Source organism: Aquarana catesbeiana, linkage group LG05, assembly GCF_042186555.1.
Source record: "Aquarana catesbeiana isolate 2022-GZ linkage group LG05, ASM4218655v1, whole genome shotgun sequence".
NCBI lineage: Eukaryota > Metazoa > Chordata > Amphibia > Anura > Ranidae > Aquarana > Aquarana catesbeiana.
Window position 1 is genome coordinate 431,579,187 of NC_133328.1, and position 72,089 is coordinate 431,651,275.

The following is a 72,089-nucleotide window of genomic DNA, read 5'->3' on the forward strand; positions in this document are numbered from 1 at the left end:
GACAGCGCTGAAAGCTGAAAATTGTCCTGGGCAGGAATGGCCGAAAGTGTCTGGTATTGAAGTGGTTAAATTACATTTTTTTCCTTTAGAAACGTCATTTTGCTGCGGCAATGTTATACACATTGGCCAGATGCACCACTTTACAGGCAGACTAAGGGGACCCCCCCCCCCCAGGCATTATATTTAAAGGAATTTTTAATTTTTATTGTTTCACTTTAAGCATTATTAAAATCACTGCTCCTGAAAAAACGGTTGTTTTAAAAAAAAAAAATTCAATTGATACATGTCCCCTGGGGCAGTACCCGGATCCCCATACACTTTTTATGGAAAATAACTTGCCTATAAGCCTTCAGTGAGGACTTTGGATTTTGCAGGTTCAAGCCCCATTGACTTCAATCATATGCGATCGGACAGGCATGTTCACCAGCAATAGCACAATTTCCATTTGCATGTTCGTCCAGTTTCTGAAAGTTGAAGTCCTAATTGGCTTTAAGTTTGGGTGTTATTTTCATGGACTGCAGGATCACATATTGGCGCTATAGTAAATGACCCCTTTATGTTACTTTATTTTATTTATTAGGAGGTTTTATGCTGTATGAGCTAAGACTCAGCTGATGGAATATGTACCTCTAGTTCAGACAGACACATATAGTACTTCTGCCTTTTACATTTTGTAGGTAATAAATAGTCTATGAGGCATAATCAATGGATACATTTTTATCATTGATATAGCTACTGTATATTTTCTTTAAAATATTTAAAATTATTTAGAGGTTACTATCAAAAAAAATTGCAGGTTATTTGTGGTACTATGGATAACACAGCATACAGCATAGACCAAGTAATCTGATGGTATAAAAAGATACACAATATCATAAAGTTGAGAAACCCTGAGCTAAGAAACATCCTATGACATCTCCATGCAGAAGGTCAATTGTGAAGTATAAATCAATTCCCTTTGGATTACTTAATTCATAGTCTACTTATATTGTGACTTGTCACCTTTAGAAAATCACTATTTCTTTTCCTACCTTTCAAACCTAGTAGATGCCATGATCAGATTTATCTCAAGAATGCAATACACCAAGCAATCTGTCATTAGCCCTTAGGCAATAAAGTATCTAAGGGGACAGTTTTTCAGACAGGATAAAGAGATTATACTAAACATGTTCATGCTGGTAAGAGGCAGGTCACTTTTCATCAAAGGTTAACTAATATTTAATGTACTGCCAAGCTGCGGGAAAGCCTTCTAAATCCTATGAATGAATATAGTATATAACAGAGGCATCAACTATCCCATAAAATTAAACCTATAACCAAATTGCCTGCACAGCCTGTGTCCTTTAGTTTTATGCAACCTGTTCAAATAGAAAAATATCTTATTTAATTTAACTCAGTAATTAATGCCTTGTATAATTATATCTTAAAAAAAGTATGCATAATCCGAGATAATATTAGCAATGAGATACAGAAACATGCATAAAATTAAAGTACTCTCAGGTCTTGCCTGGTAATAGTGGTGAATAGAGTATATTACTCGTACAAACCCACAGTTCTCACTTTTTTTATAAACATAAATGAACAATGCCTAAATTGCAGAGTATCAGTCAACAAGCTACTATTAGATGCTATCATTATTTACTGTTCCAACACCAAAAATTAAGGATCAGGTTTGTATTCCCTACCACCATGCGTTCGAGCTAAATCCTGGGTTTCAAGATTTTCAGTCCTTGTGAATGTATGTGCCAATTCATCAAGGAAATGTTTTTAAACCACATTTCACTTCCTAGCCTTTAAACTATGACTAGCAGACTTATGCCCCATACACACGATCGGAAATGCCGCCAGCAAAACTCCGATCAGAGGTTTTGGTCGGAAAATGCGACCGTGTATATGCTCCATCGGACTTTTGCTGGTGGAATTCCAGCCAGCAAAAGATTGAGAACAGGTTCTCTATTTATCTGTCGGAAAAAGTTCCTATACGAAAATGCATTTGTCTGTATGCAATTTGGACGTGCGAAAAATCACGCATGCTCAGAAACAATTTGACGCATGCTCAGAAGCATTGAACTTAATTTTCTCGGCTTGTCGTAGTGTTGTATGTCACCGCGTTCTTGACGGTCAGAAAGTTCAGAGAACTTTTGTGTAACCGTGTGTATGCAAGGCAAGCTTGAGCGGAATCCCATCGGGAAAGCCATCTTACCTTTTTCCGACAAAAATTCAGATCGTGTGTACGCGGCATTAGAGGGGTCAATATGGAGGCTTATGGTTAAGCCAGCCCCCTCACTAAAAGCAGGGGAATTTTTCCCAAAGCTTAGTGAATAAGGTGAAGCTCTGCTGGCTGCAATCATATGCAAGCAGACATTCTGTTATTTTTATTTGGTATATTCCTGATTGGATATTTTTTACAAAATGAAATTCCACCAATTTCCATAAGCTCTTTTTCCTTGCAAACCGGTGCACCGGTGGTCAATTGACCATCTGGGAAATTCTGTATGGCAAAAATCTATACCCTGTAATATAATTGAATATAATACATAAACACAAAATACTACATATTATATTTGCCTTACAGAATTTCCCGGATGGTCAATTGACCATCGGTGAACTCTTCATGGATACTTTGTTTCCCCCTTCTGGTCCACACCCTGCAACCCGGTGTGCATCGGTATGGCCCCCTCAGCTCCCATGGTGGACACTTTTGGGATGGCCTGCTGGCTGTCGGCACCTAGTGTTCACGGTGGCAGCTGGTTTTGTGAGTAACTCTAACCAATTTTTGATTTTCCCTCACTTGGGCCAAATTCTCTACTTCATGACTATATTGAATACAATGGTACTTATGCATACTTATATGTACTTATAGATGGATGGTTGGCGCTTGCCCCTGATGAGTGATGGTTCACGAAACGCATCGAGCATGCTGTGCGGCAACCCTATTGATTGACTTACAATATTCAATACCATGTACTCTACCAATTCTGTTTTGATTGCTGTATGCTTTATTGCTGTAATTGTGCTGAAGTAACTGTTTTACAGTTTTTCTCCATTGTTTTGGCTCATTTCTTGAAACAGAAATGACATTCTCAAAACAACATGGACAAATCTCCAAACCACTTGGCAATTGTTCACAACTGAATTGAATTTCTCATTCATTTCATCAAAATTGCAAATGTCTCAGTACATGTCTCAATGTCTCAGTACATCTTTCAAATGATTAAGTACAAATAGCCTACATTTAGCACAATTTCCAAGTGAATAGATCTTGTTGATCTAAACTGATTGTCAATTCTCAGTCTAATGGTTGTTCTCTCCAAAACATGTCAGCATCATTTCATTGTTTAAGTCATCACATGCACAATAGTCTGTTCAATTGTCAAAATTATTCAGGAACATAATACCATGAATACCATATATGAATCTCTTGGAACATTTGATAAAATGATTACAGCAATTGACAGTCAGGTGCAACTAGAACTCGACTAACAAAGGAGGAGTCGGAGTTGGTCTCAGATGACCAATCAAACAGTATGTTTAGTTACCTGACAGGTGCTGTCCTTGATTGTAAATGCTGCCAAACATGTATATATAGAGCTTGACCATGCAGGACCAGTACAATTTCTGAACATGGAGGCACCTGGCCAAGTAAATGAACAAGGGAAACTGCCTGCTCGAGGAAGAGGAAGAAGAAGAGGAAGAGGAGTAAGGGTGCGTGGTGGTGGAATAGGGGGAAGAGGCCGAGGATCACGAAGACACTATGCTGTCCCTGATGAAATTCGGGCCACAATTATAGATTATGTCATCAACCATGGCCTCACAATGGCGGAGGCAGGTCGCCGAGTGCAGCCTAATGTGCCTCGCTCTACAGTCTCCTCTATCATCCAAACCTTTCGCAGGGAAAACAGGTATGTAGTCAGTCAATGATGGAATTATATAATGTATAGGACAGGACACTGTGCATAGAGCAAAAAATATGTGTATTTACTCATTTACGTATTCGTTTAGTGTGTGTGTGTGTGTGTGTGTGATAGGCCTACAGTATTACAGTATCTTACCTCAGTGGGATGTTACGTATGATACTAACAATGACAAGAAAAATATTGTAGAAAATAAACTATGGAATAGTATGGAATAGTTTATTTTCTACAATATTGATGATACAGTTTACAGTAGTATTCCAGTCACTGTGCAGTGATGCATTGGAATTGTGGTAGTTACTGTAAGTAAAACAACAATACGATTACATTGGTAACTCATTCTGTACGGAATACATAAGGTATAAATTATGAATGGAGTGTTGTCCTTTGAATTCTATGTCTAGGATTGGACGACAACCTGGCAAGGGTGGCCGAGGAAAACTTCTCAATGAACAACAAGAACAAGAGATCTGTAACATGTTGTTTGCAAATAATGCCATCACATTACAGTTTTTCTCCATTGTTTTGGCTCATTTCTTGAAACAGAAATGACATTCTCAAAACAACATGGACAAATCTCCAAACCACTTGGCAATTGTTCACAACTGAATTGAATTTCTCATTCATTCCATCAAAATTGCAAATGTCTCAGTACATGTCTCAATGTCTCAGTACATTTTTCAAATGATTAAGTACAAGCAGCCTACATTTAGCACAATTTCCAAGTGAATAGATCTTGTTGATCTAAACTGATTGTCAATTCTCAGTCTAATGGTTATTCTCTCCAAAACGTGTCAGCGTCATTTCATTGTTTAAGTCATCACATGAACAATAGTCTGTTCAATTGTCAAAATTATTCAGGAACATAATACCATGAATACCATATATGAATCTCTTGGAACATTTGATAAAATGATTACAGCAATTGACAGTCAGGTGCAACTAGAACTTGACTAACAAAGGCGGAGTCGGAGTTGGTCTCAGATGACCAATCAAACAGTATGTTTAGTTACCGTACAGGTGCTGTCCATGATTGTAAATGCTGCCAAACATGTATATATAGAGCTTGACCATGCAGGACCAGTACAATTTCTGAACATGGAGGCACCTGGCCAAGTAAATGAACAAGGGCAACTGCCTGCTCGAGGAAGAGGAAGAAGAAGAGGAAGAGGAGTAAGGGTGAGTGGTGGTGGAATAGGGGGAAGAGGCCGAAGAGCACGAAGACACTATGCTGTCCCTGATGAAGTTCGGGCCACAATTATAGATCACATCATCAACCATGGCCTCACAACAATGGCGGAGGCAGGTCGCCAAGTGCAACCTAATGTGCCTCGCTCTACAGTCTTCTCTATCATCCAAACCTTTCGCAGGGAAAACAGGTATGTAGTCAGTCAATGATGGAATTATATAATGTATAGGACAGGACACTGTGCATAGAGCAACAAATATGTTTATTTACTCATTTATGTATTCATTTAGTGTGTGTGTGTGATAGGCCTACAGTATTACAGTATCTTACCTCAGTGGGATGTTACGTATGATGCTAACAATGACAAGAAAAATATTGTAGAAAATAAACTATGGAATAGTATGGAATAGTTTATTTTCTACAATATTGATGATACAGTTTACAGTAGTATTCCAGTCACTGTGCAGTGATGCATTGGAATTGTGGTAAAGTTACTGTAGGTAAAACAACAATACGATTACATTGGTAACTCATTCTGTATGGAATACATAAGGTATAAATTGCAAATGGAGTGTTGTCCTTTGAATTCTATGTCTAGGATTGGACGACAACCTGGCACGGGTGGCCGAGGAAAACATGGTGTAACATGGTGTTTGCAAATAATGCCATCACATAGATCCGCACTGCAATCCTACAAGACAAAGCCATATTCCAAAATGTCACTCTATAAGCATCTCCACAATAGCCCGCATATTGAAGAAGCATCAGATGACAATGAAGCAAATTTACAGGGTACCATTTGAGAGGAAATCTGACAGAGTGAAAGAGCTGTGGTACCAGTATGTACATGTAAGTTAGTCACTGATTGTCCATCAAGATAACCTTTTTACAATTACCATAAGCAGTGGTTCCCGAAATGTATTGGTTTCAGTACCCACTTTACCTGATTTCTGAATCTAGGTAATCCAGGTATGAAAGTATTTGATTTACGTATCTGATTTATAGACATTTTGTCTAAAAACTGCAGCTTACTGTATGATGCAATTATCATTATATATCATTATAATCCTTATTTTCTTATTTTGAAGAATATAACATACAATACAGTAAGGAAAAGGGTCAAAGAGCTGCAATTACAGTAGTGCCTCCCATGTAAATCTATCTAATACTGTGGGTTTTACTGTAACATTTCAGTAAGTCTACTCATTGATAATTTTTCCCCTCCCCTTTCTGTCAAATACCCCCTGTAGTACCTCTGCATGGGGTACATGTACCCCAGGTTTGGAACCACTGGAATACTGGCCAGTAATATATTGAACTTGTGTAGAACATTCCTATGTGACTGTCTGTAACTGTTGTGTATGACTCTTCTGTATGACTGATTTGATATTTTCTTTTTTTACTCTATTGTAGAGAATAATGGCATTGCAAGGAAACGAGACCTCTCACATACTCGTGTATGTGGATGAGGCTGGCTTCAACCTGGCCAAGGGCCGAAGACGTGGCCGTAATTTTATTGGCCACCGGGCCACGGTGGATGTCCCAGGCCAGCGAGGGGGCAATATAACTATGTGTGCTGCCATTTCTGAGAATGGTGTGGCCACTCACATCCCCAGTCTTGGCCCATACAATACACAGAAGCTCCTCATCTTATTGGACCACCTTCATTTGTATTTGATCCCTGAAAATAAGAGAGGTCTCATACTGCCTCACCTACCACAATATATAATTGTATGTGACAATGTGAATTTCCACCGTGGCCTGCTTATCAGGGCCTGGTTCACTGCTCATCCAAGGATGGATATGGTGTTCCTACCACCTTACTCTCCTTTCCTCAACCCTATTGAGGAGTTTTTCTCCGCTTGGAGGTGGAGAGTGTATGAGCATCGGGCTCAAGATCAGAGGTCCCTGCTCCATGCAATGGACGCTGCCTGTGAGGATATTACAGGAGATCAGTGTAGGGGATGGTTGCGACATGCACACCGTTTCTTCCCTCGTTGCATCGCAAGGGAGGATATACGTTGCGATATTGATGAGAATCTGTGGCCAGACAGACAGCAGCGTGTGGATGGGCAGGAGGGTGAGGACGGTGGCCAGTGAAGAGATGTTACAGTAGTTGTGAAACTCCAGCTTTATTTACAGCATTGTAGGCTAAATGTAATTTTCCTTGTTTTTTGTTTGTGTGTTTATATTTCCGTATATTATGCTGTATACATTTTCTTTTTACTCTGATGTTTGGAAGTTACTTTGTGTGTGAATGATAATTGTTACAATACTGTAAAGTAATTTTTTCTTGACAGTATGAGTGCAATGTGTGATGTCAATCAAACCTTGGAGGCTACTCTTACCCTAAAATCTTTTCTTTTTTTTCAGTTTTATACACAATTGTATTAAGTTAGCTAGATAAAAACTGTACAGTAACCATTGTCAATGAAGGACTGGGCTAAGACTGAAAGGTGGACATGAGGGATATTTCAATGGTCCTCTGCCTTAGAGACAAAACATCTAAACATTTTGACTTGCAGTGCTTACACAATGCCAAAGGGACAAAGCATTTTGGGGGCACTGACTATTTGAATGAGAAAGAAATTTATTTTTGACACATGAGTGAACTGTTTTGGGAAAGATATGAGCTTTTGAAGGTGAACCATGGTGTTGTGCTGAACCATCCAGGTTATTTTGGCAAAAGCACCAAGAGAGTTGAGAACGTCTGGTCTGTTTCAAGAAATGAGCCAAAGCAATTGAGAAGAATCTTTGCCATTTTGGTAGCACTGACTCTTTATATGGGAAAGGAATATGGTTTTGAAGCATGAGTGAACAGTTTTGGGAGAGATGTGAGCTTTTGCACGTGAGTTATAGTGTTGTGCTGAACTGTAAGACTGTTTTGCCAAATGAACTTAGAGTTTTGAGAATGTCATTTCTGTTTCAAGAAATGAGCCAAAACAATGGAGAAAAACTGTAAGACAGATCCGCACTGCAATCCTACAAGACAAAGCCATATTCCAAAATGTCACTCTATAAGCATCTCCACAATAGTCCGCATATTGAAGAAGCATCAGATGACAATGAAGCAAATTTACAGGGTACCATTTGAGAGGAACTCTGACAGAGTAAAAGAGCTGCGGTACCAGTATGTACATGTAAGTCAGTCACTGGTTGTCCATCAAGATAACCTTTTTACAATTACCGTAAGCAGTGGTTCCCAAAATGTATTGGTTTCAGTACCCACTTTACCTGATTTCTGATTCTAGGTAATCCAGGTATGAAAGTATTTGATTTACGTATCTGATTTATAAACATTTTGTCTAAAAACTGCAGCTTACTGTATGATGCAATTATCATTATAATCCTTATTTTGAAGAATATAACATACAATACAGTAAGAAAAAGGGTCAAAGAGCTGCAATTACAGTAGTGCCTCCCACGTAAATCTGTCTAATACTGTGGGTTTTACTGTAACATTTCAGTAAGTCTACTCATTGATAATTTTTCTCCTCCCCTTTCTGTCAAATACCCCCTGTAGTACCTCTGCATAGGGTACATGTACCCCAGGTTTGGAACCACTGGAATACTGGCCAGTAATATATTGAACCTGTGTAGAACATTCCTATGTAACTGTCTGTAACTGTAGTGTATGACTGTTCTGTATGACCGATTTGATATTTTCTTTTTTTACTCTATTGTAGAGAATAATGGCATTGGAAGGAAACGAGACCTCTCACATACTCGTGTATGTGGATGAGGCTGGCTTCAACCTGGCCAGGGGCCGAAGACGTAGCCGAAATTTTATTGGCCACCGGGCCACGGTGGATGTCCCAGGCCAGCGAGGGGGCAATATAACTATGTGTGCTGCCATTTCTGAGAACGGTGTGGCCACTCACATCCCCAGTCTTGGCCCATACAATACACAGAAGCTCTTCATCTTCTTGGACCGCCTTCATTTGGATTTGAGCCCTGAAAATAAGAGAGGTCTCATAGGGCCTCACCTACCACAATATATAATTGTATGGGGCAATGTGAATTTCCACCGTGGCCTGCTTATCAGGGCCTGGTTCACTGCTCATCCAAGGATGGATATGGTGTTCCTACCACCTTACTCTCCTTTCCTCAACCCTATTGAGGAGTTTTTCTCTGCTTGGAGGTGGATAGTGTATGAGCAGCGGGCTCAAGATCAGAGGTCCCTGCTCCATGCAATGGATGCTGCCTGTGAGGATATTACAGGAGATCAGTGTAGGGGATGGTTGCGACATGCACACCATTTCTTCCCTCGTTGCATCACAAGGGAGGATATACGCTGCAATGTTGATGAGAATCTGTGGCCAGACAGACAGCAGCGTGTGGATGGGCAGGAGGGTGAGGACAGTGGTCAGTGAAGAGATGTTACAGTAGTTGTGAAACTCCAGCTTTATTTACAGCATTGTAGGCTAAATGTAATTTTCCTTGTTTTTTGTTTGTGTGTTTATATTTCTGTATATTATGCTGTATACATTTTCTTTTTACTCTGATGTATGGAAGTTACTTTGTGTGTGAATGATAATGGTTACAATACTGTAAAGTAATTTTTCCTTGGCAGTATGAGTGCAATGTGTGATGTCAAACCTTGGAGGCTACTCTTACCCTAAAATCTTTTCTTTTTTTTCAGTTTTATACACAATTGTATTCAGTTAGCTAGACAAAAACTGTACAGTAACCATTGTCAATGAAGGATTGGGCTAAGACTGAAAGGTGGACATGAGGGATATTTCAATGGTCCTCTGCCTTAGAGACAAAACATCTAAACATTTTGACTTGCAGTGCTTACACAATGCCAAAGGGACGAAGCATTTTGGGGGCACTGACTATTTGAATGAGAAAGAAATTTATTTTTGACACATGAGTGAACTGTTTTGGGAAAGATATGAGCTTTTGAAGGTGAACCATGGTGTTGTGCTGAACCATCCAGGTTATTTTGGCAAAAGCACCAAGAGAGTTGAGAACGTCTGGTCTGTTTCAAGAAATGAGCCAAAGCAATTGAGAAGAATCTTTGCCATTTTGGGGGCAGTGACTCTTTATATGGGAAAGGAATATGGTTTTGAAGCATGAGTGAACAGTTTTTGGAGAGATATGAGCTTTTGCACGTGAGTTATAGATTTGTGCTGAACTGTAAGACTGCTTTGCCAAATGAACTTAGAATGGAGAAAAACTGTAATGCAGCGATTTGACCCTTTTGCAACATGGTTACAACTGTGATTAAATGCTTTAATAAAGTGCTCTTCATTATGTGCTTTTTCCTTACAATCATTTGGTGTTTTTTTTTTTTTTTTTCTCATGGTTGAGGTCTTTATTTGTCTTTCATTTTTATTTTGTGGTTGAGCTGAGGGCAGCAGTCACTTTTAGTTGCTGTCCTGTCCATAGCAGCATTTGTTTGCTTTTGCTGCAAGGCTTTTCTTTAAAGGGGATGGTATCTTGGTGTTTTCTTTTGTTGTTGGGGTATATTGTTTTATATTTTATGTTGGGTGTTTAGGGACTTTATTTTAGGTTAAACTGTTTTTTTTCAAGGCTTCCCTTAAAAATTTCGTTTTAGTGATGGTATCTTGTGATTTTCATTTCTTTTGTGGGTGGAGAAGTGGAGAATTCACTGACCATCTATTCTTCCAAATGATTTTTGCTTGCAACAGGCCACTGGAATGAATCTAATTAGGTTGCGGCTTTATTTAAATCAAGCTAATTGTAAGATAAAAAAATCTGTTCCATTATCAAATATGTGCTGCCAGTGTACGCTGTTCTGAGACTGTCTACCTAAAGTGTACTGTTCTGTAACATCTCATACAGCCTTAGAGCATCCCACAAGCATGTTATTTTGGGAAATTGTGTTCTTTTAATAATGCCCTCAACGCCACATGAAAATACATTAAAATTACATTTTAAAATATTGTACAGCAGGGAAAATGTAATAGATTCTCCATTGCAGTTCTCAGCTCCCAGTGTAGTTTCTGACAGTAGTTTGCCTATTTGTTCTAAAAAAATTGGAAACATTTGGCAAACAATGTAACTCCTAAAGACCATATAATAGGATTCGCCACTGAGTTCAGGATTATTGAGTCCCATAAAATGAAATTTGTCTTTAAGATCGGGTTTACCAAATATTGAACAATATTTTCCAAACTCTCAGTAAAGAAAACCCAGGCAAATTGTAAACCCAATGAATCTGCTTACACTGCTAATATTTTTTTGAAAATCAAATCAAGCTAACTGCAAGGCAGGTGTCAAGTCACAAGCAGGAGCCGGAAAAAAGCAAATGCCATCACAACTACACAAAACACTTTAACCTAAGGATTATGGATGAGTTAAAGTTACAGTTTAAACACAAGTTAAGAGTAAACTTGAGCTGTTTGGGCTTTCATCACAGGATTTTTAGACCATTCAGCAGGAGCCATACATCATATATAGTACTGGTATTTTTACCACTACTATATCAGTCCACTTCCTATATGTCAATGGTTACTAAGAAAGTCCGACGGATGTGTCTGTCAGTCAGTGGGATGTTTTCTTTTGGCAGGCGTCAGGTGTGGTTCATTATGATTGATTTGGATCTTAACCTGAATGACTTGATTGATGATGGATGTACATTGTGGGACATGTTTTTTTTTTAAATAAAGGACTTGTTTGACAATGTAAGTGCCTTTTTTTACTGTTTACTTTTTTTTGTGGAATAAGTAGGGCTACTATGTAACCGTTATTCATTCACATGGGGGGGGTTGATATCTGGGCAGCTTCTTCTTCTCATTGGGGGCTTCAAGGTTCTGATAAGCCCCCTGCCCACAAGCCTCCACACTGGGCCAGGGTTGTGTAGAAGAAGCCTTTGTCCTCACCCAGCCTGGCAAGGTACCCCCCCCCCATCATATTCTACGCCTCTATGCTTGGATATTTTTGCATAGTTTTCCTATTAAAATTCACACCAGACCCAAGGGATCTTTAGGCATGCTATATTTTTATCAGACCTCATCAAAAATAAGTGTTTGGTAATTGTTTTTTGGTTCAACTTTGCTGATTTTTTTTTTTTTTTGGGGGGGGGCACCAAATAACATCTATATCAGACTTTAATCTAGGATAGGGGTCTGGTATAGATTAAATTAATCAATGGACATTTGTTTACAAACAAAAATAATGTGGCTAAAACCACTGCTACAGTGGGAGCAACTGTAAAGCCAGCATTTTGGCAAGCTGGCATTGAGATGCTGGACATGGTGGGTGGCAGGATGCATTTTTTTATACATTTTATTTGCTGGAGAAGTCACCTGTTTGCTCAGGAATAGAGATGGAGGTGGTAAAGTGGAAAAGGCAGAATCAGATGGAGGTGGCAAGTTGGAAAAGGTAGAATCAGATCGAGGAAGTAATCTATGATTGTGCCTATCCTGCATGGCCCAATGCTTACCCTCTTTCCCCTTAAAGTGCTCTAAGGTTAACCTCTCACACCCCTTGACAGACTTTCATACATTTTGCTTGAGGCTGCAGATAAGGAATCTTGTGTAGTGGGGGTGGAGGTACGATAGGAGGAGCAGGAAGGAGGAGGAATGTGGCTCTTTTGCTTGCAACCAATAGCATTCATGTGCTGCTTCCACTGAGCTCTGCAGTGAGTAGTCAAGTGTCTCTTCATGTGGTGCCAAATGGCTCATGGATTTCCTATGCTTGATACACTGGTGGCAGAGACTGCAAATGAGTACTGTGCTGCCTGCAGCATATGTGTAGAAAAAGGCCCACACCACACAGCTGAACTATGGGGAGTGGATCAGGGAATAACAGTGGCCTCATGGAGCAGTGCCATCCAGTGGAATATGGTGGCTGTTCCCTCCACTCTTCTGCAAGCTGTCCCTGGATGACATCCTGGCTTGCTGATGTTCTGTCTGTTCTTCACTTCCTCCTCTATTATTTCTGCCACCCAGGTATGTCAAAGATTTCTTGAAAAACCCCACCATCTTCTTCTCTGAAGCCAGCTTAGCAGTAACATGCAGCTGAAGGAACATCATTGCCAACTGATTCTCTATGCTTTTCGTGCATTGATTCTATACTCCAGTTGTTCTCCTCAACCCCAGATGCATTTAATTGCTGTGAAACCTCCTGCAGAAACTGGCTCAAATAATTCAGCCCACTCTCTCATGCCAGTTTACAGGGTAATGGCAGGTTTATCATTGGATAAGAATAAGGAACAGGATGGTTTTGCAGCTAAAGAAGACATTACTCTACTCTGCACCTAGCAAAAAGAGGTGGAGGATGAAGAGGGCTTGGTTAGCCACCCCACTGCCTCCTCCATGTGATCTGACTGTATAGCGCACACTCTACCAGAAAAGAAAATAAGATCTGCTGACCCCATAATAGCTGCATGGGAACATCCCAGACATAAAGATAATAGTTTTATTTATATAAAGTCCATGTGATTATGTGAGGAATTAGTGAAGTAATCTTCTTTAAAAACTAATTGAAAGAAATCCAACACCAGCAATGATATAAACTCCTCCCGTGAAACCTCCACCTCCAATAATAGGGATGCTTACCAGATCCCATTGATCTTCGATCTCTAGAAAGGTCAATTGAGCAATCTTAACCATCTATAAGCTATTTGCAGGTAGAGATGCACTCCTGTGGGAACTGACCACCACTGCTTATCTCCAGACCGCCCAGTTCCAGCAGCCCCACATTCCCCTGTTATGTACTACCTTCCTAAAATTCATAAAAATCCTATTGGTTCCATGGGATGTTCCATCATTAGTGGGATTGACTTAGTTACGTCTCAGGTGGGAAAATACATATAGATCATTACCTTCAACCACTACTTAAGGACACACCTTCTTACATCAATGATACAAGGCATACCATTAATCTGTTAAACAGTTCTTCATACAGGGAAGAAGTGCTGGGACAAGATAATTTAGCGCCCAGGGTGAAGACACCAAACTGCGCTCCCCCCCACACACACACACAAGATGTATGAGCATCATGTGTTAGCAAATCCCCCCCTCCAAAAAAAATAAAAAATTGAGCACTAATCGCCCCCCCCATCCCCATTTCTAACAGCCCCAATATTTCCTATCCTAGCACAAATCCCACCCCCCCATCACCTCTTCTAGCACAACCCCCCCAAATCCCCCTCTTAGCACAAATCCCCCCCATCTCCATGGCACAAATCCCCCCATCTCCATGGCACAAATCCTCTTTCCTGGCACAAATTCTCTCCCCCCCAACAGAAAAAATCCCCCCACCTAGCACAAATCCTCATCCTCCCAGCACATATCCCCCCACCTAGCACAAATCCTCATCCTCCCAGCACATATCTTACCCCTGTCTCCCCCCAAAATCCCCCCACCTAGCACAAATCCTCATCCTCCCAGCACATATCTTACCCCTGTCACCCCCCAAAATCCCCCTCCTAGCACAAATCCTCCCCCCAAATTTCCCTTCTAGAACAAATACCCCCAATCATCCCTACTAGCATAAATCCCCCCCCCATCCCCATTTCTAACAGCGCCAATATTTCCAATCCTAGCACAAATACCCCCCCCCCCCAAATACCCCTACTAGAAAAAAAAATCTTATCCTGGCACCCCTCAAATTCCTCATCCCAGGAGAACCCCCCCCAGAATTCCCTTCCTAACACAACAGCACAAATACACCCCCCCATATCATTCCCACCTGAGAAGTAATCATTTTCTCCCTACACTTGTGTCCTCAGTGCAGCTCTCCCTTCCCTCAGCTTGGCAGCAGCTTTCCTCACACACAGACCTCGGATACAGTGCAGCACAGCGCTCTGTGATGCCCATCTTCTGACGTTCTGAGATCCCGCTGCTGAAGGAGACCGGGATCACGGCGATCCTCTGAGTCCTCCCACCCTGCCTCTGGCCGTGAGTGAGCTCACGCCGCCGGCCAGGACTTCGAGGCTCCTCCATAGGGGGAGTAAAAAGTGAAGCTGACAGGGAAGGGAGGTGAAGCCAGTGCTTGTTGTGCCAGATGCAGGAGCGCACTCGGCACACTTACAGGCAATGTCCCAGGTACAGCGGCACTGGCTAGTGTGTATAATGACAGGCGTTAAGCACATTGCCAGCACTTCACCTGCGCCCCCCTCCTATAGAAAATCGTACCGCCCAGGGCATCCGCCCCTTCCGCCCCTGCCTTGTACCGGCCCTGCAGGAAAGGTTATTGGTTAGTCACCGCTGATGTGACTTCCCTATATACAATAATACCACATCAAGGGGGTCTGTCATCTGTGGAATCTTATCTTAACCAAGGGTCTGCTATACCCACCAAACAAATAGAGTTCGTCATGGAGCTCCTAAAGTTTGCTACCACACATAACTATTTTTGGTTTAGCTACAAGTACCATCTTCAAACTTGGGGAGTTGTTATGAGGGCAACCAATACTACTCTATTAAAAAGATTGTCTACAAACATTGGCATATTTTACGGAGTGACAGGATATTGTATCCAACCTTTCCTGATAAATCCCAAGTGGTGTATAGGGGTGTCTCTTCCCTAAGGAATAGGATGGCTCCTAACGTGTGTGATCCCCCTTGTAATAAACCCATGTTTTTTCAAAAGCTAACAGTTTTTTTTAAATGTAAAAAAAATGTTCCGTGTGTGCCATTAATGCAATTATGAACAAGAGAACAGATTAGTTTATAGCTAATAGTACGTCATATAATTTCCCTATTAAATCATTCATTACATGTTCTCCAAACGTGGTTTACATACCAACTTGCCCATGTAGTCTCCAATACATTGGGTGAACCACACGTGCCTTACAAGTTCATTTAGGTGAACACATAGGTAATATTAAGAGGGGTTTCAAAGGCCACTCAGTTTTGAGACACTACACAGAAACACATAATAGTGACCCTTCAGGTACAACTTTTCTGCGTATGGACAAATTGAAATTACATTGGAGAGGAGGCTCTGGATGACAAGAAATATGCAAATTAGAGATGAAGTGGATATATAATGTCAAAACATTCATTCCCTTTGGGCTTAATGTAGACATAGAAGTAAACACTTTTATTGATAATGCTTAGTGAGATCATACATTTTTTTCCCCTTTTTTTCCACTCCCTCTCCCCTCTTGAATTGCCACTTTTTGAAGCGAAAAAAAACATTTATAGATGATGTTGATATTTGTACATGCCATAGAGGATTGTTCTTTTATATAATTGCTCTTTTATATAAATTTATGAAATATTGTAAAATAGGCTTGAAATGCCCTAAGCCACGTTTATATCCCTTTTGAATGCAATACCATTTTTTAGCCACAAGATGGCCTGAATCGGGACAGAGAATTTTAATAATGTAAATTTCAAACATAATAAAATTTTCTGCTGGGAAGAATTCAATGTTTTTTCCCGGCCGTTATTGCTGCTGATCTCATGTATCATTATACACAGTTTCTACCTAATTTGGTCTGTTTTGGAGCCTGGATAATATATGTAGGGAACTGATACTCACTTGGATATTGCATCAATGGGCTATATATCATTCCCAGGGTTGATTTTTACAGCATAGCGCCCATGCCCCGGAAGCAGTCATTTATGACTAAACATGTAGGGCAGTGCTGCGTGCTGATGTAAATGCGGGTCGAATTGTTTGTCAGCAAAAGAGTGTTCAGGTTGGTGTTTTAAACATTTACTTCTGTAAGTGCAATTTTAATTATTTTAACCAATTAAGGACTGGAAGGATTTGCCCCCTTAATTCCCAGGCCATTTTTTGGGTCACTTTAACTGACATTTGCGCGGTTCTGCAACGTTGTACCAGAACAAAATTTATGTCCTTTTTTCCCACAAATAGAGCTTTCTTTTGGTGGTATTAGATCACCTCTGCAGTTTTTTTTGCGCTATAAACAAAAAAAAGAGCGACAATTTTGAAAAAAAAAAACAATATTTTTTACTTTTTGCTATAATAAATATCCAAAAAAAAAAAAAAGTCTTCATCAGCTTAGGCCAATATGTATTCTTCTACATATGTTTGGTAAAAAAAATCGCAATAAGCATATATTGATTGATTTGCACAAAAGTTATAGCGTCTACAAAATAGGGGATAGATTTATGGCATTTTTATAAATTATTTAATTTTTACTAGTAATGGTGGCGATCAGGACTGCGACATTGCGGCAAACAGATCGGACACTTTTGACACTTTTTTGGAACAGAGCTAGAAATAGCCACTGATTACTGTATAAATGTCACTGGCAGGGAAGGGGTTAACACTAGGGGGCGATCAAGGGGTTAAGAGCTCCCTAGGGAGGTGTTTCTAACTATGAGGGCGGTGTACTGACTGGAGGAGGAGAGAGATCACTGTTCCTGATCACTAGGAACAGCAGATCTCTCTCTCCTCCCCTGTCAAAACGGGGATCTGTTTTTTCCCTCTATACCTTGGTCCATGGTATCTGGCATGGCCGGTCTGGAGATAAGCTGTGGGGGGCAGTTCCCACAGGAGTGCATCTCTACCTGCAATACCTTATAGATGGTTACGATCATTGCTCAATTGACCTTTCTAGAGAGTGAAGGTCATTAGGATCTGATAAGCGCCCCTATTATTGAAGGTGGAGGTTTCACAGAAGGAGTTTATATCACTGCTGGTGTTGGATTTCTTTCAATTCGTTTTTAAAGAAAATTTCTTCACTAATTCTCACATACTCACGTGAAATGAAAAAGTATTTGCCCCGTTTCTGATTTTTATTTTTTTTGCATATTTTTCACACTTAAATGACTCAGATCACCAAACTAATTTCATTATGTTTGAGTAAATACAAAATTCAGTTTTTAAATTATGGTTTCATTTATTAAGGCAAAAAAGCTGTTCAAATCTGCCTGGCTTTATGGGAAAAAGTAATTGCCCCTAAACCTAATAACTGGTTGTGCCACCCTCGGTGGCAACAACTGCTATCAAGCGTTTGCAATAACTGGCAATGTGTCTTTCACATTGCTGTGGAGCAATTTTGGTCCACTCTTCTTTGCAGAATTGTTTTAATTCGGTCACACTGGAGGGTTTTCCAGCATGAACGGCCTATGTAAGGTCATGATACAGCAGCTCAATTGGATTTAAGTCCGGGCTTTGACTAGGCCACTCCAAAACCTAAATTATGCTTTGTTTGAATCATTTGGAGGTGGACTTGCTGTTGTGCTTCGGATCATTGTCCTGCTGCAGAACCCAAGTGCACTTGAGCTTGAGGTCACAAACTGATGGCCGGACATTCTGCCTTAGTATTTTCTGGTAGAGCTCAGAATTCATGGTTTCATCAATTATGGTAAGTCGTCCAGGTCCTGAAGCTGCAAAGCAGCCCCAGACCATCACACTACCACCACCATGTCTGACTGTTGGTATGATGTTCTTGTTATGAAATGTTGTATTCGTTTTATGCCAGATGTAATGGGACCCACACCTTCCAAAAAGTAGAATTTTTGTCTCACCAGTCAACAGAATATTTGCCTAAAAGTCTTGGGGATAATATAGATGTTTTTTGGTAAATGTGAGATAAGCCTTTGTGGTTTTTTTTGGTCAGCAGTGGCTTTGGCCTTGGAGCTCTCCCATGGATGCCATTTTGGCCCAGTCTCTTTCTTATTGTTGAATCATGAACACTGATCTTACCTGAGGCAAGTGAGGCCTGCAGTTCTTTAGATGTTGTTCTGGGTTCTTTTATGACCTCCTGGATGAGTTGTCGTCATGTTCTTGGAGTAATTTTTGTATGCCAGCCACTTCTGGGAAAGTTTACCACTGTTCCAAGTTATCTTCATTTGTGGATAATGGCTCTCCCTGTGGTTCACTGGAATTCCAAAGCCTTAGAAATGGCTTTGAAACTCTTCCTAAACCGATACATGTACTTTTTTTGTTTCTAATGCCGCATACACACGAGCAGACTTTGGTCCGATGATCTTTCCAACGGACTTTGTAGCGTAGGTGCGCCGGACTTACAAACGGACGGACTTGGACACACACGATCACTCCAAAAGTCCGATGGTTTTGAACGCGGTGATGTACAGCACGTACGACGGGACTAGAAAAAGGAAGTTCAAGCCCATTACGCCACCCTTTGGGCTCCTTCTGCTAATCTCGTGTAGAAGTTTGGTTAGAGACGATTCGCGCTTTTCACACTTATTTCGATCATTTTCTGTGGTTCAGTTTGTGCTTGTGAGGTTTGTATCTGGTTTTCAGTGTATGTTGGTCAGTTCGTAACCTGCCTAGGAGGCCGTTCCTGATCTTCAGGTCGCTCTTCATAGGCCTTGCTGTTTTTCAGTGCGTTTGTTCTAAGTTTGTTTGTTTGACCAGCCGACCGTTTTGAAGCCATGGTGCGTGGATGTACTCGTTCTCGAGTTCGTGCTGCATGAGGACTTGGTGTTGGGGTTAATACTTTGACTCGAGTCCAGTCCATGAACAGGGTGAGGAGGAGTTCATGGACGAAGAATTGGTTGCACCAGCGTGACCAATTCTCGCACATGCCTTTGCTCCATGAGATCCGTGAGAATAATCCTCAGGATTTCAGGAATTATCTCAGGATGACGGACCCTGTTTTTCAATGTCTGCTGGCTATGCTGACCCCTTATATCTGCAGGCAGGATACCTGCATGAGGCAAGCCATTACTGCGGAGCAGAGGCTAGTTGCCACGTTACGTTATTTGGCGACTGGGAGAAGTCTTCAGGACTTGAAGTTCTCGACAGGCACCTCCCCCCAGGCTCTGGGGATCATGATCCCAGAGACTTGTTCTGCCATAATTCAGGTCCTGCAGAAGGACTTTATGAAGGTAAGTTTTTTATCCTTTAACATTACATGATATGTATTGAATGTTTGCTAATGTATTGTCTACATTTCTTCGTTACCTAATTACCATGCTTGGAATATGCTGTGAATGTCCCCTTTATCTTCATGCATGCATGTTTTTTTTTCCTAATTAATTTTTTGCCCTACATGCATATGTACCTTCACTAACCTCCCCACCATGCAATCCTGGGTCCATTTATACCTATAGCCTATAGTCCCTTTAACAATGTATATTGTCAGCTCCATTGTACTGCTTTACCCTCCCCCACCCCCTCAAATGTCTCCAAATGTCATGTGTGTTCTTCTACTAAATTAGAACCCTCCCCCCACCCCCTCAAATGTCTCCAAATGTCATGAGTGGTCTTCTACTAAATAAGACTCCCTCCTCCACCACCTCAAATGTCTCCAAATGTCATGTGTGGTCTTCTACTAAATTAGAACCCCCCCCACATACAAATTGATCAATGGTCCATCAGAGGGGGTGAGTAATCTTATAAGCGGGCCTTATGTTTTAGATTTTTAGAAATAATACATTAAAAAAAGTTAGGCTGCTGTTGTTCAAGAATGTTTTTGTGTAATCTGCTAGCAAAGTTATGTTTCAAAGTACTTATATTTTTTTTTTCTTGTTTGACTCCACAGTTTCCTTCCAACCCACAGGAATGGTAGACTGTGGCCTCCCACTTCGCTGACCGTTTGGACTTTCCCAACTGTGTCTGGGCGATTGATGGGAAGCATGTCCGCATTGTGCCACCACCCCATTCGGGGTCTTACTACTTTAACTATAAGGGGTTTAATAGTGTAGTATTGATGGCGGTGGTCTCGGCACAATTGGATTTTATGTTCGTGGATGTGGGGACGAACAGCTGGATATCGGACGGAGGAGTCTTTGCACAGACCGAGTTGTGCCAGCGTCTCCAGACTGGTGGCCTGGGATTGCCACCTGATGACCAGAACGTTGATGGACTCCCCTCAGTTTTCATCGCAGATGAAGCGTTTGCTCTTGGTGAGCACTTGATGAGGCCGTCCCCCCAAAGGTTCCTCACCCCTGAGAGGAGGGTATTTAATTACCGGATGGCCAGAGCAAGAAGAGTTGTGGAGAATTCCTTCGGAATTCTGGCCAGCTGGTTCCGTTTGTTCCTCTCGGCCATAAATCTGGCGGAATATAAAATCAATCATGTCATAATGGCTTGCTGCATTCTCCATAATTTTTTGAGAAGACATTCTTCAACATATATAACCTCTGTTGGGCCCGAGGCCAGACTTAGTGGAGAATCTCCACTCACAGGCCTGGATACTGGCCGTACTGGCTTGGCCCCCCAAACCGCCCATCATGAGCGGGACAGATATGTCAATTATTTTAATGGTCGGGGGGCCATTGCAATGCCAGAACATCTTTAAACTTTTACAAAATAAAAAGAAATTATTTTGGATCAAATCTCTTGTTTTTATTCTTGTTTGCATGTTTTTTTTGGCTGTCTCCTAGTGCACTTGTAGTGGAAAGTGCATTTCCCTTTAGTCAATAAGGCCCTTTGTCACTGTAAACACCCAAAAAATTAAGAAACTGGTATTGATAAATAATAAGCCACACACATTGTAGTATTAAAAACATTTTACTGTGTGCACATTGAAAGGTGCATTTTTTTTAAACTTGTTTCTTTATTTTTTTTTAATTTTTGTTTAATTTTTTGGGGTTTTAAAAAAAAAAAAAAAATATATATATATATATATATATATATATATATATATATATATATATATATATGTGTGTGTATATATATATATATATATTGGTTATTTTAGGCATATTTATCCAAAAATATTTTTTTGACAAATTTTTGATTGACAACAGGGTTTTTTCACACATAATAAAAAAACAAAACAGGAACTTACAAAGTTCAACATGTCAAAAACTGTGCTGGTGATGTCACCCATGTATAAGCAAAATTTAGCAGATGCACACAAATTGTGAGTCCAAATGGTTAAAGTCAACATGTGCTATCTCCCATCATGGGGGAGCAATGGACGTGTTTTGTGTGTGCAATCCCTTTTTTCCTCTCACAAACTAACATTATTATGAGGAAGGGGTTGCAAGCACAAAACAAGTACATTGAGATCCCCTGATGGCAGATAGCACATGATGACACACCGTGTGCATCTGCTAAATTTTGCTATTACTATTTCACAACTTTAAAAATTTTAAAATTCTAAAATTTTACAATGAAATGAAGAACATGATTGATGTTTTTAGGCAAAAAGTGATTAGATTCTGCCCAAAACATCAATCATGTTCTTTATTTCCTGTTGCATGCTGTCCAGCCGATTTCTCATGCTGTCAATTTGTTCTCGCATTCGATCAATTTGGCCATTCCACACCATTATCTGCCCAATCAGTCTTTGTGCACTGTCTGTGCTAAATGGCTCCACCGCTTGGCCTTCCACAACCAGAACAGCACTTAAAATTTGTGGAGAAAAATGTGTTAAGAAATATGCACGCTTAAATAAACTACCTTAAGCTGGGGTGTCAGTCACTCACTTGGTGGGGTGTAAATCTCGCACACTTCCTCCACCTCTCCTTCTTCAAGATCGTCGGGTGGGCATGGTCTTGGGCTGGGGCTTGGGGTAATTCCTGCTTCAGGCTGGTGACTTGGGGGGTCCTGGGATCCTCGGACTGTTGTCTGAGTCTTTTCTCCCCTATGAGAATGAAACAAAAGGTATACTTAAAACACAGTGATATTTCAGTCCAGAAATAGGAATATGAAACCTTGCTTTGAAGTGGTGGACAATTGTCTGTTTGTTACAAAAATATTTTTGAAGACACGATTCAAATTCAGTTTGAACAAAACTGACAAAAACTTCACATTTTGATGCAAGTTTCACAGATGGAGACACCTCAAGTATCCCCTGGAGCCCCTGTGTGGATTACCCTCAAAAATGTTCCGTGGTGTCACACAGTACACTAGTGCTCATGAGTCCGGATGTGGAAACAGCTGCTGTGTTCTGTCCTTACATTACACTGAATCATTTTTTTGATAAGCATTCTAGTTTCAAACCCATCTACACAACATCAAAAAATTATTTTAATAGGACAAATTATCCAGACCAAAATGTATGTACAACCCTGTACCATCGTATTTTTTGCAAAACAAACGCCATTTTATTATTATCATATGTATTTTAAAAAGAACGGTCTTTACGAACGATGCTGTATAAACAAAAAGCATATGGATCAGCATGCAAGTTAAGTATCGCAATAGGAACACACAACAAGTACTTATTTTTTTAAAGCACCTTCTTGATTCGCCAATATTGTTCAGGCTTCCTAGTTTTTAGGTCAGACCACCGCTTCCTCAATTGTTCTTTAGCCTGTTTAATGCCAAATTTTTCTTCAATAGCGGTGACAACTGAGGACATTATTTTGTCCTTCCGCATATTGGGTCGGGCGTACGGTCCTTTTTTGTATCATAGTCCTCCCTTCTCAATATGGACACCATTTCCCCCATCTCTTCAAAGGCCATGTTGGTGGCCTTATATCTCCTCCTGGATCTGGATGGTTGTGGCTCCAGGCTTTCCTCCGCGCTTGTTCCAGATAATCTCTCCACTGTCTCTTTCTCTATATACTCCCACTGCGCGAAGAGTGAAGGGGCGGGGAAAAATCATCCTAAAGAACGTCAGGGGCAGGCAACGCTGGCGTAGCATGACACATGCGCAGTGTATATAAAGCTATTACGCTGGCCTACGTATGTCCGAACGAAGTAGCGAGCGTCATAAACGAAGGTAAGATTTAAACGTGGGTGTGTGCTTTGTATATGTGTTTGGTGTGTGTGTCTGTGTGTGTGTGTGTACCCTATTTTCTGATAAAAATAATACTGGGAGTTTGGACTAACATTGCAGTTGTTATCTTCTGTCTTGTCTTTCAGCAAAAATGAATCCCTTTAAGGAGGAGGAATTTTGGTATCGTTTTATTGATCTGTGTCAAGAGAACAGAAACCTGTGGGAGGTCAAGCACCCATTGTATTTCATTAGACATGCAAGGAAGGCAACACTGGGGAGACTTCTGGAATTTGTCAAGACTCGAGCCCCCCAGGCAGACATTAACCACTTACCGACCGGCTCCTGTACATTTACGTCGGCACTTTGCTGCCACAACTGAGGTATCCATCATTACCAAAGCCGGTCGTGTTTCCGATAATGGTGGTCTCCACGGCAGATTCGCCGCAAGAACACCATTATCGGCGGCGGGAGAGGTGCCACCCCCCTCCCGCTGCTCTCCTGCGCCCTCCGCCGCTTACCTGAGCCGTCGGTAGTGGTGGAGGAGATCAGGACCTGTCAGTTCCTCGGTATGGAGACGAGTGAGGCTAAGATGGCGCCCACCCGTCTCCATACCATAGAACGGTGGAAGCGACGTCATAACGTCAGCTCCGCCCATATGTCTTAAAGGCATTTTTTTTGTCATTTTTTAAACAATTTTTTTTTTTTTTAATTTTAGTGTAAATATGAGATCTGAGGACATTTTGACCCCAGAACTCATATTTAGGAGGACCTGTCATACTTTTTTCTATTACAAGGGATGTTTACATTACTTGTACTAGGAATAAAAGTGATCCAAATTTTTAAAAAAAAAAAAACTGTGAAAAAATAATTAAAATAAAGTAAAATAAATAAGAAAAAAAAAAATTTTAAAGTGCCCTGTCCCGACGAGCTCGCGCACAGAAGCGAACGCATACATGAGTAGCGGTGATCAAACCACACATGTGAGGTATCGCCGTGACTGGTAGAGCAAGAGCAATAATTCTAGCCCTAGACCTCCTCTGTAACGCAAAACATGCAACCTGCAGAATTTTTTAAACGTCGCCTATGGAGGTTTTTAAGGGTAAAAGTTTGACGCCATTCCACGAGCGGGCGCAATTTTGAAGCATGACATGTTGGGATCAATTTACCTGGCGTAAAATTATATTTCACAATATAAAAAAAATTGGGCTAACTTTACTGTTGTCTTATTTTTTTATTCAAAAAAGTGAATTTTTTCCAAAAAAGTGCGCTTAGAAGACCGCTGCGCAAATACGGTGCAAAAAAAAGTATTGCAATGACTGCCATTTTATTCTCTAGGGTGTTAGAAAAAATATATATAATGTTTGGGGTTCTAAGTTATTTTCTAGCAAAAAAACCTGTTTTAAACATGTAAACACCTAAAATCCAAAACGAGGCTAGTCCTTAAGTGGTTAAGTTTGTGGAAAATAAAATTGGGATCTTGCGTAATATGTACAAGTGGGAATACAGGAAGATCCAGGATTCCCTCAAATCTGGAGCAGCAGCAGACAAGGTTTATGTTCCCAAGCTGTGGTACTACCCAAAACTGAGATTTCTGGATGACCAGACAGAAGCAAGGCAATCACTTTCGACTCTTCCCTCCACCCTTCCCTCCACCCTTCCCTCCACCTCCACCCTTCCCTCCACCCCAGCTGAGGTGTCCATGGAAGAACTGGGCCCTTTCATCCTTGATGAAGTGGATGCACCCAGCTTCAGCCAGGTATACTTTTTTTTTTGAATTTTGGTTTGTGTAAATAATTGCTTAAAAATCAATGATTTAATCACAATTATTATTATGTATACATATCACTAGACAGTAGTGGCCAAAAATGTACTTCAAAGATTGGTGAACAGCTAGAATAATGGTGGGGTAAAAATGATAGCCTTTTATATTTGTTTAGAATTATATTTGCAAGTTATGAGCTGAAAATTGTGTGTGATTGAGGAAGCAAAAATTACAACTATGTCCCTTTTTTTATACACAGGATGAGCTCAGCCAGGAGGAAGCCGTGCCCAGTGATATAGAGGAGGAGGCCTTGCCCAGTGGGAGAGAGGAGGAGGCCGTGCCCAGTGGCAGGCAGGAGGTGGCTGGGCCCAGTAGAAGCCTCACCGAATGTCAGGTGCCTCCCCTCTGCATTACCACCAATAGGCCCAGGAAGATGAGTCGAACAGAGGAGGAATCACTAGCCCTCATTCGGGAAGCCAGCCAAATGCTCAGTACCCCCCCAATGCTGAAGAGGCCTATGGAACTTATATGGCCACCAGGTTGGTGGAACTTGAGAAGGGGCAACACCTCTTCTGTGAGGGGATTATTTTTCAGGCCTTTCAGAAGGGGTTGAGAGGGGAGCTTACTCCAACAAACCATATTTCAGATGAAGCCCATCCTCTTGCTCCTCCTCCTCCTGGTGCCACAAGTACACCACCAGAGGCACAGCCTCCAAGGAAGGCTGCAGAGAAGCGTGGCGGGAAGGCTGCAGGGTAGCGTGCAGGGAAGGCTTCACGTAAGAGTCGAAAGTGATTGCCTGGCTTCAGGCTGGTTGACAGAAGACGCAGATTGTGCTCCCTATTCGCAAGATCCCAATTTTGTTTTCCACTGACTTGATGTGTGTCCTGGGGGACAAAAGGCTTCACAAATTCCAAAAGTGTCTCCAGTGTTGCCTTCCTCATTTCTGTTTTTCCCAGAATAAATGGATATTTTATTTACCTTAAATTATTTACTACGTGTTTTTATTCAAAAAGGACATTTTGTTTGTGAGTAGGCAGGGACCTGTCAAAAAGACTATGGGGGTTATTTACAAAAGGCAAAATCATTTTGCAATTCAAGTGCAAAGTACAAGTGCAAAGTGCACTTTATAAATTGCACTGCAAGTGCACTTGTTGGAAGTGCAGTCGCTGTAAAATCTGAGGGGAAGATCTTAAATGAGGGGAAGCTCTGCTGATTTTATCATCCAATCATGTGCAAGATAAAATGATTTATTTTTTGTTTCCTTGCATGTGCCCCTCGGATCCACAGTGACTGCACTTTCAAGTGCTCTTTCAGTGCAATTTCAAGTGCACTTTGCACTTGTAGTGCTAAATGAATTTGCCTTTTGAAAATAATGCCCCTATGTCAAATTAACAAGGGACACCAACCTCATTAAGGTTCATTAACAATACAAAATAATAAGGTTATTGTGGTAACTTGAAACTCCATAAAAAAATTAAACATTTAAATCAATAGATTTTTGAGAATTTATCACAAATTGGAAAATAGATATTGATGAAATATAAAAGTACAAAAGATGAGTCAAATAAATAATTTTCTATATTATTTCTGGAGATCTGGCTTTTAAAAACTATAATATTAGTCATGACATGAGGATAAATAATGAAGAAAGTATTCTGTGAGAACTCTGTGTGAATATAAGCAGCAAAACAACTTAATTCTTCTCGCATTATAAAGCAAAAAAGAATGCGCTGTATTAAAAGATCACTGAAGAGGAATGTGCTAGCTTCAATACGAAGGCTAGTTTTACAAAACCGAGCGCTTCCATCTTGTACTTACTTCAGAGCATGCATCAGTTTTGGTCCGTCGGAATAGCACACAGACGAACAGTTTGTATGCTAGAAAGCCGAGTCGGTCGGAAAGATTTGAAACATGTTTCATTTCTATGTCCGTCAAACTTTTGGGGAAAAAAAGTCCGCTGGAGCCCACACACGATTGAATTGTCCGACGGACTCCGGTCCGCCGGACCAAGTATGCCATAAAATCCGCTCGTGTGTACGCGGCATTATATGTTCTTGATTTTTTTTAGATTGTGGCATGATGTGTGACTTTTTGTGATCTGTTAGCTTGCTTCACTTTGTCAGACAGCTTCTATTTATGTGATTTCTTGATTCAACAGGTCTGGCAGTAATCAGACCTGGGTATGGCGTGTGAAATTTAACTCAGCTTTCCAAAAAATTGTGGTTAATCACAGTTCATTCATGATTCAGCATGGGTGGGGGGAATTACTTTTTCACATAGGGCCAGACAGGTTTGAACAGCTTTTTTCCCTTAACAAATTAAATATAATTTAAAAACTGCATCTTGGATTTACTTGGGTTATCTTTATGTAATATTAAAATTTATTTGATGATCTGAATCATTTATGTGTGAAAAATATGCAAAAAAATTAAAAATAAGGAAGGGGCAAATACTTTTTCACAGCACTGTATTTAATACATTTGTGTTATGTTTTACTGAATGTATACTTAAGTTACTTTGTATTGCACAAGCTCTGTTTTTCTTATATTTGTATGCACTATGGTTATATCACATGGTTGGGTTGCTGCTTTGCACAAATTATTTTCGATATAGTATTGGAACTAGTGCGGTTTCTGAAAAAGATTTCTATAACGTTAATAGTGAATTTAATAGTGAATTTCCTGTTTTGTTTTTTTTTACCAGCTATGATGACAGCTGGATGGGGAATGCACTTCAAAATCCAGCTTTTTCAGTGTCATTGATAAATTCATGCTACTGCTGAACCCATAAATTAAAAATGAAATAAATAAATAAAAAGCCCTAACACAATTGTATAGAGATTTTTTTTTCAAAAAAGTAAAGAACAAATTTGAATAAAAACTAAAAAAGATAAAAAAGCAATAAAACACACCCCCAACAAAACAAACAAAAAAAGAGGGAAAGCAGAAACACACAGTAACAGAATGCAACCCCCCCCCCCCCCAAAAAAAAAACAAAAAAAAAACAGTAGTTCTAATAAGGACTATTGGATCTGTTCCCAGTTAATCCAGGCACAGTAACCCTCCACTCTCCCTGGCCCTACAAACTGCAATTCACTGTAATGTACCAGAGGCAACATACAACACTAAATATAGCACTGTATTTAGCACACTAGAACAGTTCAATAGCACAAACTGTCTCTCACTACTAACTGCAACACGGAAATAGGGCTGCTGGAAGAGCTGACTTTCATTGGCCAAAACACATGATTTTCCATAGTAATCCACCTAACCAGAGTTTACAGTGTTCTGCAATGCATTATAAGTTCATCTTAGCACCTCTGCTAAACAACCTTGAAAGTTTGAAACATCAAACATGGAAAGTTTGGACTGAACCCAACCCAAAATTCATCCTTAGTGCTTATGCTGTTAGGTATGAGAATGCATTACTCCACATTGCCAGCAGCTACAGTGCTTAGGCTTTTTATTGATCATTACGGTATGTAAACTCTTGAATGAACATATCTTAGTTACAGTTTAATAAAAAAAAGAGACAGATCAGAGACAATAATAAAAGTACAACACACACAGATTGCAAGATTTTACATACAGTCTTTCAAAATAGCTTTTCACACAAGAGTATGGATAAAACATAACATCAATAAAATGCAAGTGGTAATAAAACTGATATTTTTATTCATGCATTGAAAGTTGGAGCACAGTTTATGAATGCTATTTAAACTGCATGCATTAGTTTCAGGCTAGCACCAACAGCTAATAAATCTCCCCTTTATGCATCCATCAGGAACTAAGCTTGAAAAGTGCATAGAGATTAGGAAATAGCACACAAGAAAACAAACCTTTGATTGGTATTCTGTCAATCAAAGGAACCTTACCTGAAATGACTACAAGTTGAAATATTAGGCAATGCACGCAGTTTTTTTTTCGAATGTATATTTTATTTCTAATGTTCAACACAACGTTTCCACATTGCTTTCAGCTAGCTTCTAATTAATAGCTATGTTTTATTGTGAAAGTAATGATTTTTCCATCGTTATCTCTTTTCATTTTGTGACATAATTAGATAAGAGGCACACGTTCTGAAGAGTTTCTAGAGAAATGCAAAAAATGGTTTAAATAATGAAAATCATTTTGCCTGATATTCACAGTTTTAAAGGTAGTCTGTGGCAAAAATAGAACTCAGATATGCATCAATTGACTTTTACAGGGCCATTCCAGCCTAAACCAACATTTCAGTTTTTGTTAGATGCTTAAAAGGTAAACCAGCTTCCAATTTTATGTATCTATTGGGGACTCTTTATTTATCTGTGCTTGAGTTTATGGAACTAGATTATTGTAAAGGGTTTCAAGTTACCACAACACCATTATTATCTTGTATTTTTTAACCTCAAGGAGGTTGTTTGGTGTTGGTGTCCCTTGTTAATTTGGCATTGTATTTTTGAAATGTACCTGCCTACTCGCAAACAAACTGTCCTTTTTGAACTAAAACACATAGCCAAGTATTTGTGAAAATAAACTAGGCATGTATTAGGGGTCAGAACAAAATAAAGAGGAAGGCAACACTGGATAAACTGGTGAAATTCACGAAGCCTTTGTACCCCAGGGCACACATCAATTATTTGACAGGCAAAATTGGTAGCCTGAGGAGTCCATCTAATAGGGAGCAAAATCTGGTCCAGGACTCCGAGGGATCAGGAACAGCAGCAGATGACATATATGTCCCGAGGCTGTGGTCATACAACAGCCTGCATCTTTTGTCAGACCAGACTGAACCCAGGCCATCACTCTCTTGTCTTCCTTACACGCTTTCTTCCACGCTTGCTTCTGGGCTGTGGCTCTGGTGTTGGAGTTGTGGCAGGAGGTGAAGGAGATGGAGGAGGATGAGGATGGTCCAACTCACACAGGTGGGTTTTGCTTGTGATTTCGCCCCTCAACCTCTTATTTAGTGCCAGATAGATCACTTCCTCACAAAATAGGCATTGGCCCACCACCATTTCCTGCATTTTGCTTGCTACCATGCAGGCATAGGCCTCTTGAAGATTGGGGGTGGTTCTGAGGGCTGCAGTAGCCTGCCAAATCAAAGAAAGCACTGACTTCTCCACGTTACTCCCCTTCCTGGGCCTTTTTGTTGGAAGGCGGAGGGGAGGATCTGGGATTCGGTCAGGCTACTGGGCCAGGCCACCTCCTGGCTGCCACTTACCCTTGCCACTTCCTGGCTGCCATTTTCCCCACCACCTCCTGGCTGCCACTTTCCCCCGCCACCTCCTGGCTGCCACTTTCCACAGCCTCCTCCTGGCTCAGGCTTTCCTGTGTATGAAAATGGGACGTAGTTTTAGTTTATTGTTCATCAATCAAACACAATTTTGAGAAATATGTTAAACAATGCTATACCTGACTCAAGTTGGGCTCCTCCACATCTTCTACCTGGGTGAAAAGCCCAGGTTGGACTTTGGAAGCCTCATCTGAGGTGGACGGAAGAGTGGAAGGAAGTGTGGAAGGAAGGGTTGAAAGTGATGGCCTGATTTCAGTCTGGTCTGACAAAAACCGCAGTCTGTCATAGTACCACAGCCTGGGGACATAAACGTCATCTGCTGCTGCTCCTGATCTCATAGAATCCTGGACCTTCTTGTGCTCCCTATTATATGTGCTCCTCAGGCCACCAATTTTGGCCTTCAAATAGTTGATGTTTGTCGTGGGGATCTGCGTCTTCACCAATTCCAGAAATTGATCCAGCGCTGCCTTCCTCTTTCTTTTATTAGTATAAAAGGGTGTTTCACCTGCCACAGACAGGGCAGCTCTCTGTACATATCAATCAATTAGGGGAGGAAGTCGTGATCATTGAATCGATCCATTTTCTCTGCAAGACACAACACAAGACAAACCCTAATATCAGGCTAAACTCTCCTAATCTTGTCCCAATATAGGCCTCAATCTAGAAGCAGTATAGACCACTGATGCCCCAAGTTCAAATTGTACCTTCGTTATCACGATCAGCACTTATGCTACTCCGTCCTCCGCTCACAGATCGTACGTACGACGCACGCGTGTTATGCTTTATATGCACTGCGCATGCATGAAACTCCGCCCACCCCTGACGTTCTTTCTAGTCTATTCCCCACCCCTTCTCTTTCGGCGCAGTGGGAGAGCACATGGCGAAGAAAGTGCAAGTGCATGCAGAGGAGAGCAGTAACGAGGAGGAAGACGAAAGCCCGGAGCCACAAACATACCGATCCAGGAGATTTAAGACCTCTAATATGTCCTTTGTAGAGATGGTGGAGATGGTGGACATCTTGAAGAGGGCAGACGATGACGGGGAGCATGGACCTTACCCAAACCCAAATGTGAGAAAGACCAAGATCATTGCTAAAGTTGTGAGAAGTCTGCAGAAGAATTTTGGGGTACGGCAATCCAAGGATCAACTGAGGAAACGATGGCAGACCTCAAATTGAGGGAGCAGGATCAGTACAGAACAATCACGAGAGTGCTGCAAAAAAGTAAGTATTTTGTCATATGTTCCTATTATTATTATTACGTTCATGCTGCTCCATGTGCATTTCTTTACTGTTGTACAGTTTAAAATGGCAAGTTTCAGGTTCGGGGGAACACAGTAATCGTTTGCAGTAAACATTGTTTGTTCGCTCACTAATACAATGTTTTTGGCATATGCAGGTTAACTACATTTGTTCATGCCTATTTGTATTAAAAAGAAGTTTAGTACATTGTTGTCTAGATGGGTTTGTAACTAAAATGAAAAGCAAACATGATTCAGTGTAAGGAGAGGACACTCAGCAGCTGTTTACACATCTGGATGCAGGAGCACTAGTGTGGGACACCAGAACAATCTTTTTAGGGTGTTCCACACAGGTGCTCCAGTGGATACTAGGGGTCTCTACATGTGTGCTACTTTACCAAAAGAGGTAAGTATTCCAGCTTTAAGAAAGGGAAAAAATCATGTCTTCAGCTTGGAACTCTGTCAAAACAGACAATTGGACAACACTTCCAAACAATGTTTCGTATTACTATTTCTGCCCTTAAATATCCATGTGCTAAGTATACCTTTTTTTTATTCACATAGGGGAGAAAAGACTCGGGACATCAGAGGACACCAGGGACCCACAACCTCCTAAAGAAGGGGGAATCCCCACACCACAACTAGAGGATGTGGAGAAAGGAGAGGTTTATGAATTGGGGCAAAATAGTGACCACAACAGGTGAGTGTCTGAGACCACAGCTTCAGGTAATAGATGTACGCCTGCATATTTATAATACATGGTGTGCTTTTTTAATTTTAGGTGATGTGGATGTTGTGGAAGAAGAAACTCATTTCACAAGTGCAAGTGCACATGTCCTCATCGGGGAGATCATGGTGTGCAATAGGGATTTACAGAAGATCAAGGAAGACATCAATGATGTTGAAAAAAGACTCAAAAACATCATTGATGTTTTAGGCAGAATCTAAAACACATCAAAATTATTCAAATAGTTTATTTTTTTATTATTTTTCTAACTTTTTTAAAGTATATTGAAAGCCAAATTTTGAAGATACACACAGTGTATCAACATGTGCTATCTGCCATCATGGGATATCAATGTATGCGTTTTGTGGGTGCAACCCCTTCCTCACAACTAAAGTAGCTGAGAGGAAGGGGTTGCACACCTGAAACACATCCATTGATCCCCCATGATGGAAGCTAGCAGATGTTGACATTAGGCATTGGATCAGGAGGCAAATCTCCATTTTGACTCTCAATTTGTGTGCATCTTCAAAATTTGGCTTTCACAGGGGTGACATCACCCCATCTGATGAAGGCAAGATCAACACAGTTTTAACATACTAATGTCAGAATGCCTTCAATTTATTAAAGTTGAACTTTGTAAGTTCCTGAGTTTGTGTATTGTTTTATGGTTTTAAACATGCCTGTTTACCCCAAAAAAGGATATTTCTACTGTCAAACAAAAAAAAATGTATTCTAAAATATGTTGGTTTGTTCAAAAACCCTTTTCTAACGCACATTTGAATGTGCTTTGAGTAAAATGTTTTCTACTCAACAATATGTGGCTTCTTCTTTCAATGCTCAATAGCAGTTTTTGGAGTAATTTGGTGTTTACAGTGACAATGGGGGTTATTTACTAAAGGCAAATCCACTTTGCACTACAAGTGCACTTTAAGTCCAGTTTCAAGTGCACTTTTGCAGTGCACTTGTAGCGCAAAGTGGGTTTTCCTTTAGTAAACAATACCCACAGTTCTTTAAAATTTGCCCCAATCAGGCCATTTTCGTGACTCAAAATATTTAATTCATGGTGCTGAAAATGATGAATATTTTTATCATTAATGCATTACATACATTAACACCAAAAACAAGGTGTGTGCGTAGCAGACCCATAACATAATAATAGTTAGCTGAAGAAGAGATTGTCACCTCATGTATCAAAGAAATTACGTTTGCACTATTGAAGAAAATGGCCAAAAAGAAAAGCCCATTGGATAACCAAGGAGACAGCTAAAATAAACACAAGCAGTAAATCAAAGGAAATCTTATTTCAGTTTAAATTACAAATTTATTTTAAAAATGTTTCTTAAACATTTTCTGGCATATCAATGGCCCCCCTACCCGCAAAGTACTCCATATATTTTAGACAGACCTCACAGCGCTTTTGGGGGGGCAAGTCAGGATGGCCAGATTCAAGCATCGTCAGGGTTTGTTCTTGAAATCCGGCCTCAGGCCCAACTGAGGCCACATAGTTCATAGCATTTCTCCTTAAAAAGTTGTGTAGAATGCAGAATGCAAATATTATATGGTTACGTTTATATTCCGCCATGTTGATTGGCGTAAGGAATAGGTGGAACCGGCTGGCCATTATCCCGAACGCATTCTCCACCACTCTTCTGGTTCTGGCTAGCCGGTAGTTAAAACCCTCTGGTCCGGAGTGAGGGTCCTCATCGGGAACGGCCGCATCAGGTGATCACCCAGCCCAAATGCTTCATCAGTGACAAAGACGAATGGCAGGCCAGCCACGTTGTCTTCCGGAGGTGGCAATCCCAAGCCACCACTCTGGTGCCATCTGTAGAACTCGGTCTGGGTGATGACTTCACCATCCGACATCCGGCCATTCTTCCCCACGTCCACATACAAAAACTTGTATGTCACTGACACCACAATACTAATAAACCTCTTATAGTTGTAATAGTATGACCCCGAGTTCGGGGGTGGAACTATGTGGATGTGTTTCCAATCAATTGCCCCTCCACAGTTGAGAAAGTCCCACCGCTGGGCAAATTGGAAAGCCACAGTCTGACATTCCTGTGGCATTGAAGGAAACTGTGGAGCGAAACAAGAAAAAAAAATAGTACTTTTGCACATAACATTGCAAGCAGATTAGACACAAACATTCTTGGCCAGTATAACATTTATTTGAATGAGTATTTAAAGACAAAAATATAAGGTCCACTTATCAGATTCCTCACCCCCTCTGATGGCCCATTGTAAAAATTTTAGGGGGGAAGTAGATGTTTTGGACAGGTAACCCTCTCCACTTCATTGAGAGCTGAATGCATAAAAAATGTTTGTGTGTCTTTGGCCAGCCCCTCCTTACTCACACTATTGGCAGCCCACTGGACAGGTAAGATGTGTCATAATACAAAAATATAAATACACACTGTCCAAATTGAAGCACATTTTTACATTCTGCAATTACCTATCAAGATAGGAGAACAAAACTTGAAACAGTACCATTTGAATGTATTCAGGCAGGCCCTTTCACTACATGCTTTGGTGAATTCATACCGAAATATGACCACAAAAGAGGTAGGTATAGTGTGTATGGGTTTGGCAAAGTCAGCAGATAGAGGATTGGTATCGGTTGACTTATCGGTTGGGGGGAGGGAGGGTTCCAAATTATTTTGGGACCCCCCCAAAAAAAAGCCTCTGGCACTCTGCATGAATTTAATGACACAAATAACATTTGTACACATTTTAGGGGGTGTTTAGGGTAAAGCACTACAATGGAGCTGACAAAATAGATTGTTAAGTGACTAGGCTAGGTGTGTATGGGCCCAGGATAGCATGCTGGGGAGGTTAGTGAAGGCAAATATGCATGAAGGACAAAAAAGGAACTTTAAAAACTTCCAGCATGCATGAGGATAAAGGGGACATTCACGGCATATTACAATCATGGTAATTAGGGAATGATGAAATAAATACAATACATTAGCAAAAATTAAATACATATAATGTGATGTTAAAGGAGAAAACTTACCTTAATATAGTCCTTCTGCAGGACCTGAATGATTGCAGAACAGGTCTCTGGAATAATGATCCCCAGAGCCTGGGGGGAGATGCCTGTCGAGAACTTGATGTTCCGCAGACTTCTCTCCGTTGCCAAGTACCGCAACATGGCGACTAGCCTCTGCTCGGGAGTGATGGCTTGCCGCATGCAGGTGTCCTGCTTCATAATATAAGGGGACAGGAAAGCCAACAAATGGTGAAAAACGGGGTCCGTCATCTGGAGATAATTCCTGAAATCATCAGGATTATTCTCACGGATCTCCCGCAACAAAGGCATATGAGAGAATTGGTCACGCTGGAGCAACCAATTCTGGGCTTGGGTCAAAGTAAGAACCCCAACACCAAGCCCCCGCATAGCACAAACTCTATAATAAGTACGTACCCGCAACATGGCTTCAAAACGGTTGGCTGGTCAGAACGAAATAACAGAACACACTGAAAATCAGAAAGGCCCGAGAAGAGCGAGCTGAAATTCAGAAATGAGCGGACAAGGACGCACTGTAAATTAAATACGTACTATAAAAATATGCACTGAAAACCAGATGCAAACTGACTACATGCACTGAAAACCAGATACGAACCCACAAGCACAAACTGAAGAGCAGTAACGATCTGAAAAGCACGAGGCTGAAAAGCGCAAATCGTCTCTCACCAAACTTCTACTAACACGAGATTAGCAGAAGGAGCCCAAAGGGTGGGGCACTGGCTATTGAACTTCCTCTTTAAAGTGTCGTCATACGTTCTTGACTATCGGAATTTCCGACAACATTTGTACGACCGTGTGTATGCAAGACAAGTTTCAGCCAATCCAGGATTTTATTGTCGGAATGTCCGATCGTGTGTACACGGCATAAGAGTTGTAGCATTTTTCCCCATTTAAACTCAATGATTTATATTTAAACAGTACAGGATATAGCCTATTTACAATTTATTTAGATTTTTGTCCCCATTCACACATAATGAATGTACATGCATTTTTACAGGGGAATAACTGTGCAAATGATTTATAAATCAACCCCATTGTGTTATTGAACCCAAAAGATTGAGCACTAGGCAGAAAAGGTGGTGTAATAGACAGCTCTGGATTGAAGGTGTATACTGCAGCCTGAGCCCTGGGCTGCTTTTATTTATAGCACCTGGGGGACATTTAAAAAAAATTAGCACTGAGCTGAGCTTTAAATATCAGAGAACACATTTGATGGACCACATATATATAATGCAGACTATTTATTACCAGTCAAGAAAATGAGGAAATATTTTAAAGCGGTTGTAAACCTAGGAAAAAAAACCCATCCAAGGCAAAGGCATAATGTGCTAGTATGCATGCATACTAGCACATTATGAAATACTCATCTTAGAACAAAGCCCTCTCAGCGGTGCCTGGTCACCGCTGAGAGGGCTCCCATCTTCTCCCATCCTTTCTTCCGGGATCGCATGCATGTGGGAGCCCTCGATTCTGACAAGAAGCTCTGAAGTTCCTGGCTCAGTAAGCCGGACCTTCAGAGCGCATGAGCCGCTGACGTCAGCAGCTGCATGCAGGGGGAATATCTCCTAAAACATGCAGGTTTAGGAGATATTCATTTTACCTACAGGTAAGCCTTATTATAGGCTTACCTGCAGGTAAAAATCACAAAGCGGGTTTACAACCGCTTTAATTGTCCCTATCTATTAAAGTGTTCCTGTAAGTACAGAAAAGAAATTAATTGAAATTGCTGACTTCCTTATGAAAATGTAATTTGTTTGGCTATTATGCAAACCCTCTGGCTTTCACATTTTCTCAGTCACTGACCCAAAAGAAGTGTGCTGATCAAGAATGTCTGAAGTCTTTATCTGCATTTTTGTTTGAGTCAATGATTCCAAGAAATAAAACAGAAGGAATCAATATGACCACCAGAGAGAGACATACCTTTTTCATGTCAGGATTGCTTTAACCTGTGGCTGTACAATAATGCCCTATACACACGGTTGGATTTTCCGACGGAAAAAGTGCGATCGGATTGTGTTGTTGGAAATTCCGATCGTGTGTGGGCTCCATCGGACTTTTTCCGTCGGAATTTCCGACACACAAAGTTTGAGAGCAGGATATAAAATTTTCAGACAACAAAGTCTAATCGGTTAAATTCCGATCTTGTGTACACAAATCCGACGCACAAAGTGTCACGCATGCTCAGAATAAATTAAGAGGCGAAAGCTATTGGCTACTGCCCCGTTTATAGTCCCGATGTACGTGTTTTACGTCACTGCGTTCAGAACAATCGGATTTTCCAACAACTTTGCGCGACCGTGCGTATGCAAGACAAGTTTGAGCCAACATCCGTCGGAAAAAATCCAATGATTTTGTTGTCGGAATGTCCGATCAATGTCCAATCGTGTGTACAGGGCATTACAGTGAAACCACCACACCGTGAAATTTCATTATTAATAGGAAGTTTGTAAATGATCAGACTGCAACTGCAGTGCTGGGTCTGATGCCAGTAATATTCATGGCTGGGCATTATCTACTATAGATTTTTTGTGCAGGTTCCACGCCTATATAGAAATCTGTAGATGAATAGAAGGAATAGCATTGACAAATAGGAAGTTGGCTTACCAAGACCCAATGGGCTGCCAAACAGCTAATGTAGGATTGCTTGTGGCTCTAAGGTGGCTGGTTGACCTTTCTTCTGGTAGAGCTTCTGAATCTACCCAGTTATTATCTATATTTTGTACAGAACACCAAGAATGGGTTCTGGCAGGAGATATATTTCCCTACAAATTGGGTTTTGTTTCCTTTAAGAGAGAGTTTAAAGGACATTCTTGGTGCTCAGGAGTTCTCACCCATGCAGGGTGAGAGGTTCCAGGCTAGTCCAGACAGAGAGGAGAGAACTGATTTCAGTATTCTCTGGATTGGTAAGTCCTCATTTGGGACCCAGAATTCAAAGCCTCAGAGAGACTTTGGCTGGGAAAGAGCCTTCAAACCCTGATTACAGGGACTTTGGTCCCAAAAGGGATTAACACATCCATAAGAGAGGTTTGAAAAACAGTAGAAAGGAGTTAGCACAAGTCTGTGAAGTATTGTGGAGTGGTTCACAGCTGTGAGATAGTGTGGACTTTCTGGAGACTGAGACTGTGTTTTTCTGAGCTCCTGCGGCTTTTTATGTATGCCGAAGCAGATGGAAACCCTAAACCCAAGTGTGGGACTGGCATATTTGTGGTGAGCTGTTATGTTGCTTTGATGTTACCAGGATTATGGACTGTTTGCTTTATTTCTGTTGCAAAAAGATGCTTTTTTGTTCGCTTTTTTGTGAGATCAATAAAAACTGCTTTTTACAAGCAGCTGGCTAGTGACCTCAGGCTTTCCATTTTACAACTTATAAACAGGAATATAAAATATTTTTCTTAAGCTAATTCAGTTTGATTTAAGCTCTCCAATGCTTTCAATTTAAAAATCATAAGAGGTTTTTTTGCAATTTTCACCTAATTTGTATCCAAAACCATGTGAAACTTGTTTAACAGGGAACAGTTGAAGCATTAAAGTGGTTGTAAAGTCAGAGTAGGATTACTGCCAGCCTCTTTGTTATACCAAGGTATACTACACAGTGTAAATGTTTGTTTAAAATGATGCAGATAAATACCTTATTTAACTTCACCTCTCTGTAGTCACGTGACCACCCTCTGCTCTCCTCCCCGATCTAAGGGCTACAGTGGGAGGGGCCCCCTTTGATGTTACCCGGGAGGTCATGTCACCGCTGTGCTGTCCACTCAACCCCTCCTGCTGAACCCCTTTAGATCAGGGGAGGAGAGCGGCGGTAGGTCATGTGACCGCACAGAAGCAATCTGAAAGAAGGTATTTAGCAGCATCATTCTAAACAAACATTTACACTGTGTAGTATACCTTTGTATAACAGAGGGGCTGCCAGTAATCCTACTCTGACTTTACTGCCAGCTACTAATAGCAGCAGGAGGGGAGGGGCACGGAGGAAACCACTCACACACAGGAGCTGACAGACAGGAAGGGAGGGGGAGGGAGGGGGAGAGAGGAGAGACTGCAGGTTGATGGAGGTATGTAAACTGATCACGGCATTATGGATCAGCAGCCATGATTACCATGATCAGCACACCTAGGGGGACACAGGAACAGGCAGGATCAACCAGGTTTTTTAGAGCATAGAAAGGGACAGATTAAACAGCACAAGCACTACGCTTTTGGACATTTTTGCCAAGTAACTATATAAAGCGTAATTGTGATTTATATTGGTGTGTTCAAAGTAGGCTTTACTAAATTTGGCATTAATTCTCCAAGTAGTTTGTTTTGGCCCTGGTCCCTGTATTTGCTATTACCTTCATAATATCTCCCAACCCCTAAATATCAAATAAGCCCTTAATCTTAATACCTGTCTAAATCAATGCCCTAATTTTTATCATAAAGCATTCCCCTGGACTCTTATCCTAAACCTTAACCTAACAACTAACTCATAACCCCTAAATATCAATCATTCCAATGGTGTTAAGATTCCCAACTATGTTTCACAATGGGCTCCAGTCACAGAATGAACTCACATCAGATAGTTAGGTGTCAGGACACATTTTGCCTAAATATTTCATGTGATTCTGAAGCTGTCAGGGTTTGTGCGGTATTTACCAAAAAATACTTAAAGCGCTCGGTAAATAACGCATGAACAGGTGTTAAAATCCATTCACAGAAGGAAATTAATAATGAAGTGCATGTGGAAATTAAGTAGTGGTTCAGGCATGCAGTATTTGTGGAATGTGTACTGGTTGTTAAGAAGAGAGCTGACAGCTGAACCTAAAAAAAAATAATTGCCGGCAATAGGAAAATCAGGAAAAAAGCGAGATCTGGGGGGCCCCCTTGTCAAAGGGGACTTCCAGATTCTGATATGCCCCTTGCCTGCAGACCCCCACAACAACTGGCCAGGGTTGTGGGGAAGAGGGCCTTGTCCATATCAACATGAGGACAAGGTGCTTTGGGGGGGCAGAGCCCCCCTGCCCCAAAGCACCCCTCCATGTTGAGGGCATATGGCCTGGTATGGTATATCCCCTCCCTTTCCTGACCTGCCCAGCTGCATGTACAGATAAGGGTCTGGTATGGATTTTGGGGTGACCCCATGCCATTTAAATAAAAAGAAATTGGCATGGGGGCTTCCTTTAAAATCATACCAGGTCCTGGTATGCATTGGAGGGGAGAACCCCATTTTTTTCCCAATTTTTTTTTTTTGCTGGCAATTCATTTCTTTAGATTCAGCTGTCAGTCGGGAACTCCGACTGACTCATCAGTTGTTAAGAATGCAGTGGCTGCCCGCTCCTTAACAATGCCTGTTTATTAAAGTAAATAAATATGCCGACTAGTACCAGGCAATAAATTACTGCACATTTTCACTACTAAAATACCGCAAGACTTCATAAAATAACTCATATGTTATTTTAGTAGCATTTTTTGTGAATTCCAAAAAACATTTTGAAAAACACTGAGCAGTATTTTACCACATTTTGTATGGGGAAATAGACCGCTTTGTTAATGGAGACCAATGTCTTGTTTGAAAACAGAGGTATCCTACCATGTATCAAAATAAAGAGAGTCAACATATACTGTCATATACCAAGAATCCATTGCCAAAACCCCTTGCTAAAAACTAAGTGATCTGAACTGCCTTTCTTTGTATTCTTTCTTAGCTGCCAGTAATGCAAATAATTTCTTTCATGATTGGTATACATAATTTTTATACCTGTAAATAACATCACGGCACATCACGGATCTTGTGGACAGATTACTGGGAGGGGCTGGGGAAGACCCAGCTGTCATGGTGCACGTTGGCACCAATGACAAAGTCAGAGGCAGATCGAGTGTCCTAAAGAACGATTTTAGGGACTTAGGAGCTAAATTGAGGAAAAGGACCTCCAAGGTAGTATTCTCAGGAATACTACCGGTGCATCGAGCCACACCAGAAAGGCAGAGGGAGATTAGGGAAGTAAACAAGTGGCTGAAGAGCTGGTGTAGTAAGGAGGGGTTTGGGTTCCTGGAGGACTGGGCCGACTTCTCAGTCGATAACCGGTACTATAGAAGGGACGGACTGCACCTAAATGAGGAGGGAGCAGATCTGCTGGGAATGAAGATGGCCAAAAAGTTAGAGGGGTTTTTAAACTAGGCGATGGGGGGGAGGCACAAAAACACAAGGTAAGTATAATAGCAAGTCCTAGTTGCAATCTCGAAACACCCAATACGAGGACAATATGCGACCGGTCTAAACTATGTGGCATGTTCACCAATGCCAGGAGCATGGCGGACAAGATGGGTGAATTAGAGATACTGTTGTACAAGGAGGATTTGGATTTTGTGGGAATTTCAGAGACCCGATTCAACAGCTCTCATGATTGGCTAGCAAGCATTCAAGGGTATACCCTTTACTGCAAGGATAGAGAGGGTAAAAAAGGGGGAGGGGTATGCCTATATATTAAGAATAATGTACAAGTGAATGTGAGAGATGACATCACTGAGGGAGCTAGGGAGGAGGTGGAATCCTTATGGGTAGAGCTCCAAAGGGATGAAGCTAAGGGGAAAATAATACTGGGAGTATGCTATAGGCCCCCTAACCTGAGGGAAGAAGTGGAGACAGATCTCAATTTGGATTAGCAGCAAGGATGGGAAGTGTTATCATAATGGGGGATTTTAATTATCCAGACATAGACTGGGTGGAGGGCACCGCGCATTCATTTAAGGCTCGCCAGTTCCTTAATGTCTTGCAGGACAATTTTATGGGTCAGATGGTAGACGCACCAACTAGAAATAAAACATTACTGGATCTACTGATTACCAACAATACAGACCTGATCACGGATGTGGAAATACGGGGCAATTTAGGTAACAGCGATCACAGGTCAATTAGTTTCAGTATAAATCGCACAAATAGGAAACATAAAGGGAATACAAAGACAATGAATTTCAAAAGAGCCAACTTCCCTAAACTACAAACCTTGCTAAAAGGCATAAATTGGGATAAAATATTAGGAACAAAGAATACGGAGGAGAGATGGGTTTGCTTTAAGAGCATATTAAATAAGGGCATTAGCCAATGTATCCCATTGGGTAATAAATTTAAAAGAGCAAACAAAAACCCTGGATGGCTTAACTCCAATGTAAAAATGCATATAAAAGCAAAGGAGAAGGCCTTCAAAAAATACAAGGTTGAGGGATCATCATCAGCATTCAGACTTTATAAAGAATGCAACAAGAAATGTAAGGGTCCTTTCACACTGGGGCAGTTTGCAGGCGCTATTGTGCTAATAATAGCGCCTGCAAACCAACCCGAAAGTGCCGCTGCTTTCATTCCAGTGTGAAAGCCCCGAGGGCTTTCACACCTGAGTGGTGCGCTGGCAGGACGGTAAAAAAAGTCCTGCTAGCAGCATCTTCGGAGCGGTGAAGGAGCGGAGTGTATACCGCTCCTTCACCGCTCCTGCCCATTGAAATCAATGGGACGGCACGGCTAAACCGCCGGCAAAGCGCCTTTGCAGAGGCGCTTTGCGGTGGTTTTTAACCATTTCTCGGCCGCTAGCGGGGGGTAAAAGCTCCCCGCTAGCGGCCGCATACCGACAATAGCGCGCTTTACCGCCGACGCCCGCCCCAGTGTGAAAGGGCCCTAAGGGTGCAATTAGGACGGCTAAGATAGAACATGAAAGACACATAGCGGAGGAGAGCAAAAAAAATCCCAAGAAATTCTTTAAGTATGTAAACAGTAAAAAAGTGAGGATGGACCATATTGGCCCCATAAAGAATGAGGAAGGACATCTGGTTACAAAGGATGGGGAGATGGCGAAGGTATTGAATTTATTCTTCTCCTCAGTCTCCACAAGTGAATCGGGGGGCTTCAGTAACCAAAACTGCAGTGTTTATCCTCATGACACAACACAGGAAGCACCTCCATGGTTAACAGAGGACAGAATTAAAATTAGACTTGAGAAACTTAACATTAATAAATCACCAGGACCAGATGGCTTGCATCCGAGGGTACTTAGAGAACTCAGTCAAGTGATTGCCAGACCGTTGTTCCTAATTTTTACAGACAGTCTACTGACTGGAATGGTACCAGCTGATTGGAGAAAAGCCAATGTAGCACCAATATTTAAAAAGGGCCCAAAATACATCCCTGAGAATTACAGACCAGTTAGCCTAACATCAATAGTATGTAAAGTCTTGGAGGGGATGATAAGGGACTATATTCAAGATTTTAGTAATAAGAACGGTATCATTAGCAGTAATCAGCATGGATTCATGAAGAATCGTTCTTGCCAAACCAATCTACTAACCTTCTATGAGGAGGTGAGTTGCCATCTAGATAAAGGAAGGCCCGTAGACGTGTTGTATCTGGATTTTGCAAAAGCATTTGACACAGTTCCCCATAAACCTTTACTGTACAAAATAAGGTCCGATGGCATGGACCATAGGGTAAGTACATGGATTGAAAACTGGCTACAAGGGCGAGTTCAGAGGGTGGAGAAAAATGGGGAGTACTCGGAATGGTCAGGGGTGGGTAGTGGGGTTCCCCAGGGTTCTGTGCTGGGACCAATTCTATTTAATTTGTTCATAAATGACCTGGAGGATGGGATAAACAGTTCAATCTCTGTATTTGCAGGCGATACTAAGCTAAGCAGGGCGATAACTTCTCCTCAGGATGTGGAAACCTTGCAAAAAGATCTGAACAAATTAATGGGGTGGGCAACTACATGGTAAATGAGGTTCAATGTAGAAAAATGTAAAGTAATGCATTTGGGTGGCAAAAATATGAATGCAATCTATACACTGGGGGGAGAACCTCTGGGGGAATCTAGGATGGAAAAGGACCTGGGGGTCCTAGTAGATGATAGGCTCCACAATGGCATGCAATGCCAAACTGCTGCTAACAAAGCAAACAGAATATTGGCATGCATTAAAAAGGGGATCAACTCCAGAGATAAAACGATAATTCTCCCACTCTACAAGACTCTGGTCCGGCCGCACCTGGAGTATGCTGTCCAGTTCTGGGCACCAGTCCTCAGGAAGGATGTACTGGAAATGGAGCGAGTACAAAGAAGGGCAACAAAGCTAATAAAGGGTCTGGAGGATCTTAGTTATGAGGAAAGGTTGCGAGCACTGAACTTATTCTCTCTGGAGAAGAGACGCTTGAGAGGGGATATGATTTCAATATACAAATACCGTCCTGGTGACCCTACAACAGAAATAAAACTTTTTTGCAGAAGAGAGTTTAACAAGACTCGCGGCCACTCATTAAAATTAGTAGAAAAGAGGTTTAACCTTAAACTACGTAGAGGGTTCTTTACTGTAAGAGCAGCAAGGATGTGGAATTCCCTTCCACAGGTGGTGGTCTCAGCAGGGAGCATCGATAGCTTCAAGAAACTATTAGATAATCACCTGAATGACCACAACATACAGGGATATATAATGTAATACTGACACATAATCACACACATAGCTTGGACTTGATGGATTTGTGTCTTTTTTCAACCTCACCTACTATGTAACTATATGTAACTATGTAACATAGGCTCCAGATAGAGTCTTACCCAGCATCTTGCCCTCTACAGTTTAGAAGACACAGAATCAAGTATAAAAAGAAACTGTATCGTATTTACAGTAAAAACTTATTTTGAGTTCTTATTTGATCATTTAAGTAATTTTTAATGTCAGTTTTACAATTCTACTTGTTTATTGTTCTATATGTTGATTGCAACATTTTCTTTAAATATTTGTAATTACTTCTCATAATGTATACAACCAAACAATTCTTGTAGACTTTTTAGGTGCTACAGTGATAAGCCACACCAGTAAACAGGATTTCATTCAAAGTATCCCTTTTATTTTACACTTTTTATCTTTACATGTTTTAATATGAACCCCTTCATGCCGACTGTACATAAATATTTGGCCCCAATGGACTGGGCCACATATTTGCATAGCTCCTTTTTTGCTGAACAGAGACCCAGTTTTCACGGGACCCAGAACTCCCAATTCAGGATCACCTGATCCCTGTGATAGCCTCTCACTGGCTATCACAGTGACTGTGAAGCCCGCCCCCGTGACTTCTTTCTCTGTGAATGGAGGAGAAAGATACTTATGCCCCGTACACACGGTCGGATTTTCCAATGGACAATGTCCGAACGGAGCGTGTTGTCGGAAATTCCGACCGTGTGTGGGCACCATCGGAGAGAGATAAAACTACACATTATGATGATAGTAGTTCATAGTGGTATACATTTATTTCTGCATTAACATATATTACCCCTAGTGTTGACTATATTAACAATGTATACTTTCCTTGTTTAATACGCACTTTTATGTATAAATATATACTAGTAAAACACATAGGAGAGTATAATTCAAAACAAAAATCCTTTATTAAGGGATCAGAACCAAACAAAGAGGAAGGCAACACTGGATCAACAAGAGAAATTAGCGAAGCCTGGGACCCCCACGGCAGACATCAATTCTTCAACATCAAAATTGGTGGCCTGAGGAGTCCATATGTAAGGGAGGGCAGTCTGGTCCAGAATTCGCAGAGATCCGGATAGCAGCAGATGACATCTGTGTCCCCAGGCTGTGGTACCACAAGAGGCTGCATCTTTTGGCCGACCAGACTGAACCCAGGGCAATCACTGTCTGGTCTTCCTTCCACGCTTCATTCGGGCTGTGGCTGTGCTGTTGGAGATGTGGCAGGAGGAGGAGTAGGACCTGGAGGAGGAGGAGGACTGGGAGGACCTGGAGGAGGACTGGGGGGACCTGGAGGAGAGGGAGGAGGAGGAGGAGGACCTGCAGGAGGAGGAGGAGGACCACCCCAAAGATGTGTGTGAGGTGTAATTTGGCCCCTCATACCTTTCTCCAGAGCCTCCGATATGAGGGCCTCACACAAGGCTTTTTGGCCCTCCTCCATCCTCTGCATTTTATAGGCTATGAAGGCAGCAATGTTCTCCTGCATGGTGTGTGGTGCTCCCAGGACCTCTGTAGCCCTCCAAAAGAATGCTATAGCAGCCTCCTCTAGGGTATTCCTCCTACTGCCACTTTCTCTTTTCAGGGGGAGTGGAGGGACCTTGATATCAGCCAGCCGGCTCGGCCCGGCCACCTCCTGGCTGAGACTTCCCTGTGTATGAAAAAGGGACATGGTTTTAGTTTTTGCATCATCAATCACAATCCTAAATTAGTACTCCCAACTAACATCTAGTTAACATCATTGATTGGACAAGCAGAAATATTTAGAGGAATGCTATACCTGGCTCAATCTGGGCTCCTCCACATGTGGCCTGGAAGGCCCAGGTTGGGCGTCAGAAGCCTCAGCCGGGGGGGGGAGGAAGCATGGAAGGAAGACTGGAGAGGGATGACCTGGGTTCAGTCTGGCCTGCCAGAAAGTGCAGCCTGTCGTAGTACAACATCCTGGGGACATAGATGTCATCTGCTGCTCCGGGTCTCTGTGAATCCAGGACTTTCTTGCGCTCCCTCAGATATGTACTCCTCAGGCCACCAATTAATATCTTTAAATAAGTGATGTCTGCCGTGGGGGTCACCTGCTTCACAATTTCACACAATTGCTCCAGTGCTGCCTTCCTCTTTGCTTGGTTCTTGAAATGGGGGTAGGTAATCTCCCACAGACAGGGCAGCTCACTTAGCATATCTATGAATACTGACATGAAGTCATTGTCTTTCATTAAGATATCCATGTTCACTGCAAGACACAACACAAGACAAAGCCTAATGTCAGACAAAACTCTCCTAATCTTGTTACAATATAGGCCTCAATCTAGAAGCAGTATAGGCACAAGTTTGTCTCTTACCTTCGTTCTTACGATCGGAGCGTCCAATGCTCCTTCCTCCGCTCACAGATCGTACGTAATACGCACGCGTGTTGCGCTTTATACACACTGCGCATGCGTGTAACTCCGCCCGCCCCTGACGTTCTTTCTAGTGTATTCCCCACCCCTTTTCGTTCGGCGCAGTGGGTGAAGAGCACATGGCGGAGTTACAGCAGGTGCGTGCTAATTCTAGCAACGAGGAGGAGGAGGAGGAAAGGCCGGATCCAGGCACGTCCCGATCCAGAAGGAGACGTTTTAAGGCCACAAATATGTCCTTTGGGGAGATGTTGGAGATGGTCAACATCATGAGGAAGTCCGACTATGACGGAAAATATGGGCCTTACCCCAACCCCAACATCAGAAAGGCCAAGATCATGGCGAAAGTGGTTAGGAGTCTTGAGAGGAATTTCGGGGTACGAAGATCAAAAGATCAGCTCAGGAAGCAGTGGTCGGACCTGAAGTTGAGAGAGCCAGAGCAGTACCGAAAGATCCGGAGAGTGCTGCAAAAAAGTAAGTAGTTGTGCTGTGTTCCTATTCTTTCTGTCTTTATTACGTTCGTTCTGCTCCATATGCTTTTATTAATTGTAACGTTTAAAAAGGTCAACTTTAATGTTCATGGGCCCATTATTCGTTCGTATCAAACATTTTTCTTTCGGCCTCTAGAACACCATTGTTTAGGCCATATGCATTTTCACACATTTTTGGGGGCCTACTTGGATGCCAAATATTTGTTTGTGTAGATGGGTTTGTTACTAGAATGAAATGCAAACTAGATTGTGTGTAAAGAGAGGACACTGAGCAGCTGTTTTCACATCTGGACACTGGAGCACTAGTGTGGGACCCCACAACACCATTTTTATTAGGGGGGCCACACAGGTGCTCCAGTGTATACTATAGGGGGGGCTACATCTGTGAAGCTTGTACTAAACAGGTAAAGTATTGCAGCTTGACAAAGGACACTAAAAAATATACATCTTGGAACTCTGCTAAAATAGACAATTGTACCCCACTTCCAAGCAATGTTTCCTATTTCTAGTTCTGCCTTCAAATATCTGTGTGCTAAGTATACCATTTTTGTTTTACATAGGGGAGAAAAGACTCGGACACCCCTCATCCCAGGAGACCAGAGACCCCCCCCTCTGGAAGAAGGGGAAATACCAACCCAAGAAGCTGAGCAGAAGGAAGAAGAAGACGTGGTGGAGATTGGCACCACAACAGGTGAGTGTCTGCGACCACAGGCTCAGGTAAAAGAGATGGATGGTGGCAGATTTTTGAGACCTTTTTTTTTTGTTCTTTATCTCTTTTTAGGTGATCATGATCCAGAACGCTTTACATCTGAAAGTGCCCAGATACTCATCGGGGAGATCATGGAGTGTAATCTCCAATTGCAAAACATCCAGCAACAAATCAGTGATGTTATTAAAAAAAATAATAACATCATTGATGTTTTGGGGCGAATTTAAACCCCACAAAATTATCGTACGAAAATTTTTTCAATGTTTAGAAAAGCCAAATTTGGAGGATGCACACAGTGTGCCAACATGTGCTATCTGCCATCACGGGAGATCAATGGACGCGTTTTGGGGGTGCAACCCCTTCCTCAATTATAAAGTCGCATTGAGGAAGGGCTTGCTCCCCCAAAACACGTCCCTTGATCCCCCCTGATAGCAGATAGCACATGTTGACATTCGTAAATTGGTGTGCATCTTCCAAATTTGGCTTTTCCAGGGGTGATTTCCCCCCATCTGAACGCTATATCAAACACAGTTCCTAAATACTCATGTCTGATATAGACTTCAGGTTTTACCATATGTGAACTTTGTAAGTTCAAGTTTTTTGGCTTTCTTGTTGGTTTTACACAGGCCTGTTTTATCTGAAATGGATATTTCGATTTTTGATAATGCTACTGCAAACATTGTTATACAACAAACATGTTGGTTTGTTTTAAAAACCTTTGGTAAATGCACACGTGATTGTGCAGGTATAAAAAAGTGCCTTACTCAAGAATGTGTGGATTATTGTCTCAACACTACAACACTTTTGGGGTGATGTAATTGCTGTTTTATGCAAAAATGGGGGTTATTTCCTAAGGGCAAATACACTTTGCACTACAAGTGCAGGTTCAGTGCAGTTGCAAGTGCACTTGTAGTGAAATGTGTTTTTGCATTTAGGAAGTACCAGCCAACACTGTTTTTTATAAGGTTACCCAATCACGACATTTTCTGCACTCAACACAATTCTGTCAGGGTCAGCTAAAACAAACACAAGCAGTAAATGTCCACAAAGAATTTCTTTTGGTTGTTTTTTATTTGAAAAAGGTGTCACAGATTGTCTGGCATATTGATAGCCCCCCTACCCGCAAAGAACTCCAGGTAGCGTAACCGGACATCACGGGCATTCAGGGAGGGCAAGCCAGGACAGCCACTTTCAAGCGCCGTCAGTGTTGATGGATTAGGGATTCCGGCCTCAGGCCCAACTGAGCCAGCATAGTTGGCTGAATGTTTTCTTAAAAAATTATGGAGAACACAGCAGGCAAGTATTATATGGTTCAGTTTATACTCCGCCATATGGATGGGTGTCAGAAATAATCGGAACCGGCTGGCCAGGATTCCAAATGTGTTCTCCACCACTCTTCGGGCTCTGGCCAGCCGGTAATTAAAAACCCTCTGTTCCGGGGTGAGGGTCCTCATCGGGAATGGCCGCATCAGGTGGTCCCCCAGCGCAAATGCTTCATCAGCAACGAACACAAATGGGAGACCTTCAACATTGTCCTCTGGAGGTGGCAAGTCCAAGCTGCCATTCTGGAGACGCCTGTAGAACTCCGTCTGGGCGATCACTCCACCATCGGACATCCGGCCATTCTTCCCCACATCCACATACAAGAACTCGTAATTAGCCGACACCACCGCCAACATCGCTATACTATTAAACCCTTTGTAATTATAATAGTACGACCCCGAGTTGGGTGGTGGGACGATGTGGACGTGTTTCCCATCAATTGCCCCTCCGCAGTTAGGAAAGTCCCACCGCTGGGCAAAGTGGGAGGCCACAGTCTGCCATTCCTGTGGCGTTGAAGGAAACTGTTGAGGAAAAAACAATAAACATTACTATTTTTTCAAAGATACATGGCAAGCAGATTATACACAAACATTATGGGGCAACCTCCAGATAGCATTTACTAAGGGGAATTTAACAAGGCCAAAGTATAAGGTACACCTATCATATTCCCCCTCCCCCCCTCTCATGGGCCATTTCTAACATTATAGGGGGGGGGACTCTTGGACAGGTAACCCTCTTCACTTCATTGAGAGATGAATGCCTAAATAATGGGTATTACTTGGAACAGCCCCTCCTTAGTTACACTATTGGCAGACCACTGGACAGGTAAGAAGTGTCATAATACAAAGATATAAATACACACTGTACACATTTGAGGACATTTGAACATTTTGCTATTACTTATCAAGATAATAATAGGATACCAAAACTTTAAACAGTACCATTGGAAAGTATACAGGCAGGCCCTTGCACTACATGCTTTGGGGAATTCATCCATACATCTGACCAGTAAAGAGGTGGGTATAGTGTGTATGGGTTTGGCAAAGTCAGCAGATAGATGATTGAGGATAGAGAATTGGGATCAGCTGACTTAGCAGTTGGGGGGAGGGAGGGTTAAAAAAAATTTGGGGACACCACAAAAAAAACCCTCTGGCACTCTGCCTGAATTTTAATCAAAAATAACATTTCCAAACATTTTAGGGGGTGTTTGGGGTAAAGCACTACTATGGAGCTGATAAAATACATTGTTAAGTGACTACATGAGGTGAATATAGGCCAGGAAAGACCATGCTGGGGAGGTTATTGAAGGGCAAATATGTATGAAGGACATAAAATAATAATTACCTAAAAATCCAGCATGCATGAGAACAAAGGGGACATTCACAGCATATTACAATCATGGTAATTAGGGAATGAGGGAAGAAATGCAATATATTATCAAACATTCAATACAATAAAATGTGATATAAAAGGATAAAAATCTTACCTTCATATACTCCTTCTGCAGGACCTGGATGATGGCAGAACAGGTCTCTGGGATAATGATCCCCAGAGCCTGGGGGGAGATGCCTGTCGAGAACTTGAGGTCCTGCAGGCTTCTCCCTGTGGCCAAATACCGCAAGGTAGCGGCCAACCTCTGCTCTGGAGTGATGGCTTGCCTCATGCAGGTATCCTGCCTGCTGATATAGGGGGTCAGCGAAGCCAACAGACGGTGAAATACGGGGTCCGTCATCCTGAGAAAGTTCCTGAAATCATCAGGATTATTCTCACGGATCTCACGGAGCAAAGGCATATGACAGAACTGGTCACGCTGAAGCAACCAATTCTTGGTCCATGAACTCCTCCCCACCCTGTTCATGGACTGGACTTGTGTCAAGGTCAGGACCCCAACACCAAGCCCCCGCACAGCACGAACTCTACGAGGAGTACGCATACAAAACATGGCTAGAAAACGGTCGGCTGCTCAGAACGAAGTAACAGAATGCACTGAAGAACAGCAAGGCCTGTGAAGAGCGACCTGAAAAACAGCAACGAGCGGGCAAGATCGCACAGAAAACTCTGATACGAACTGACTGCACGCACTGAAGAGCAGATACAAACCCACAAGCACAAACTGAACGGCAGAAAACGATCTGAAAGCCACGAGTCTGAAAAAGCGCGAATCGTCTCTCACCAAACTTTTACTAACACGAGATTAGCAAAAGGAGCCCAAAGGGTGCCGCGCTTGGTTCTGAACCGGCCTTTTCTAGTCTCGTCGTACGTGGTGTACGTCACCGCGTTCTTGGCGATCGGAAATTCCGACAACTTTGTGCGACCGTGTGTAGGCAAAACAAGTTTGAGCCAACATCCGTCGGAAAAAATCCTAGGATTTTGTTGTCGGAATGTCCGAACAAAGTCCGACCACGTGTACGGGGCATTAGTATCTCTCTCTCCTAGCAGAGAAAAAAAGAAATGTAATAAATAAATAAATAATAAGAAAAAAATAAGAAAGAAATATTATAAAAAAAAAATAGAGCAAGGTTTGAGCTAGGTCAGTGCCAGCGTTAATGTTTGGGTCAAGGTCAGTGTTTTTTTACACGATTTTTTTTTTACTATTAGTGTCAGTTAGTGTCAGTGTGTTTTAGGTAGGATAAAATAGGCACTATTGTTTTTGGGCTTTACTATGGGTACAAACCACAACTAGCATACACATGTGGTATCACTGCAATCGTCAGGAGCAGGAGAATTTAATTTGGGTTGTTTTTTGGTGAAAGGTTAGGGTAGTAGCAAGAAATATACAGCTAAATGTAAAAAAATGTTTTTTTTGTTTACTATTTTGGGCCACTTATCCTTTGATAATAGTAATAAAAAAGACAGAAGATATCTATTACCATTTACCACCAAAAGAAAGCCCAATTTGTTCTGAAAAAAAAGAAAACAAGGTATAATCCACCTAGATGCACAAAGTAGTTGTGGTGATATGTACGATTTTACTAACACATGTCAAAATTGCAATATTGAGCTTAGGAATTTAGATTTGTTTTACCCTTAGGCACGAAGGGTTAATATGGCTCTGTGGCCATCAAGCCATCCCACCTTCCAGTCACTGTGAACCTCTTGGAGCACGGGACGCTGCCATAGACAAACAACAGGAGACGAGCTCGGAGCTCGTAGTTACTACACACTGCAGCATTGTTTTAAATGTAAGTTGATTGGACTTGTTTTATTAAATAAATATACCTTTTATATGGGATCACGCTATGTGCGTCTCTTTCCCCCTCACACTGTACATCACTACTCTACCTGACGAACACTGAGGAGAGAGGCACGGGGACATATTCCAGTTTCCAGGCACGGGGACAGATTCCAGATTGGTGACACTCCTGGAGGCATACGAGCTCGGCGCTCGTGGATTGATGCCCACACTCACTTCATGAAAGTGAGTGCAACCTCCCCCTGTGTGTGTCTTGCCCCCCTCCACTGTGGTCGTTGCAGAGTTATTTTACATGCTGTATACTTTTTATTTTTTATATTTCGCTTGGCATGTTCATCATTGTCACTGCCTGTATACACGGAACGTCTACACCTGCGGGTCATTTGCAACACAGGCTGTACACCTTACAGCTGTAAGGTAAGCGGCTTGCAAACACGGAGGTGTCCTCACTGAAGATCCCCCCTCCCTTCACGATTGGACTTGTTTTGTGTTTCTCATCACGTGTTTTTGCTTTTTGGACTGGATGATAGAACTAATATTCATGTTTGTCCTAGGGATTTGTCACTTGTAGTTCACCAGGATCTGGCACGTTTTTGCTAATGGGGCACTAGCCCACATATATTTTTCTTGCATTATATATATATATATATATTTTTTTTTGCATTGTGTCATTATTCACCCTATTTGTGTTGGTATATGCATTTTTGTTTTGCTATATTCAAGCAGTCACTGTTTCACGATTACCTTTATATATTAGGCTATGTCTGCCCGCAACATGTCATGTTGATCAGCTACGTTGCACTGCACTGCATCCCCACCATGTTCTTTTAGCATGTAGGATCTATTCATGCATTGGCCCGTTTCTGCTTTTTTAGTTCACTTTGCCACTTTAGTCATCTTTGTAGCTTCCCTCCAATCCCCTTCATCACAGCGCAACTACCATCTTCCCCCACTTTTTTTTTTTTTTTCTCTTCCATATATTTATTGAAAGATTTTCATACAGATTATACATTATACAATTGGACATAGTATGTCGTGTAATGACATTCCAATTAGACAGTATAAGGAATACAGTTCAACTTGTGAGTTCAATAATTATAACATTTTACCAACCTTGGTTGGTTATAACTTTTATTTAACATATATCCATTGTGGATTCTAGACTACCAATGTTATTAACCGTAGTTTCGTAGTTTTTTAGTTGTAGACCTCTTCACTAGAGTCGCACCCCAAATGGGATCTTTAGTGCCACAGGAGTGAAGAGGCCCCTTCTATCTTATGTTAATATTGATAAATATTGATAAATATGTGCTAGTTAGAACTAGCTGTTGCATATAACTTGTTTCTCTTGCCTATAGAAAGGTATTGCTCGGTCAAGAAGAGGAGGTGGGTATCAGTGTTTAGGTTAGTGGTTTGCGCAGTGTGCAGTCCAGTCAGTCCATGGTTGCCAGTTCTTGTGTGCTTTCGTCGCCTGGCCAGTGTGAGTAGCTGTTATGATCTCGTAGCTGTAATGAAGGGCTACTAAGTCAATGACTTGGGTTATTGTCAGGGGATTGTCAGATTTCCATTGCCTGGTTATGTTTAGTCTTGCCGCCAGGAGGATGTGAGTGACCACTGGCCTGAATGAATGTGGGATTGATTCTATAGTTAGGTTAAGTATCGCTAATGCAGGGGAGGGGTGGATTTTAATTTGGGTTATGTGAGAGATTAAACTAAAAATTCTTTCCCAGTAGTTGTGGAGTTTAGTGCATGTCCAGAGTATATGCATTATGTCGCTAGGAGAAGAATGACATCTCCAGCATATATTAGGGATTTTTGGGTTAAAGGTCGTAATTCTGGCTGGAGTGATGTACCAACGTAGTGTGATTTTCTGTGTGAGTTCCCACAGGGCCGCGCATTTAGTGGCTTTGTATATAGTTTTGAGGGCAAGTTGCCATTGGTCTTCCGTATAGGGCTGATCTAAATCTTTTTCCCAATTTTGGTGGGGTTTTAGTTTAAGGAAGGTACGTTTGTTGTGGAGAATGTTGTAGAAGTAGGATATACCTCTGGTTTTAGTGGCTGTGTTGGTAAGGTATTCCCAGGTTTTAGGGTGGATATTGTAGAGGGGGAGGGGTAGGGTTTTTAGATAGTGGTGTAGGCGCATGTAAGTGAATTTGTCAGATGCTGTTAGATTGAATTCGGATTGGAGTTGTGCGTATGATTTAATGTGGTTGTCATGTATTAGGTCTTGTATGAGAAGTATGCCTTTGGTGGTCCAAGTTGATAGAGAGATTTCTGGTAGCGTGTGATGTAGGGATTCCAAGGGGATGTGCCCTGGAGATGTGACCGGAATAGGGGTCAGTAAGGATACTGATTTCTTCCATGCGAGTGCCGAAGCTTTCATGGTCGGGGGAAACGCCTTTGGTATTATGGTTCCCAGTGGAATACTAAGTAACCAAGTTTTCAAGTTTGGTTGAGATAATGCGGAGCTTTCAATTTGTCCCCAAAGTGTAGTGGATTGTGATTGGAACCAGGAAGGTAATTGAGCTAGGATTGTCGCTAGGTAATAGTCCTCGAAGTCTATAGATCCTGTTCCACCGACTAGTTTATGTTTTACTAAGTTGTGTTGGGCACTCCTCGGTTTTTTCCCGCTCCATAAGTATTTGTTGAAAGTAGTTTTGAGAGATTTGAAGAAGGTGGTTGGCAGTGGTATAGGTAGGGTTCTAAAATGATAAAGTATTTGGGGGAGGCATATCATCTTAAATGCTGCAAGTCTGCCCGACCATGAGAGCTCGTGCTTTGCTATTTGTTGGGAAGTTGATTGAATTTGTTGTAAGAGTGGTATGTAGTTGCTCGAGTAAATTTTCTTAGTTTCTCTCGGGAGTTGAATGCCCAAGTATGATATGTCGGTTTCTGCCCATTTAAATGGGTATTGTAGTTGTAGGAGGTGTTTCATGGTGGTGTTTATGTTTATGTCTAATATGAATGATTTGGTCACATTAACCTTGTAATACGAAATCGAGCTAAACCAAGTGAGCAGTTTTTGTACTTCTGCCAGGGAGACAGTCGGATCTGTAAGGATTAATATTACATCGTCCGCGAATAAGCTTATTTTGTGGTGTGAGAGGCCTATACGCATGCCTGAGATGTTAGGGTGGGAGCGAACGTGTTCAGCCAGGGGTTCCATAAGCATGTTAAATATTAGAGGGGAGAGGGGACAGCCCTGGCGTGTGCCATTTGTGATGGGGAATGGGCGTGAGAGCATGCCTTCTGTGAACACTTGGGCTTCAGGGTTAGAGTACAATGCTAGGATGGCTGTTAGGATCCGTCCCTGGAATCCGAATTTGTGTAGGACTGCTTCTAGATAGGTCCAGTGAACTCTATCGAACGCCTTCTCTGCATCTAGGGAAAGAAGCAGAGAAGGCGTTCCAGTGGATTCAGCATGGTGGATAAGGTCTAGCATTCTCCTGGTGGCATCTGAAGATTGTCTGCCTTTGGTAAAGCCAGTCTGATCTTGGTGTATGATAGTTGGCATAATTTCGTTTAGTCTGTTGGCAATGGTTTTGGAGTAAATTTTTAGGTCTAAGTTGAGTAAGGAGATCGGGCGAAAGTTTTGGGGGGCATCCGACTGTTTCCCTGGTTTTGGTATGGTTATTACAAGCGCTTTTAAGTATTCTTTCGAGAAGCTAGCAGAGGAGGCAGCGTGGTTAAAGAGATCTGTAAGGTATGGGATTAGTTGGTTGGAGAACACTTTGTAGTATTCCCCTGTTATCCCGTCTGGACCTGGTGCTTTGCCACTAGGCAATGAGTCAATAGTAGTCTTGATTTCCAGGTCGGTGAATGGTGCGTTCAGGGCGGTCAGTTGGTCGGTAGATAGTTTGGGCAGTTTGATTTTAGTGAGGAAGTTGTTAATGTCGTCTTGTGTGGGTTGGGGGGTATGGTGGTCATGTTTTAAGTTGTATAGGTCTTCATAGTAGGTGCTGAAAGCATCGGCAATGTCCTGGGGATTGGTCAATGGGGTGTTGGTGTGGGGGTGTTTAAGTAGTGTTATTCTAGCTTTATTTCGTCTTCCTTTGAGTCTTTGGGCTAAAGTCTTCCCTGCCTTGTTGGAAGTAGAGTATGAAGATGCTTTAAATTTCCTTTGAAGGAATTCGTATGAGTGAAGGAGAAGGGTTTTCAGTTCCTGTCTTAGGGATAGTAGTTGGTTTGTAAGTGGGTTTTGAGGGTCACATTTGTGTTTCTTTTCTAGGTCCACTATTTGGGCTGTTATTTTATCTATGCGCTGCGTCCTCTGTCGCTTATGATGAGAGCTTAATTTAATGAGCATTCCCCTCATGTACGCTTTATGAGCGCTCCACACCACGGCAGGGTCGGGTACCGATCCCTTATTCAACGAGAAAAATTCTGAAATGTGTTCTGAAATTTCTGGGGTGTATTTATTATTTTGAATTATGGAGTTGTTTAGTCTCCATAGGAATGTATTATGTTGAAGATTGTGATCTTGGATGGTAATTGAGGTGGGTGCGTGGTCCGACCATGCCATGGTGTGGATTACCGACTGAGATATTTTTTGTAAAATACGTTTATCAGCCAGGAACAAATCAATTCTGGAGTAAGAACCATGTCTGGGGGAAAAAAAGGTGAAGTCACGTTCGGCGCCATGGTGGCAGCGCCAGACATCATACAGGTCATGGGTTTGTATGAACGCTTTTAGAGGCGATTCACGTCTCTTCGCTGAAGCGGTGGAGTCCAGGGACACATCTGGGACCAGGTTGAAGTCCCCACACACAATTGTGTGGCCTTTTTGTATGGGTTTTAATGTACGGATAATCTTGCGTAGGAATCTCAATTGGTGAGTATTCGGAGCGTATAGGTTGATGATGGTGTAGGTTGCTCTATTAATGGTACAGATAAGGATGATGAAGCGTCCTTCGGGGTCTGGGACTATTTCTAAGAGTTGGAAGTCTATGGTATCTTTGACGGCTATCATGACCCCTCTGGTCTTGGTAGAATGCGTTGCGTGGAATATGTTTGGAAAGTGACGATTTTTACACAGGGGAGTGTTGGTAGCTAGTAGGTGGGTTTCTTGGACGCAAATGATGTCACTCTGGAGATCTTTGACGGTTTTCCATAGTGAGTGGCGTTTGGCTGGATGATTCAGCCCGTTGACGTTGAGTGAAAGGATGTTAAACGGCATCTTGTGAGTGTGGGTGTGGTGTAAGCTTCTAGTAACACTTACAGTTAGGCGATCTCGTGATGAGCTGGTTTTTTGTTTTCCCAGTCGATGTGATGGGTAGGGTGCGGTATGGAAGTCCGAGATTCAGTTCAGCTGGGTCCCGTATACAAGAGCGGTGAGCGTTGTATCTGGCTGGCCAGGGGGCCAAGGTGAGGATGGACTAGTAGACTGCAAATAGAGCAATACGTTAGGTAGCAAGGCAGTTATAATCAAATAGAGATCATGTGTACTTTGGGTAACAATGAAAATTTTGAGAGAGCTCTGTGTTGTGAGCTGGTAAGTTAGCTTGTTAGCAGAGAGGTGGCGGATATAACGTTGCAAGAGAGAAAAAAAAACTTTGTAAGAAAAAAGAACAAAAAATAGAAAAACAAACAGAGGGGGTGCTGAGCACCTGTGGACCTCTGTATTGGGGTACAAAGAGTCACTACCACGGGTAGCAGAAGACTGGAGTGGAGGATAGCCATAGCACAGGGGAACTGTTGTTGCTGTTATTGGCTTTGTTGTATTTGTAAGTTTTCACTTGGTGTTTTGATCTAGTTGTCTGCGGGGAGAGGATGAAATTCTGTTATGCTGAGCAGGATTAGGTGGTTCTGGGTTTATGCCCCAGGTATGGAGTAGCTTCAGGCCCTTTTCTAGTTCCCCAATTGCGTGGGTTTGACCGTTGCGGACAATGAGAATGGTGGCTGGGTATCGCCATTTGTATTGCAGCTTGTGATTTTGTAGGCCTTTGGTGATTGGGTTCAAATGGCGCCTCATTTGGAGGGTGTATTTTGAGAGATCAGGGAATAGCTGAATTCCCGTGTAAGGTGCTGGTAGTGGCGATTTAGCCCTGAGTCCCATGAGCAGTTTTTCTTTGATGTGGTAAAAGTGAACCCTCATCAGGACATCTCTGGGGACTGAGGCAGCTAGATGGGATGGTTTAGCAATTTTATGAATTCTGTCTACGATGACGTCTCTCGGGGAGGCCTCAGGGAGAACTAAGTGTATCAGTTCTTTTGCGTAGCGTGGCAGATCTGCGGGTAGTATGGACTCGGGGACCCCCCTCAGTTTAACATTGTTCCTGCGAGATCTGTCTTCTAAGTCGGCCAGCTTGGCACGCATCCATGTCTGTTCCTCTCTAACAGCTTCAAAGGCTTCAATGGTGTCATTCACTGTGGAGGTGCAGGCATGTATTCCTCTCTCAGCGTTTGTCACTCTATCATCCAGAGAGTGGATGTCAGTGGTGATCTTGTGGAAGAGGGATGATAGATCTGTCATGAGGGAGGTCTGCAGGGATATGAGCATATCCTTGAGCGTTGTGTCCATGACCGGCTGCCCTGAGGTGGGGAAGGAGGCTATAGAGGATTGTAAGGCCTGGTCTAGTGAGTACTGGGTGGGAGCCTGGGCCTCAATTTGCGAGTACCGCGACCGTTGCGGCATCGCATCTATCCTCATTTTTGCCTTTGCTGGGGTGCCTAGGTTGGGATCCCCTTCTGGGGTATGGGGGAGGTTATCCACGGTACCTGTATCCTGAGGATCATCTGTCTCATCATCCGGCAGGTCCGTGTAAGCTGTGGACGGCGCGGCCTGGCCGGCGCCATCTTGGATCTTCCATCCCGCCGGCTTGTAAGCAAATTCGGTGAGTTTTTGTGGTATGTGGTCTGTAAATCTCTTCCTGGAAGACATCCTTGTTGTCCCCTGACTGTGAGGAGTGTGGATGGGTAGGTTTGATTCGTTTTTTGCAGCCGATGTCGTTGGATTCTGTCCCCTGGCTCAGAGCTGTGGAATTAAGCGTCCATCTGCTATCCCGGCTGGCCACGCCCCCATCTTCCCCCACTTTTGTGAACCTCTTGCCACCCACAAAATGCATATGTGTGGAGGGAAAAAGGTGGGCTTTAACACCCACACACCACACGTATGTGTCTACGGGCAGCATAGACTTCTGTGCTGAGAGCTTGCTCACTGCATGCTCCCAGCACAGAGACTGAGCTGTCAAGGACAGCTCTTGGACTGTACTACAGATTGGGAACCAGTGGGACCAGCTCTCAGTTATGTAACCATTATGACAGACATTCACAATGGTCAGAGGATTTGGTGCATCTTCCCATCCCCATGCATAACAGCCTAGTTAAAGGGATGCCAGGGTGGTCAGGAGGGGGTCAACATTGTGCTACAAATAAGGTACAGTGTAGAACAAAATTAATTTAGCCACTAAAACATCCATGTTATGATTTTCAACTGTAGCTCTAACCCCCGAAGGAGCTGCTGAAATATTTCGGGTTGTTGCCATCACCCCTTACCTGTAGTTTCACCACATCAAGAACCTAGAGTCCATGTTGAACTTTGTATCCACTAATGTACGCACCAGTCACTTTAGTATTTTTTTTAATGCTTTAATGAAAGAACTTGAAAGAAGTAGCAGTGAAGAGGTAAAAAGGGAGTTGCAGGAAAATTCAAATACCTTTGTCAGATCATTGAGGGATTGTAGATCTTAGAAACGATTATACCTTCAGTCCAAAGATCTTTGCCCACCCGGATAGGTCTCTCTCACTGACCTAGCAGCCGGAATGGAGCACGAACAAAAAGTCTCTGCCACAGACTTTAAAGGAACAAAATTGCTATACAATCCTCTGCCACAAGATGTAGTATTAGATGAACAGTCCTCTGCCACAGGACGTAATGGTTTTAGTTGAACAGCGACACAGTACCAGAACCTTTAAGCCCACTGGCACTACTGTGCGGTAAGTTAGGTTAGGATGCATCCTCCAATTGAGTCACCAGGCCCCTCTTGAGACCAGCCTTCCACACGGTCCTCTCTAAGATGAGTCCTCCCCTGGATCTTCTCAATTGCTTGGCTTCTTCCCGCAGGACAGACAGCACAGGATCACCTCTAAACCAATGGGCCCCAGGCGACCTCTGGGCCCACTGCCCACTTATAGTAATGCAGCCTCGGGCCAGCATGGCCCTGAGACTGAAAGGAAGCCTTCACATACCTTTAGGCCAGGAGGGCCAGCAGGTAAAAGAGAACCAAAAATGGCGTCTGCACCTTAAGTACTCTCTCCCAGAATGCATTGAAAGTGCACCACCTCTGCCGAGTTGCTTCTGAGAAAGAAGAGCACTCAATGCACTTCAGCCTGTTGCTTTTCAACAACGACACCTACAGGCGACAGCATGAAACTGCACACAACACAACCGATGCTGGAACAGAAGCTAATTTAGCCATAGATTAAATCTGTACCATGTATAGAACAGATAACCCACTAAATTTACATATAAGCGCCTGATCAACAGGAGCAGGGCGCTACATACTCCCCCCACCAGAAAAGACGATGTCCTCAACGTCTGTCAAAAACATGACTCTCAAGCCTGAGAGTAGGTATTTGAACCAAAAACTTGGATGGGAAAGAAGAAAGACAGTAAGAAAGAATGTTACAGTTTCAAACATTAATCAACATATGTTCACATTAGTCATGTTACAGGAACCTCACTATCTATCTAACTGCAATGCCTCTAACAACTTGATAGGAGATCTGGTTTTACCTGAAAAAGAACAAAATTAAACACACAAAAATATACATCAGCATCACTAATCAGTTAGGAGCAAGGCCTCACTCCCAAGAGAATGAAACTTTCTTCCTCACATTCTCCTTTAAATAAAAGATGAACTAAAAGTAACTTAAAAGTCCATCCCTATCTCTGGGCAAATGCCACTATTTAGTAGAAGAAATCTAGTACAACGAAGAGTCTTTGAATATAGGAGTGCTGAGGTAAATGAGATCTCTTGACCACGAAGTTCTCTAAACCCTGGCACTATCTGGCTATATACCCCAAAGTTCTCTTTTCTTTGGCAAAGCAGAAAACAACAGTCCCTTTGCATAATCACCAATAGAACCGGGGATCTGACAGAGTCAGTTTCTTCCCCTGTTTATCCACAGTGGTGATAAAATAAACAATGTCATCCTTTCCAGGTCTGCAGATGACCACTTTGTCAGCATAGATGTGCCGACCGTAATTCCAATGCAGCAAACACCCATTGAACTGTTCATCCATAGCAGCAGAATAACCAGCTTTCCGAAAAGGCTTTGGTAGAGACAAATAGTCCCAGACAGCTTCCCGGTACCACTGCTCTCGATTAGCCTCAATTTCCTGCATAATTTCTTGAGTAACATAAGGAAATTCCAGACCATACTCTGTAGCAACTCGTTTGGTGAGTACTCTCTGTAGTAGGGCAAGTCTAGGTAAAGCTCTTGTTTTTCCCAGACCAGGAGGCACACAAGAATTTGGCGATTTGCGCACCATAGATCCGATGGGCATCGGCTCAGACTCAAACGAACCAATAATTTTAGACAATGTTTCTGTAGTAGTGCTGTGTGGCTCCACACATGGTGATGTCTTCCCAGAATCCATGGCTATCCATTCTGAGAAGGTAAAGGTAGAAGCAATATCTTCACCCTGGGCCCACAATAATTCTTGTGACATTGTCTCAAACAAATCATCATCACCGGAGAGATCTGACAAAGAATCTATCTCCGAGTCTCTCAACTCTTCTGCTGGTAAATATTTTCAAAGAGTCCCAGATATGTTCTCCTTTGATCTCTCACCCATTCCTGTCGTGGACTTCTCCAGATTCATGCTTTCCTCCAGCTCCGGTTCAGGTAGTCTTTGGGGTAGGCCTCGACCGCGGCCGTGGGAAGCCTTCACATATCCCACCTTCCTCGGGACAGGTGCAGCGGGAATAGGTTTAGTGGAAGCAGAAACAAAGGTGATGTCCGCTGATGAAGCAGTAACAGGAACACTCACGGTAACAGATGAGACTAAGGTCTGTTGCTCTCCAGCAGTAATGGCAGTAGTTTCCACTGTAACGATCCCTGTAGCCCAGTCCACTCGGTAAGCATGGGGCGACATTGTAGGTTGCTCCACTGTGAATAGGTATTCTCTGCACTGCAAACATTGGACAAATGGACGGAGATGGCCAGTCCCTCACACTTGTGACAAAGCATGCCCAGCCCTTCAATATCTCCAACAGTGTATAACACGAACCGCCCCTGTGGCTTCAAACAGATGCCGGTATCCATCAGCAGGGTTCCAGTTAGCATAGCACCCGCAGCGGTACTTGTAGGGAACATCTTGGACCCCATGGCCGATGGTATCAGTGGAAAAGAAGACATGGCTGCACTCTGATCCTCTCAGTATGATCACGAGGCTTCTCTTCTCCTTTGGTGGCAGACACACACACGTGTCTTACGCAGCAGCAAGCAGGTGTAGCTCCTCCCACTTGCTCCTCTGATCACGTAGCTCCCAGTCTTTTATTTCTCACCCGCAGCCTATGCAGTCAGAAATGTGATCCTGCAATTTAACCCCTTCTTTTCCTGGAGAAAGTGACAAAGTCCAGAAATCTCTCTCTTAGCATAGACTCTCGGTGAAATACTTCTCAGAGTTGCTTAGGGCAAAGGCAAAAAATCCCGGATGAGCCCCCACATGTAGCACTAAACCCGACGGAGCTGCTGAAATAATTTGGGTTGTTGCTATCACCCCTTACCTGTAATTTCAACACATCAAGAACCTAGAGTCCATGTTGAACTTTGTATCCACCAATGTACGCACCAGTCACTTTAGTATTTTTTTTAATGCTTTAATGAAAGAACTTGAAAGAAGTAGCAGTGAAGAGGTAAAAAGGGAGTTTCAGGAAAATTCAAATACCTTTGTCAGATCATTGAGGGATTGTAGATCTTAGAAACGATTATACCTTCAGTCCAAAGATCTTTGCCCACCCGGATAGGTCTCTCTCTCTGACCTAGCAGAATGGAGCAAGAACAAAAAGTCTCTGCCACAGTCTTTAAAGGAACAAAATTGCTATACGATCCTCTGCCACAAGATATAGTATTAGATGAACAGTCCTCTGCCACAGGACGTAATGGTTTTAGATGAACAGTGACACAGTACCAGATCCTTTAAGCCGACCCGGGCAGCACTGTGTGGTAAATTAGGTTAGGATGCATCCTCCAATTGTGTCACCAGGCCCCTCTTGAGACCAGCCTTCTGCACGGTCCTCTCCAAGATGAGTCCTCCCCTGGATCTTCTCAATTGCTTGGCTTCTTCCCACAGGACAGACAGCACAGGATCACCTCTAAACCAACGGGCGGCAGGCGACCTCTGGGCCCACTGCCCACTTATAGTAATGTAGCCTCGGGCCAGCATGGCCCTGAAACTGAAAGGAAGCCTTCACATACCTTTAGGCCAGGAGGGCCAGCAGGTAAAAGAGAACCAAAAATGGCGTCTGCCCCTTAAGTACTCTCTCCCAGAACGCATAGCAGTGGACCACCTCTGCCGAGTTGCTTCTGAGAAAGAAGAGCACTTAATGCACTTCAGCCTGTTGCTTTTCAACAACGACACCTACAGGCGACAGCATGAAACTGCACACAACACAACCGATGCTGGAACAGAAGCTAATTTAGCCATAGATTAAATCTGTACCATGTATAGAACAGATAACCCACTAAATTTACATATAAGCGCCTGATCAATAGGAGCAGGGCGCTACATACTCCCCCCACCAGAAAAGACGATGTCCTCAACGTCTGTCAAAAACATGACTCTCAAGCCTGAGAGTAGGTATTTGAACCAAAAACTTGGATGGGAAAGAAGAAAGACAGTAAGAAAGAATGTTACAGTTTCAAACACTAATCAACATATGTTCACATCAGTCATGTTACAGGAACCTCACTATCTATCTAACTGCAATGCCTCTAACAACTTGATAGGAGATCTGGTTTTACCTGAAAAAGAACAAAATTAAACACACAAAATTATACATCAGCATCACTAATCAGTTAGGAGCAAGGCCTCACTCCCAAGAGAATGAAACTTTCTTCCTCACATTCTCCTTTAAATAAAAGATGAACTAAAAGTAACTTAAAAGTCCATCCCTATCTCTTGGCAAATGCCACTATTTAGCAGAAGAAATCTAGTACAACGAAGAATCTTTGAATATAGGAGTGCTGAGGTAAATGAGATCTCTTGACCACGAAGTTCTCTAAACCCTGGCACTATCTGGCTATATACCCCAAAGTTCTCTTTTCTTTGGCAAAGCAGAAAACAACAGTCCCTTTGCATAATCACCAATAGAACCGGGGATCTGACAGAGTCAGTTTCTTCCCCTGTTTATCCACAGTGGTGATAAAATAAACAATGTCATCCTTTCCAGGTCTGCAGATGACCACTTTGTCAGCATAGATGTGTTGACGGTAATTCCAATGCAGCAAACACCCATTGAACTGTTCATCCATAGCAGCAGAATAACCAGCTTTCCGAAAAGGTTTTGGTACAGACAAATAGTCCCAGACAGCTTCCCGGTACCACTGCTCTCGATTAGCCTCAATTTCCTGCATAATTTCTTGAGTAACATAAGGAAATTCCAGACCATACTCTGTAGCAACTCATTTGGTGAGTACTCGTTTGGTGAGTACTCTCTGTAGTAGGGCAAGTCTAGGTAAAGCTCTTGTTTTTCCCAGACCAGGAGGCACACAAGAATTTGGCGATTTGCGCACCATAGATCCGATGGGCATCGGCTCAGACTCAAATGAACCAATAATTTTAGACAATGTTTCTGTAGTAGTGCTGTGTGGCTCCACACATGGTGATGTCTTCCCAGAATCCATGGCTATCCATTCTGAGAAGGTAAAGGTAGAAGCAATATCTTCACCCTGGGCCCACAATAATTCTTGTGACATTGTCTCAAACAAATCATCATCACCGGAGAGATCTGACAAAGAATCTATCTCAGAGTCTCTCAACTCTTCTGCTGGTAAATATTTTCAAAGAGTCCCAGATATGTGCCCCTTTGATCTCTCACCCATTCCTGTCGTGGACTTCTCCAGATTCATGCTTTCCTACAGCTCCGGTTCAAGTAGTCTTTGGGGTAGGCCTCGACCGCGGCCACGGGAAGCCTTCACATATCCCACCTTCCTCGGGACAGGTGCAGCGGGAATAGGTTTAGTGGAAGTAGAAACAAAGGTGATGTCCGCTGATGAAGCAGTAACAGGAACACTCACGGTAGCAGATGAGACTAAGGTCTGTTGCTCTCCAGCAGTAATGGCAGTAGTTTCCACTGTAACGATCCCTGTAGCCCAGTCCACTCGGTAAGCATAGGGCGACATTGTAGGTTGCTCCACTGTGAATAGGTATTCTCCGCACTGCAAACATTGGACAAATGGACGGAGATGGCCAGTCCCTCACACTTGTGGCAAAGCATGCCCAGCCCTTCAATATCTCCAACAGTGTATAACACGAACTGCCCCTGCGGCTTCAAACAGATGCCGGTATTCATCAGCAGGGTTCCAGTTAGCATAGCACCCGCAGCGGTACTTGTAGGGAACATCTTAGACCCCATGGCCGATGGTATCAGTGGAAAAGAAGACATGGCTGCACTCTGATCCTCTCAGTATGATCACAAGGCTTCTCTTCTCCTTTGGCGCCAGACACACACACACGTGTCTTACGCAGCAGCAAGCAGGTGTAGCTCCTCCCACTTGCTCCTCTGATCACGTAGCTCCCAGGCTTTTACTTCTCACCCGCAGCCTACGCAGTCAGAAATGTGATCCTGCAATTTAACCCCTTCTTTTCCTGGAGAAAGTGACAAAGTCCAGAAATCTCTCTCTTAGCATAGACTCTCGGTGAAATACTTCTCAGAGTTGCTTAGGGCAAAGGCAAAAAATCCCGGACGAGCCCCCACATGTAGCACTAAACCCGACGGAGCTGCTTAAATAATTTGGGTTGTTGCTATCACCCCTTACCTGTAGTTTCAACACATCAAGATCCTAGAGTCCATGTTAAACTTTGTATCCACCAATGTACGCACCAGTCACTTTAGTATTTTTTTTAATGCTTTAATGAAAGAACTTGAAAGAAGTAGCAGTGAAGAGGTAAAAAGGGAGTTTCAGGAAAATTCAAATACCTTTGTCAGATCATTGAGGGATTGTAGATCTTAGAAACGATTATACCTTCAGTCCAAAGATCTTTGCCCACCCGGATAGGTCTCTCTCACTGACCTAGCAGAATGGAGCACGAACAAAAAGTCTCTGCCACAGACTTTAAAGGAACAAAATTGCTATACGATCCTCTGCCACAGGATGTAGTATTAGATGAACGGTCCTCTGCCACAGGACGTAATGGTTTTAGATGAACAGCGACACAGTACCAGAACCTTTAAACTGACCCAGGCAGCTCTGTGTGGTAAATTAGGTTAGGATGCATCCTCCAATTGTGTCACCAGGCCCCTCTTGAGACCAGCCTTCCGCACGGTCCTCTCCAAGATGAGTCCTCCCCTGGATCTTCTCAATTGCTTGGCTTCTTCCCGCAGGACAGACAGCACAGAATCACCTCTAAACCAGTGGGCCCCAGATGACCTCTGGGCCCACTTATAGTAATGCAGCCTCGGGCCAGCATGGCCCCGAGACTGAAAGGAAGCCATCACATACCCATAGGCCAGGAGGGCCAGCAGGTAAAAGAGAACCAAAAATGGCGTCTGCCCCTTAAGTACTCTCTCCCAGAACGCATAGCAGTGGACCACCTCTGCCGAGTTGCTTCTGAGAAAGAAGAGCACTCAATGCACTTCAGCCTGTTGCTTTTCAACACTGGCCTGTGGTGACAATGACACCTACAGACAACAGCATGAAACTGCACACAACACAACCAATGCTGGAACAGAAGCTAATTTAGCCATAGATTAAATCTGTACCATGTATAGAACAGATAACCCACTAAATTTACATATAAGCGCCTGATCAACAGGAGCAGGGCACTACACAACCCTAAAGCGGAGTAATGTATTTCCATAAAATGTTTTTTTTTTTATCATTTTGAACTCTGTACTTTACATCTATTTATAACTATTTAGGCGGGATTTAATCGAAAGCAATTATAAAACATTACACACCGAGGAAAGACATTTGATGTGTATCTGCATGCATAATGAACTAAGTGTTAAAGTAATTTCTATCCAAAAGTGATATTAATTGTTTCATTTCAGTTAATACACATATCCACGTCATAAAAATATCATCAATGTATCTGTGACACCAATATATAGAAATTACTTTAACCTCAATGCTTGTGGGTAAAAATCAATTTCCCTTTCTCAATGTAAATATTATGGCCCTGAGCAAGGGCACGTTCGTTGTGAATCTTTATCATAAGGCAAAGGCCAGAAATACAATACTCCATGCCAATAGTGCCCATCCCATCTCGTTAATAAAAAAGCATATCATACAATCAATATAACTGCATACTTAGGAACTGCTCAGATAAGAATGACTTTGAACAACAAATCTATGGCCTGAGGGGACAAGTTGTTACCTAAGGCTATAGGAAAAATGCTTCAAAAGTGCAGATAAACAGAAAAGAGGGAAACTGTATTGTATTTACAGAAAAAACTAATTTTGAGTTAATATTTGATCATTTAAGTAATTTTGTAAGTCGTTCTATTTTCTTGTGGTTCCATATGTTGATTGAAATATTTTCTTTAAAGATTTTGTGATTTCTTCTAATGTATACAACCAAACAATTCTTTTGAACTGAACAAGACTTTTTAGGTGCTACAGTAATCTGTAAACAGGATTTCATAAAAAATATCTGTTGTATTTTACACTTTTGATCTTTACATGTTTTAATATTAATATGGCAGTAGCAGATGCCAGTAAAGTGTATTAACCTTTCCACCCCCATATATCCGATTTGCAAACTGTATCTTCATTGACCTGCATTTTAATATTTTTCCTCCCTTATCCTTATCTCCATCCTCCCACTATATGTGACCTGTACATTAACTCCTTCATCACTTTTTCCCCTTGTGTATAACCTTAATGTTCTGTATCTATTGCACAATACTATTTTCTACATTTTACCCACACCAATACCACCTTGTTTTTCAAAACTTTTGGCAAAAAATTTGATTTCGTAGGGGTGTCTACTTTTAAAAAGGGGGTAATTTAGGGTGTGTTTACACGGTCCTGGCATTTTTTCCAGAACATTTTTGGACCAGGGTATGTTTCAAAAGTTTTTTCCTATATATAGTAAAAAATAGGGGTTATTAAATACCATTTAAATATATTTTATCAGTCTCAAAAAAATAAAATAAAATACATTTGGGTACAACCTTGTATGATGGAGAAAATTTCAGTAAAAGTATAACAGTAGCGGAAACGTAAAAATGGCCAGGTAATAAAATGGTAATACAGACTGGTAGTCAAGTGGCTAAGCTCTAATTATTTTTAAGATGAAAAATAACTGTACAGTTGATTACATTACTAGAGAACCCCAATTTTGGAAGGTATAGAATTATTTAATCTACTTACAGTATATACATTGGTCATGATTGATCATTTCTCAGAAATAATGTACAGTATTTGTAGTGAAATTTATGATAACCTTAATATTAAGCTTGCCATACATGGATCGAAATTGCTCAACTGGGCGAATTTTGGTCCATATATCTACTTCAGTAGCAGAAGATTTGGCTGCTCAATGACCAGAGCACTTTTTTTCAATTTGGCACTGCACTGCTTTAACTGGTAATTCTGCAGTCATGCAATGCTGTACCCAAACTAAATTGTGTCCTTTTTTCCCACAAATAGAGCTTTCTTTTGATGGTATTTGATTGCCTCTGTGATTTATATTTTTTGCGATATAAACAGAAAAAGACCGAAAATTTTGAAAATAAATTATATTTTCTACTTTTTGTTATAAGAAAATCCAAAAAACTCAATTTTAGTCATACATTTAGGTCAAAATGTATCCAGTCACATGTCTTTGGTAAAAAAAATGTCAATAGGCGTATATTTATTGGTTTGCGCAAAAGTTATAGTGTCTACAAACTACTACTTTATTTTCTGGAATTTATGCAGCTTTTAGTTTATGACTTTATGACCTAATTTCTTGAGGTGCTAAAATGGCAGGGCGGTATAACCACCCCAAATGACCCCATTTTGGAAAGTAGAAACCCCAAGGAAATTGCTGAGAGGCATGTTGAGCCCATTGAATATTTTATTTTTTTATCACAAGTGATTGAAAAATGACAAAAAAAATTTACACAAAGTTGTCAGTAAAGGATATATTGCTCACACATGCAATGGTTATATGTGGAATTACACCCCAAAATACATTCTGCTGCTTCTCTTGAGTATGGGGATACCACATGTGTAAGACCTTTTGGGAACCTAGCCACATACAGGACCCCGAAAACCAAGCACCGCCTTTAGGATTTCTAAGTGCGTAAATTTTTTATTTCACTCCTCACTACCTATCACAGTTTCGAAGGCCATACAATGCCAAGATAGCAAAAACCCCCCCAAATGTCCCCATTTTGGAAAGTAGACACCCCAAGATATTTTCTGAGAGGCATGCTGAGTCCATGGAATATTTTATATTTTGCCACAAGTTGCTGGAAATTACACACTTTTTTTTTGCACAAAGTTGTCACTAAATTATATATTGCTCAAACATGCCATGGGCATATATTAAATTACACCCCAAAATACATTCTGCTGCTTCTCCTGAGTACGGGGATGCCACATGTGTGAGACTCTTTGGGAGCCTAGCCGTGTACAGGACCCCGAAAACCAATCACCGCCTTCAGGCTTTCTAAGGGCGTAAAATGGTGATTTCACTTCCTCACTACCTATCACAGTTTCGAAGGCCATGAAATGTCAAGATTAGGGATGAGCTTCGAGTTCGAGTCGAACTCATGTTCGACTCGAACATTGGCTGTTCGCAAGTTCACCGAACAGCGAACAATTTGGGGTGTTCGCGGCAAATACGAATGCCGCGGAACACCCTTTAAAAGTCTATGGGAGAAATCAAAAGTGCTAATTTTAAAGGCTAATATGCAAGTTATTGTCATAAAAAGTGTTTGGGGACCTGGGTCCTGCCCCAGGGGACATGGATCAATGCAAAAAAAAGTTTTAAAAACGGCCGTTTTTTCAGGAGCAGTGATTTTAATAATGCTTAAAGTCAATCAATAAAAGTGTAATATCCCTTTAAATTTCGTACCTGGGGGGTGTCTATAGTGTGCCTGTAAAGGGGCGCATGTTTCCTGTGTTTAGAACAGTCTGACAGCAAAATGACATTTTGAAGGAAAAAACTCATTTAAAACTACCCGCGGCTATTGCATTGCCGACAATACACATAGAAGTTCATTGATAAAAACGGCATGGGAATTCCCCAAAGGGGAACCCCGAACCAAAATTAAAAAAAAAAAATGACTTGGGAGTCCCCCTAAATTCCATACCAGGCCCTTCAGGTCTAGTATGGATATTAAGGGGAACCCCGGCCAAAATTAAAAAAAAAAAAATGACGTGGGGTTCCCCCTAAATTCCATACCAGACCCTTCAGGTCTGGTATGGATTTTAAGGGGAACCCCGCACCAAAAAAAAAAAAAAAAACGGCGTGGGGTCCCCCCAAAAATCCATACCAGACCCTTATCCGAGCACGCAACCTGGCAGGCCGCAGGAAAAGAGGGGGGGACGAGAGTGCGGCCCCCCTCCCTCCTGAACCGTACCAGGCCACATGCCCTCAACATTGGGAGGGTGCTTTGGGGTAGCCCCCCAAAACACCTTGTCCCCATGT